The sequence below is a fragment of the Lycium barbarum genome, chromosome 10 (genome assembly GCF_019175385.1).
Source record: "Lycium barbarum isolate Lr01 chromosome 10, ASM1917538v2, whole genome shotgun sequence".
NCBI classification, from domain to species: Eukaryota; Viridiplantae; Streptophyta; class Magnoliopsida; order Solanales; family Solanaceae; genus Lycium; species Lycium barbarum.
The window spans coordinates 64983227-65055315 of NC_083346.1; the positions used below are offsets into that span (position 1 = coordinate 64983227).

Consider the following 72089-nt stretch of genomic DNA (forward strand, 5'->3'; position numbering starts at 1 on the left):
AATTGTGTATATCATTGTATATTTAGGGTGCTAAAGACTTTAAATATGATTTATAGTTGATATTAATGAATTCGGAATGAAACGACGCAAGTTAGAATGTTCGTCGTGAATTTTCGATGTTTTGAAGAATTATGGAAAGTAATGAATTTTGGGGCAATTTCGTGTATGGCTTGGATTGTATTTGGGATGTGATTGTATAAGTTTGAATGAGGAAATGAATACAATTATGTAGATATAGAGTTGGAGTTTTGGAAGTTTGAATGAAAGTTGCCAACTTAGGTAATAAAGTAGAACTTTGAAGCTAGAGTGGTTTGATTATTACTTGTGTTGTTTGATGATGTGTGGGCTGTTGTTGTTGATATATTTTGGACCGAGCTAAGTCTCGGGGATGTTAGATTTATAGGGGAAATGCTGCCGAAATTTCGGTAGGCAAAAAAATGAAGTTAAAGGCATTTTTAAGCCTAAGAATCTCAATTGGTAACTTTGACCATTTGCAGATTTCAGACGAAACGGGACTTGACTTTTGGGAGAGCGTAAGACGCCCGTAAGGTATGTAAAGCTTCCCACTCCTTCGTTTGGCATATCTTAGTATGATAGGCGGATATGAGAACTTCCGGAGCATTTCTGCTCCTCGAAACCCGATCCACAGAAAAGTTACTATTCATTCAATTCAATTGAAGCCTAAGGGCTCTATTTTGGCTAGAATGCCACCACTCATCCGAAACCTATCGAAATGTGGTCGGGTAACTTAGAAATGATTATGTATGACCCTTTGGCCTATAAATGTTCAGAAAATATGTTCGCCACCTCAATTTGACTCCAGGTGGGCCCGCTAACCCCGAGACGCCCTATTTGTCTTATTGGACTGTCCTTTTGAATAAAGTTGAAATGATACTTTCGATTCTGGAATTTCCTCCTACGGGATATGTTTTGAATATTACGATACGCTAAGTTACGTTTTGAGCTATACGTACTACTTTGGAAATGTTTTGTGGAATGAAACTTTATATCGACTAAGTATGCGATTATTTTGTATTATGAAATGATTTATGAGACTATTATGTTTTGAAAGACTATTTTGAAATACGATTTGCATTTGTCTGCTCACGACTCCGCTCGTGCCTTGTTATGACTTCGTTCACCGGTTCCCGGGCCGGTTTTGATTCGTGCGCTTTATGATAATTCGGCCGTATGCTGTGTTATGGTTCCCGAGGCTTCGCCATAGGGCCGGGTTCCGTTTGGAGTTATGCTGTGATATGGCTCGTGATGCGATACGCTCACCTATGATCATGTTTGTGTTCGGGGATGTACGGAGATTGAAACCTTCTGGTGTTATGTTGTGTGTGGCGCCAGCGTCGGAGTGGCGACCACGTTCCTAAGCGTTTGCATGATTTCGTTTGCATTATGTATACATATATGATTTTGATACGGATTTTGACATACCGATTTGTACCCCACTTTGTCATTCGGTTTGCTTTCGGTTTTGATCCATATTTCTGTACTCCGTGCTTTATATACTCAGTACCTATTTCGTACTGACCCCCTTTCTTCGGGGGCTGCGTTTTATGCCCGCAGGTACAGACATTGGTGATCCTCCACAGTAGGCTTCACTCTTTGCCGTTCCGGAGTACTCCTCTTTGATCCGGAGTCCACTTTTGGTACAGACTCCTTTTGCTTTGTATATATTCTGTACATTTGACTATTTGGGTACGGCGGGGCCCTGTCTCGCCATATGTCTTTGTTTTGAATTCGTAGAGGCCTGTAGTCATATATGTGGGGTGAGGGTCCTGTATATGTTGGTTTGATTTCGTTTTCTGGTCTTAAAGCGGTCTGCTTGTTATGATGGCCCCAAATGGCCCTTATGCTTATGTTTGCACTTTTGACCGGCGATGTCTATTACGCCGCTCAGTTTGTATTTGATTTGTGCGACCGCTTAAGACATATTTCGATAAGTTATGTTTGATATGATTTTTATGAAATTCTGAAATAAGTTTGGATTTGACAATGAATACGTAATTTGGTCTGGGTACCCAAGTAGGGTGCCAGTCGCGGCCCACGGGGCTGGGTCGTGACAGTAGCTTGGCTAATATCATTCGATGGAGAGTCGTCGAGCAGCTGGGATTATTAGACCAGATCGTGCCAGCAGTCCGAGTACTTAACGGGTTCAACATGGCATGCGAAATGACGAAGGGTGAAATCACCCTGCCGGTCAACACGTCGGGAAGCACATAACAGACTAAGTTCTATGTGATCGAAGGTGACATGGGGTACAATACATTGTTTGGAAGATCGTGGATACATAACATGAGGGCAGTGCTCTCAACTATACACCAAATGCTGTTATTCCCGACCCCAGATGGAATTAAGACGGTCTGTGGTAAGCAACAAGCTGCAAAAGAAATGTTCGGGGTCGAGGAAGTGGCTCCGACCCCTAGGCCTCCTGTACTAAAGGATTGGAAGCCGACCAAGGGAAAAGACGCTAAATAGAAATCACAGACCCCGATTCTGATAGCCCCGGAAGATCGGGAAGAGTACGTTGCAGACAAGGAGACCGATTATAGAGTCCCGAGATCTTTTATGGCACCCGATGATTCGGATGCTACTAAGTCCATGATCGAGGAGCTGGAACAAGTCATATTTTTCGTATATCTACCTGAGAGGAAGGTATACCTGGGCATGGGATTAACCTCCGAGCTTAGGGAAAAATTCATTAAATTCCTTAAAACTAACGTTTACCTGAACATTCTATTGATTCGTTTGCTATACTTGCAGATGCCTTTGTCAAAGCTCGTGCTGGAGCCATAAAAGTGGAAACAAGGAAATCGGACCTATTCAATGTCAAACAGCGGGAGAACGAGACACTTCGAGAGTTTGTGGCCCGGTTTCAAATGAAATGTATGGATCTACCACCGATCCAAGATGATTGGGCCGTTCAAGCGTTTACTCAGAGACTCAACCCAAGGAGCTCGGTCACATCTCTAGAATTAAAGAACAATTTGGTGGAGTACCCAGCACTCGCCTGGGCCGATGTACACAATAGATATCATTCAAAGATTAGGGTGGAGGACGATCAATTTCTGAGGAATGCATCGAGATCGTTACATCCAAACAAAGAAAATGATCGATTGAGGAGGGCGACAGATCGAGAATTAAAAAAATCTCAGGATAGGTACCAACCTTACCCACCAGATCGAAGAGGCAACGGGTGCGAATACGACTTCACCAGGAACGTTAGAAGGAACGAACGCAGTCCGAGCAATCGAGGACTGATGAATAAGAGTGGTTCCGACCAACCATCGAAAAATAAAGATGCCTCGAGAATATCATAATACAGTTTCAATGTGGATGTAGCAGGCATAACGGCGGCTCTCGGTCGCATTGGAGAGACAAGATGGCCGAGGCCTCTCCAGTCCGAGCAGGATCGAAGAGATAAAAGTTTGATTTGCAAATTCCATGGTACTCACGGGCACAGAACCGAGGATTGTCGGCAACTAAGGGAGGAAGTCGCTCGGTCATTTAATTTGGGGTATCTTCGAGAATTCCTAAGTGAACGAGCTAAGACCCACTTCAAAAACAAAGACGCCAACAAGCAGGTCGATCAGGAAGAACCTCAACATGTGATCAACATGATCATTGGGGGAGTAGATGTTCCCCAGGGACCGATACTGAAGCGCATCAAAGTCTCTATCACAAGAGAAAAGCGAAGTCGAAATTATGATCCCGAGGGTTTCATCTCATTCAGCGACGAGGACATAGAAGGCATCGTTCAGCCTCACAACGATGCACTGGTAATATGTGTACTCGTCAATAATTTTCGAATTAAACGTGTGTTAGTTGATCCAGGTAGCTTGGCTAATATCATTCGATGGAGAGTCGTCGAGCAGCTGGTATTATTAGACCAGATCGTGCCAGCAGTCCGAGTACTTAACGGGTTCAACATGGCATGCGAAATGACGAAGGGTGAAATCAACCTGCCGGTCAACACGTCGGGAAGCACATAACAGACTAAGTTTTATGCGATCGAAGGTGACATTGGGTACAATACATTGTTTGGAAGATCGTGGATACATAACATGAGGGCAGTGCCCTCAACTATACACCAAATGCTGTTATTCCCGACCCCAGATGGAATTAAGACGGTCTGTGGTAAGCAACAAGCTGCAAAAGAAATTTTCGGGGTCGAGGAAGTGTCTCCGGCCCCTAGGCCTCCTGTACTGAAGGATGGGAAGCCGACCAAGGGAAAAGACGCTAAATAGAAATCACAGACCCCGATTCTGATAGCCCCGGAAGATCGGGAAGAGTACGTTGCAGACAAGGAGACCGATTATAGAGTCCCGAGATCTTTTATGGCACCCGATGATTCGGATGCTACTAAGTCCATGATCGAGGAGCTGGAACAAGTCATATTATTCGTACATCTACCTGAGAGGAAGGTATACCTGGGCATGGGATTAACCTCCGAGCTTATGGAAAAATTCATTAAATTCCTTAAAACTAATGTTTACCTGAACATTCTATTGATTCGTTTGCTATACTTGCAGATGCCTTTGTCAAAGCTCGTGCTGGAGCCATAAAAGTGGAAACAAGGAAATCGGACCTATTCAATGTCAAACAGCGGGAGAACGAGACACTTCGAGAGTTTGTGGCCCGGTTTCAAATGAAATGTATGGATCTACCACCGATCCAAGATGATTGGGCCGTTCAAGCATTTACTCAGAGACTCAACCCAAGGAGCTCGGTCACATCTCTAGAATTAAAGAACAATTTGGTGGAGTACCCAGCACTCGCCTGGGCCGATGTACACAATAGATATCATTCAAAGATTAGGGTGGAGGACGATCAATTTCTGAGGAATGCATCGAGATCGTTACATCCAAACAAAGAAAATGATCGATTGAGGAGGGCGACAGATCGAGAATTAAAAAAATCTCAGGATAGGTACCAACCTTACCCACCAGATCGAAGAGGCAACGGGTGCGAATACGACTTCACCAGGAACGTTAGAAGGAACGAACGCAGTCCGAGCAATCGAGGACTGATGAATAAGAGTGGTTCCGACCAACCATCGAAAAATAAAGATGCCTCGAGAATATCATAATACAGTTTCAATGTGGATGTAGCAGGCATAACGGCGGCTCTCGGTCGCATTGGAGAGACAAGATGGCCGAGGCCTCTCCAGTCCGAGCAGGATCGAAGAGATAAAAGTTTGATTTGCAAATTCCATGGTACTCACGGGCACAGAACCGAGGATTGTCGGCAACTAAGGGAGGAAGTCGCTCGGTCATTTAATTTGGGGTATCTTCGAGAATTCCTAAGTGAACGAGCTAAGACCCACTTCAAAAACAAAGACGCCAACAAGCAGGTCGATCAGGAAGAACCTCAACATGTGATCAACATGATCATTGGGGGAGTAGATGTTCCCCAGGGACCGATACTGAAGCGCATCAAAGTCTCTATCACAAGAGAAAAGCGAAGTCGAAATTATGATCCCGAGGGTTTCATCTCGTTCAGCGACGAGGACATAGAAGGCATCGTTCAGCCTCACAACGATGCACTGGTAATATGTGTACTCGTCAATAATTTTCGAATTAAACGTGTGTTAGTTGATCCAGGTAGCTTGGCTAATATCATTCGATGGAGAGTCGTCGAGCAGCTGGTATTATTAGACCAGATCGTGCCAGCAGTCCGAGTACTTAACGGGTTCAACATGGCATGCGAAATGACGAAGGGTGAAATCAACCTGCCGGTCAACACGTCGGGAAGCACATAACAGACTAAGTTTTATGCGATCGAAGGTGACATTGGGTACAATACATTGTTTGGAAGATCGTGGATACATAACATGAGGGCAGTGCCCTCAACTATACACCAAATGCTGTTATTCCCGACCCCAGATGGAATTAAGACGGTCTGTGGTAAGCAACAAGCTGCAAAAGAAATGTTCGGGGTCGAGGAAGTGTCTCCGGCCCCTAGGCCTCCTGTACTGAAGGATGGGAAGCCGACCAAGGGAAAAGACGCTAAATAGAAATCACAGACCCCGATTCTGATAGCCCCGGAAGATCGGGAAGAGTACGTTGCAGACAAGGAGACCGATTATAGAGTCCCGAGATCTTTTATGGCACCCGATGATTCGGATGCTACTAAGTCCATGATCGAGGAGCTGGAACAAGTCATATTATTCGTACATCTACCTGAGAGGAAGGTATACCTGGGCATGGGATTAACCTCCGAGCTTAGGGAAAAATTCATTAAATTCCTTAAAACTAACGTTGATTGCTTTGCTTGGTCCCATTTAGATATGACTGGTATTCCACCAGAGGTGACAACTCACAGGCTGAGGTTGGATCCAAGTTGCCACCCAGTTAAGCAGTAAACGATGTCGCAGTCCGAGATCAAACACGCATTCGTCAAGGATGAGGTATCTAAACTCTTAAAAATAGGGTCCATCCAGGAAGTTAAATATCCGGATTGTTTAGCCAACGTAGTGGTCATGCCTAAAAAAGGAAATAAGTTTATAATGTGTATAGATTATAAGGATTTGAATAAGGCATGCCCAAAGGATTCATTTCCTTTGCCTAACATCGACTGAATGATCGACGCAACAGCAGGCACGATATGCTAAGTTTTCTCGATACTTACACCGGGTACAATCAAATACACATGAACCCGGAGGATCAAGAGAAAACATCTTTTATAACCAGGTTCGGTACGTACTGTTACAATGTAATGCCTTTTGGGTTAAAAAATGTTGGTGCCACATATCAACGCCTAGTTAATCGCATGTTCGAACACAAAATAGGGAAAATAATGGAGGTTTATATTGATGACATGTTAGTTAAGTTCCTGCGAGCAGAGGACCATTTAAAGCATTTGCAGGAAACTTTCGATATATTGAGGAAGTACAACATGAAGTTAAACCCTAAAAAATGTGCCTTCGGCGTCGGCTCGGGGAAATTTCTCAGTTTCATGGTATCCAACCGAGGAATAGAGATCAATCCGGACAAGATAAAGGCAATAGAGGATATCACCGTAGTAGACGATATAAAGGCGGTGCAGAGATTGACCGGATGAATAGCCGCACTGGGCCGCTTCATCTCTAGATCATCAGACAAGAGCCACCGATTCTTCTCGCTGTTGAAAAAGAAAACCGACTTCGCCTGGACTCCCGATCAAAAGGCTTTGAAGGGACTCAAGAAGTATTTATCGAGACCTCCGTTGTTGCATATGCCAAAAGCGAACGAGCAGTTATACCTTTACTTGGCAGTATCCGAGATACCTTTACACAATTTCCCATTTATTATGTGACTAAAACCTTAGGCGAAGCTGAAACAAGGTATCCACACTTAGAGAAATTAGCACTTGCTTTGCTGAGTGCATCTAGGAAGCTGAAACCTTACTTTCAATGTCATCCTATATGTGTTGTAATGTCGTACCCTTTAAGGAATGTCATTCATAAACCCGAGCTCTCAGGTCGATTAGCAAAATGGGCCGTGGAGATCAGCGGGTATGACATTGAATATAAGCCCCGAACAGCTATCAAGTCCCAAATACTGGCAGACTTCGTGGCCGACTTCACGCCGGCCATGGTTCCCGAGGTCGATAAAGAATTATTTCTCGCCTCGGGGACTAGCTCGGGAGTCTGGACCTTGTTCACGGATGGTGCCACTAACATGAAAAGGTCCGGGCTAGGGATCGTTCTTAAACCCCCTACTGGCGACGTAATAAATCAATCAATTAATTCTGTGAAATTAACTAACAATGAAGCCGAGTACAAGGCTATGATTGCAGGTCTAGAACTGGCTAAAATCTTGGGAGCCGAGATCATTGAGGCCAAGTACGATTCCCTCATCGTGGTCAATCAATTAAACGGGACGTTCGAAGTCAAGGACGACCGGATTCGAAGATACTTAGAAAAAAGTTACAGGTGGTACTGCATCGATTCAAAGAGTGGACACTGGAGCACATACCTTGGGATCAGAACAATGAGGCCGACACCTTGGCAAACTTAGGCTCGTCGGTAGAATCTGAAGGATTCAATTCCGGAGCGATAGTGCAGTTAATGAGTTCGATAATAGAAATTGGCCACGCTGAAGTAAACTCGACTGGCTTAACTTGGGATTGGAGAAACAAATACGTGGATTACCTCGAATCGGGGAGGTTGCCTCCCGACCCCAAAGAATCGAGGGCCCTTCGAACCAAAGTAGCAAGATTTTGTTTGATTGATGGCCAGTTGTACCGAAGATCATTCTATGGCCCCTTAGCAAGGTGCTTAGGCCTCGGTGAAACCGACTATGTGATGAGAGAAATCCACGAGGGAACTTGTGGAAATCATTGGTACGAAAGCTGATCAAGGCTGGGTATTAGTGGAATGAGATAGAGAAAGATGCGAAAGAATTCGTTAAAAAATGCAATGAATGTCAAAGGCATGCCCCTTCGATACATCAACCGAGGGAATTACTTCATCTGGTCCTTTCCCCTTGACCGTTCATGAAATGAGGGATGGATATAGTAGGGCCTTTGCCCTGGGCTCCAGGAAAGGCTTAGTACATTTTGCTTATGACAGACTACTTCTCTAAATGGGTTGAAGCGCAGGCGTTCGAGAAAGTTAGAGAAAAGGAAGTTATTGACTTTATTTGGGACCATATAGTTTGTCGATTCGGGGCCAGCAGAAATCACGCGTGACAATGGGAAACAATTCATAGGCACCAAAGTTAGTAAGTTCTTGGAGCAGAACAAAATCAAAAATATATTGTCAACTCCATATCACCCAAGTGCGAATGGTCAAGCGGAGTCAACAAATAAAACCATATTACAGAACTTCAAGAAAAGGCTGTCCGATTCAAAACACAGGTGGAAGGAGATTCTGCCCGAGGTCTTGTGGGCATATCGAACAACTGTAAGATCTAGCACTGGGGAAATTCTGTTTTCCCTGATATATAGAGCTGAGGCATTGATACCTGTCGAAGCCGGTGAACCGAGCTTAAGATTCTGGTACGCTACGGAGGCTTCGAATAATGAGGCAATGACAGCCAGTCTAAATTTAGTGGACGAAAGATGACAGGCTGCCTTTGTCTGATTAGCAGCTCAAAAGCAAAGGATGAGAAAACACTACAACCGGAGTGCTAACCTCAGACATTTTTAGGTTGGGGACTTGGTCCTGTGAAAATTCATGCTCCATACCAAGAACCCCAGCGAGGGAAAATTAGGCCCAAATTGGGAAGGACCGTACAGAATCACCGGTATAACCGGGAAGGGTTCCAACCAGCTCAAGTCCGAAGACGGGAAACAGCTACAGAACAATTGGAACGTTGCCCATATGAAACGGTACTACTGTTGAGGTATGAATTATTCTTTACATTTCAAGGTTTTTAGGCTAACCCTTGGAGGTATACAACAAGGATGGACATCGAGAACTGCACATTGGAAAACAATAAGCCATAGGGCTAGGACTGAAAGCGCGTGCTGCACTCTTTTTTCCTACATCCGATTTTGTCCCGAAGTGGGTTTTTGACGAGGTTTTTAATGAGGCAGCGCCGTACAACATGCTACTCAAAGTTAGAGAGACCATTGAATAGTACTCGAGCCCTCATACTTCGGTCTCCAGTACTCGGGACTATCATACCTTAGGCAAAATGCACAACCTCCAAGGCAACCATGCTCGGTACCTAGTCAAAGCCAAGGCTTGAACGGTAGGGTTCATTGTAAGGGCCAAACGACAATTGAATCGTGCCCGCTTAGTCTTTTCTTGCCATGGCAACTATAGTAGACATGAATGTAATCGTTCGCCCCCGATCCGATCAATAAACTTAGAAATTCCCTCAAAAGTATCATTCTTGTATGACCATTTATTTTACATTGATATATTCAGTTACCATGATGCATCTGGAGGGTACCAGGCCCCAAGAGTCCGAAGTATAAAAATCGAAGGCTAAAGCCCAAATTATTAAAGACTACGGTCTAAATTAGTAAAGACTACGGTCTAAATTATTAAAGACTAAGGTCTAAATTATTAAAGACTACGGTCTAAATTATTAAAGACTACGGTCTAAATTATTAAAGACTAAGGTCAAAATTGTTAAAGACTGTGGTTAGAGACATCGAAGACTATGGCCGAACGAGATCAGAAGCCATAGAGACTTCGATCTAAACACATAGTGCAACTCAGAGACGTCTGAGTATGCAAACAGGAAAGTAAGGCTCTTACATATTCGATAAATAGCCATCGGTCAGAACTAAGAGACTACCGGTCTTAAAATTATTTCTAAAACGTTTTGCCAAGGCAATATTACACATCGGTCTGAATCGAGACCGAATGGCTGATTTCTAAATCCTAACCAGAAAGGATAAACGAATATCGAACAATGAGAGATATCGAATAAAGCCGAACAAAAACTTTTGTATATATATCCAAAATATTTACAAAGGCTCGGAAAACGGCCTCGAGCTTAAAAAAGCACAAAAATTACATACAGACAAAAAAATAAAAAAAGAGTCTAAGGCTTTTAAGCCTGTTCTTCATCCGAGCCATCAGAACCTCTGGCCGAGTCAGTATCACTACCCGACTCCTCGGGCTGATACTTAGCCTTCGCCTCTTCCTCGAGCTTCTTGGACTCCTCGATCATGGATAATATGTTTACTCCCCCAGCTTGGACTTCTTCTAGTGTCTCCCTCCGGGATATGCATGGCATATATTCAGCCCTGGCACTGCTCCGAGCCTCGATCGATTTAACATCGGCCTTTTACTGGGCCAACATCTCATCAACATCGAAGAGTTTCTCCGAGGCCTTTTCAAGTTTGAGCTTCAGCTCGATATTTTCGCGGCCAAGAGTATCACGCTCTACATCAGCAGAGGTAAGTTATGCCCAGAGTTCTCCGTTAAGACTAGACCACTTACCGGCCTTATCCTCTGCTACCCGAAGCTTCTCCTTAGACGATGCCAAATCCTCCTTAAGGGCGTCTCTCTCCGAGGAATGGTCGTCCGTCTTGCTTTTGAAGGCTTTAAGTTCAGCTTTGAGTCCGTCAAGCTCGGACCGGAGCTGGTCGATCAGGGTTACTCTCTCCTGGGCCTAAGAAGTAGCGGTATTAGAATCAACTATTCACTGAGTATTATAAGCTTCAGAAATCCTTACCTTCTTGGCCAGGAGGTCACGTTCTTCTCGGGCCTTCTCCAAATCTAATTTAAGGGTGGAGGGGACGGGCATACCCCTGATGTACTCCTCTCATTATTCACAGAGTCGTTTGTACGACTGTCTATTGGGCTTGCTCCCTAAGTCTGTCCCCAAGATGGTCTACCTCCATCATTAACCAGAGAAAGCCCTCGTGATGAAGCACAGAAGCCTAAGGCAAAAGGGAAAGTCGATTATCACAACAAGAGGAAGAAACAAAAACATAATATAAAAAAGTAAAACAAGGCGTACCCAGTTCAAGGCCTGCTGGAACTAGTTAAAAAGGCATGATTCGTCGACCCCACTCATCTTCTGGAGTTCCTCCTCAGTCGCCAAAGGACACAGATAGCTAGCCACCACGACCGGATCAGACAACATGCTCACATCTGCCGGCACAAAAAATTTAACCTTCTTCATACGGTTTAGATCTGTGCTCGGGGCAGGGAACTGTCTCTCTAACTAGGACCCGGTGTTAACTCCAAATTAGATGGCCTTCCTAGGAACTGGCAAATGGCCGAACCCGGAGTAGTTTTCTATCACACCGGCGTCCTCATCATCGAACAGCTAGTCGATGGTTTGGTCAAAGGATCGAGATGGATCTGTCAGTTTATCTTCTGCACCAACGCCCTTAGGATGGGCAGGTGTTTGTTGAGACGAGGACTCCGGTTTGTGTGTGATGGCCTCGGCCAACCTAGATACATCCCCGGCCGAGGCAGTAAATCTTCTTTGTGAAGAGATTGGGCCGGGGTAGGAAAAGCTCCCTTTGGAGTGCTAGCAGCAGCAGATCCTCTTTGAGGCCCCGAGGGAGGGGGGAGAGCACGATAACAGTGTCCTCGGGGACTCCCATTTCTTGATCAGTAGTTTCCAGAACTACTGACAATGGAGCAGTGACTTTCGAGCTTTTCAGCTCTTGGTTGGTGTTTTCCAAGTCTCGAAGGCCTGGGTCGATATTTTCCGAGGATCTCAGGGGTTGGACCACAGAGCATAACATGATACCTTCACCCTCAGAATGGTTTTTGGGCCTGCCCTCGGTGTCTTCTGAAAGACGCTCCTTTTAACCTTGATCACCATCCTCCTTTTCTTCTTACCCTTAGCAGGATCATCGGAAGGTTCGAGCGACCGTTTTCTCCTTTTTGTAAGTTTCTCCTCCTCTGTTGTGGCTTCACCCTCGAACGACGAGCCTGATGCATCAACATCGGCGCTTCTCTGAAGTATGGTAGTCTTCGGTAGGCTTATAAAATAAAAGAAATAGGGGGCCCGGTTAGTACCGACGTATTAAGCAAGGAAATAAAGGGTATATTAGCCTAAGGTACTCACCATGATGAAGAGCCTCCCATTTGTTTTTTGAAAGTAGCTGCCACTTGCGCCCGGCATAAGGGAGTTGGCTACATATGTTCTCGATCCAAAGGTTCCATTTTGGAACCGCATTGAGAACTTGAGGAGTGGCTGCAAATAAAAGCAAAGTTTGTGGTCTTAAAAATACGGTACCAAAAAAGTTCTCATTTACTTGTAGGAAGATGCACTTACGCTTTGGATTCCACTTATCGGGAAACGGAAGTTGATCGGAGGGGATGAGGTCCGAGGTCCTTACTCGGACGAACCTGCTCTGCTATCCTTGATCCCTGTCCTCATCAATACACGACAAATGAGGCTTCTTTGCACGTCGGACGAGCATGATTAAACCACCCCGGAACACTCGGGGACTGTACAACCAGACGAGGTGGTCAACGGTGAAGGGCTGCTTCGCCTTGACCGTGAAGTAACGGAGGAGTGTTACAATTCTCCAAAAAGAGGGGTGGATCTGACCGAGGCAAAGGTCATACCTCTTGCAAAACTCTACGACCACCGAATCGAGAGGGCCAAACGTGAAAGGATAAGTGTAAACTCTTAGATAACCTTTCACGTACATCGTGATGTCCTCCTCGGGGCCAGGAATGACGATGTCTTTCCTTTTCCAATCACAATCTTCCCAGACCCTTTCGAGTTTTTCCGGGGTGATGGTGGAAATATATTTCGCACGCTTCTTTACCCCGATCTCCTTGCGTCGAGGGTTTTTCGACCTTAAAGTCGTTATTCGATGAGTAGTTGCTGGGAATAAAATCCGACATGGGTGGTTCCGATTTAGCAGTCGAGGAAGTTGCCTCGGTACCGGAGGCCGGATCAGCATCGTGGGGTTTGGTTTTTGAAGCCTTCACCATTTTTCTAAAAGTAACAAGAATTAAAGATTGGAAGATGAAGATATGATGATCTGGGGAAAATTTGATGAAGATATAAAGATCTGGGGAAAATTTGATGAAGATATGAAGAAGATCTGGGCGAACAAAATGAATATGTGAATGTGGGAGATGAAGGTATGAAGACTTGAATACTTTGGGAAGGGATTGAAGAACGATGGTAAATTGAGTGAATCTGAGATCAGAAAGTAAAAAATGGAGGTAAAATTTTCGAACTTTTATATAGCGGAACCGAGAAGAATTCTGTAACCGTCGAGGAAACCTATTGGAGTTTGACGCGTGTCCGGTGTCGGAACGATACGACTGATGCGACGTTTGGTCTTATCCACTTGCGTGAATCTTACAGAGAAAGGAACCAAATCGGATCAATAGTACTCGAGCCTTTATACTTCGGCCTCCAGTACTAGGGGACTATCTGTATACGGGCAAAATTGAGGGCAAGGTTACCCTCAATTTCCCGTCAGGAAACTTAAGATTACGATGGTCGTTACTCGCTCGGACAAGTCCCAATCGGGGTCAAGATCAAACGATGGATCGAAGCAAGACCGAGAACATCTGATCCCGGGACATTGAGCTCGGTTGGAATTGGATACCGAGATAGGACGAGAAGGCGGTTAACAGTGATAATGTAACATCCCGTAAATCCGAGTTAGGTGGGCATGTATGAAAACCAGTATTAAGTTGATATTTTCACCATATGAATCCATTTGGGATGAATTCGGGTGATAAACGGTCGTTTTGAAGTCAAACCAAAAAGTGAAGTTTTTAAGGCCTTCTAAATTTGTCTAAGCTTGAGACAATCTGTACTTATGGCCAGTTTTCGGGTATTTTAATTAGGAATTTGAGAAAACTCAAAACATAAAAGTTGTAGGTCTTTGAAATGTCTTTCCAACCATATATTATGGAGCTCAAACGGAGCTCTGTACTAGAAGTTATTCCCGTTTTACTAGACGCTGCGCAGTCTGCGTGAAGTGCCCTTCAGGTGCGCGATCGCGCACCAGAGGCAGTGTTACTGTTATATCCCGTATTTTCGCGTATTCGGGAAAATTCGGAATAATTATGATTTGTAAGGAATGAGGCCATATGTTGATTTGGATTAATGTATGTGTGTGTTGTTCATGAAAAATATTGGTGTGGAAACACGGAGGAAGGCCAAGGGCAAAAATTGGAATTTTGAAAATTAGTTTCGGGAATTTCAAAACGAGAATTATAAGTTATTGGGCTCAAAAAAATGGATGAAAACTTAAGCCCAATACCAAAGGGGTGGCCGGCCATGTGCATGGCCCAACCCATGAATTTAATTAATTTTCCATGTGCTATAATTAATGTATATATTGGTCCTTATCTCATAGAAGCTTCATGAATTAAAGAAAAGAAAAACAAGCACAAAGAAGAGCAAGACTCAAGGGCACATTCGGCCCTTGCTCTTCACTTCCACCTCTCAAGAATTTTCCTCCAAAAATATTTTTCTTGTGGTATTCCTACTATATTAAGGCCCCTCTACAACATGGTGCAATTGTTTGGGAAGAAAGAGCACTTATTTCATCAAAGTGACCATATACTCAAGTGAAGAAGATTAGAGAATAAGGTAAGAATCCATCCCTTTTATTTATGTTATGAAGGTTTGTTTGTGTTGTAGTATATAGAAATGAGTTGAAAGTATGGAAAAATGGAAGATTTCAAAGTGGGTATGGAATGTAGTAGGTGGCCGTGAGTGTATATATGTGGTATACATATGAGTTGAATTTTATGTTATATTCTAATTGTGTGGATGATGGTATTCACATTGGAAATGAAAGTTGAATGAATTTAGTTGGGGTTAGTAATGTGGTGTTTGGCCGTGTGGTATGAAGTTGGTGGAATGGAAATGAATTAATTTTGTTTAATGTGTTAGTTGTGTTGTTGTGATGCTTGCAATGTATATGGAGATAAAATGATATAAGTTTGTATTGAAATGGAATGTAGAAGCTTATGTCGTTTTAGTACGATTTTATGACATTATGAAAAATGAAGTTGTTAGGTTGAAAATTATGATGATCATTGATAGATTTGGAAGATGGAAACATGTTATGAATATGTATGCCAAAGATTAGAAGCTTTGGATGAATTATGACTTTGGTGGAAAGTTGTATATTTTGTATATCGTATGAATATTTGGTGGAAATGATATGAAATGCTTCTAAATTGTATTGTAGTGATCTTGAGTAGTGATGAATATGAAAATGTTGAGCTTAGTTTGGAAGTGTGAAGTCGGAATGAAAGTTATCGTATTATGTCGGAAAGAAGAATAGTGGTGCCATATTGTGTTTTGTGGTTATTATGGTTGTTCCTAGTATTGCTCTTGGGTTGTTGTTGATTATTTTGGCCGAGTTTAATTCTCGGGGATGCTATATGTATAGGGGAAATGCTGCCCAAATTTCTGTAGAAAAGTGTTGACTTTAGATTTAAGCCTAAAGCCTTATGGTTAACATTTGGTAAATGTGACCATTTGCAGATTTTGGACGAAACGGGAAGTGAACTTGGAAAGGCGTAAAGTGCGTAAAAGGTATGTAAAGCTACCCCGATTCTTCTTTTGGCATGTCCTAGATGTACTAGGATCGGATTCACGCCTCGGAGAATATTCTGCTCATCGGAATCCGCGTCTGAAATTGTCACATTTTCGTTCAATACAATTGAACCCCTTTAGTATGCTTTATTGAAAAATTATGCAAAACTTCTCCAAACTGCCTAGAAAGTTATGGAACATCCCTAAGACCTCTGTAGGTGACCCCATAAGTTTGAAATACGCAAATTGAGCCCGCCGCCTTGTTTGTCCCGAGGCGGGCCCACTATTTCTGATTTTACCCTTATGACGATTTGTAACTTGATTTCAAGCGATTTTTAAGAAAATGTCTTAACTACTTTTCCAACTACTAATGATACTTATTCTGGATACTATATTGAATCTCCGTAAAGGTACGATATTTTGTATTACGTTTAGCTCCACTATTCCCGCTTTGCTCTCTTATCGTACTATTGCCTTATTTTCGAACAATATAAAATAAAATGTTTTAACTATCCTTTCAACTACTAAGGAAAATCCTTCACTGACTCCCTCGAGTTTGGTAAGCCATTTTGGAATATGAAAAAGATTTCAGGAGGACTATTCTCCCGTAACTCATTATGACATATGACATACACTTGCTATGATTCCGTCCGACTTCATTGATTTGATTTGTCATTCGATATTCCTCATTGAGTCTCTGGAAATCTATGATATTTTTATTGCATTTAGTCTCTCACTACTCCATTCGTGGATGCCTCAATGTTTCCCACACTGAGCCCGGGCCAGGATATGTTGTCAAGCGTATTCCATTGCATTGTTCGCCGTGCCTCGATGTGAGGGGGCAGGTATATATGTACATGGGTTTTGGAGTATGTTGTGCCATGTACACACATTTTGATATGATATGATCTGATATGGCCATCTGATATGATATGATATGTTATGTTACGGGGTTATCCCCTACTCTGTTCCTTATGTATGGTGGCACCAGCGTCGGGGGGTGGCCACGTTCTGTTTCGCCGAGCCCTTGGCAGGGGCCGGACATGATATGGTATATGTTTCTGAACACACTCCTCATGTTTTGAAAATATGCATTTGATACTTCGGAGGTCACACTCACTTCTCTGTAAGTCCTGTTTCGGTTATGATCTTGTTCCGTATTGGGACCAGGTACGACATGTGTTTTCAACAAATACTATTTATGCTTTATGATCAATATTTTGCTAATCTGGATATTCTGTCCATTTTCTGTACCTTCTGTTCTGATTATGACTTTGTTTACTACGTTCTGTGCTTTACATACTCAGTACATATTTCGTACTGACCCCCTTTCTTCGGGGGCTGCGTTTTCATGCCGCGCAGGTACAGAAGACAGATTTGCTGACCGCCTACCTAGGACATCTATTCTGCTATGATGGGAGTGCTCTTTTGTCCAGAGCCTATATGTTGGTATAGTCCGTCGCTATTATATATATGTATGCTATTCAGGGGTATGACGGGGCCCTGTCCCGTCTTATGATTTTGTTATGATCTGTAGAGGTCTGTAGACATACTTGTGTGGGTTCTGTATATGTTTGGGTATGATATGATCTGTGACAGCCTCATCGGCTTCCATGTACGGTGTCGGTTCATTTATGGTTATTATTAACGCTAAGCGACTTCTATATTTGAAAATATTCTGTCGTTTGCTAATTTGGGTTATTGGGTACGTTTGAGTGTCCAGCACGGACACTAGTCGCGGCCTACGGAGTTGGGTCGTGACAGTTACTGCCTTCGCTGCGCGATCAGCTGCGCGAAGTGGGCTTCCAGCTGCGCGGCCACGCACCAAAAACGTTGTTTTAAAAGCCTAACTTTGTTATATTCATTCCCACTTCGTTTTAAACCTATTTTTCTGAGGAAAAGAACACTAAAGAAGTCTCTCTAACCCTAAGGTGAGTCTATACTCAATCTCCATCAATCATACACCAAAGTTCATCTCTTCTTGATCATAAATCATCTCTCCAAACCCTAGGTTCTTGAAAATTCAAGAAGAGAAAGAAGAGAGGTGTGTGAGATTCGTCTAAAAGGTAAGACTTCTAAGTTTTCTAAGTTTATTGTTAAGTTTGGGTTAGAGTAGAAAGTTCTACAAGATTAGAATCCGCTAGTGATTCATGGAAGTGTTCAAGAACACGTTCTAGACATGAAAACCCTAGTTTTTCTATAAAGGGGGTATATGGGTAGAATTAGGTTAAAGCTTTAATCTTTCTCATCTAAATCCATTGTAGATTGATTGTTGAACCTTGGGAATTCCGTTTTGCTAGCTTTTAGCGGGATTTAAGGTATGTCTCTCTTTTTGAAAACTTATTTTGGATGAAAATCACTTTTTGAAACTATTGTTGGAAGTATATATTTCATTCAAGGTTCTTTAATGAATGAAAAGAAAAGTAATCTTTTCATGTTTCTTGAACTCTAATTCATGTCTAAATGGCGGTTAATGTGTGTGAGGGGACAAACCCACATCAAACCTAGATTGTAAAAAACCCTATATATGTATATGATATTATGAACGTTTTCCTCTATAAGAGATGCTTAATAATGATGGTTCCGGTAATGATATTCTCATTGACGAATTAGGATATGGAAATCTTTCGTAAAGAAGTTAAATGTTTTCAAAACATTGATTGAAATGACTTATTCTTTCAATATGGCATAATGAACCTCAATGACAATTGATGATGTGACTACATTACAAATGAATTATGAATTGGCTTCTATGCTATGAAAACTGGTTGTTGTATTTTGCCTAGCTACTCGGGAGGAAGGGTAGCCACTATGGATCCTAGTGTGATAATGCCTAGCCATTCGGGAGGAAAAGTGGCCACTTCCGGGTTCGCTACCTGGGTGTGATTATGCCTAATTATTCGGGAGGAAGGATAGCCACCGCTGAATTTTATATTCCGGTGTGGTGCGCTGTGACAAGGGAACCTCTACGGTCACCCCTTCGATGTGCTTGATTCTTAGGCCTGTATTGACATGTGTGATATTCTTATTTTCTCATGGAATTGTTGTTGTTAATTATGATCAATTGAAAGGCATATTTGAAGTTGTGTCTTGACAAGAGGCCTTATAATCGGTTTTGATAATTTATATTGAGATGCACAAACTGAATAACTGTTCTTACATTGGTTTCACATGATTTTCAGGACTGATTTCTTTATGTATTATTGCACTTTATTTACATATTACTTGTACGAGTACGAAGTACTCAGGCATACCATTGTTGTTTTTGATGGTATGTCAAGTAACGGTGAAGAGCAGGTTCTTGATACTCCGGGCATTTAGGAAGGACTTGCGGTTGCTGCTGATTTGGTGAGCCCACACATTCATTCGTGGGACACTCTATTTATTTAATTCCATTTAATTATATTAGCTTCTGGACTGCGTTCCGATAGGTTAGACATTATTCCTTATTCTTAGAAGCTCCTTAGTATACATTCAAATGTGGGTAGAAGAAGAGTTGTTGTTTAACTCTTTCGGGCACACTATCATGTTTTTGTTTAAATTATAAAGACTTCCGCTGATTTAATCCATATACTTATGATTTGTTTACCTTTATTTTATAAACTGTTGGAGGCGAATGTTAAATCTAGCGGGTTCAAGTGTTATTATTGTGTCGTTTAGGTTCTTCCGATGTTGTTTATGACGTCGGATGCCAGTCACGTCTAGGGTGGGTTTCAGGGCGTGACAAATAAACGAGAGTTCGAAATATCCGCTATCAGCCGGATATGGAGGCGCCGATTTCGCTCATCACTAACTGAAGATTTCGTACCTATTTAGACTTATTAGGGTTAGGACTCCTCTATTATATAAAGAGGAGGACCCTTTTACTTTTGGCTGGTTCTTTCACACGCACAAGCATACTAAACAATACAATTTGATTTTAAGTGTTTATCAATCTCTCTAAGGGGTAGTTTGGTAGAAGGTATAAGCTGGATATCCCAGCACTAATTTTTATATCATGTTTGGTAGAAGATATAAATTTATCCTGAGATAAATTTATACCTTATATCAAATATGGTACAAAAATTAATGTTGAGTCCCAGCTTATACCTTCTTATCCCAGCTTATACCTTGTTATGCACTTATAATCCCAGGATAATTTCAAACATATAACAAACGACCCCTAAGTGTTCCACAACTGTTCACTCATTTACCACTGTGACACGAGCCCGGTTCCGAAGCCAATAAACCTGTTTTACGATTTTGCGTTTGATTTTGAACACCCCCGGTACTGCTACTACTGCTGAAGTAGTCATTATTACCTCAGTGCAGTATTTACATAGGCTAGTCCGCACTCTTCTAAAACCGAATTTGCTTCTCACACTTGTTACTCCCGAACTCGTTGAAGAATGAGAACCAAATCTATAGTTGCAGCGGGTTTCTTCCTGCTGCTGTTGATCCTTACGGCGTCGCATGGCTTCCAATCTGACGAACTTGTGGTGGACGATGAAGAGTTTGGTCTGGAAGGTGGAATCCGATCCCAATCCCGTTCCTCCAATCCGAATAACGTCAAACCTTCTTCCGTTCAGTCGACCCGGAAGAGATCCGTACCCGATTCAGATTCAAAGATCCAATTCACTCTTGAACATGCTTTCGGTGATTCCGACTTCTCCCCTGCCGGCACCTTCACTGCTCGCCTCAAATCTTCTTCCCATGGCTCCCAGGTCTTCCGTTAATAATTGTCCCCATTATTGTAATTATTACTACTTCCCCGTCCATTTTTACTTGTCGTGTTTACTAAAATTAAATGTCCACTTTTACTTATCGGAGAGATAATTTACCATTTCATACCTATTTTACCCTTATTATTAATTATTGAGATGGAAACTTCAAGGAATTATTATTGGCTGTATAACTTTTAAAGTCAAGTATGTTTGACTGATTTCAATTATTTAAATGACTTAGCAATAATTAGGGTGTTATAGTAAAATTGTTATTTTATTTATGGCTCCTTAAGGGGGTGTGTCAAGTCACTTCATGACAAGTAAAAATGGACGGAGGGAGTATTATTTTTGGTAAATGTCTCCTTAATTGTAATTTTTCGGAAACAGCCGTCCTACCTTGGTAGGAGTAAGGTCTCCTTAATTGTAATTATAAAAGTTGTTGGGTAATATAAAGATGAATTAATGGTCAAAAACATACATAAACTATCACTCTTTCCCTAGTTTCATACCGCAACTATCCATTGTTCCCTTTACCTACCTAAACTATCATTCCCTTTGTAATAAAACACACCTTTATGCTGAGTTTGCCTCCACACCCCTGGCCTCCCTTTACATACCTAGTTTAGGTAGGTAAAGGGAACAATGGATAGTTGCGGTATGAAACTCGCGAAAAGAGGATAGATTAGGTGTGGTTTTGACCATTAACTATATAAAAGATTGCAGAAAACAGATTAATATTAAGTAATTGTAGTTAGTATTATTTCTTGTAACTGTCTTCCTACTTGTAATCGTAGTTATTGGGTAATATAAAGATTGCAGAAAATAGATTGATATCAGTTTTTACTTAATCATGAAGCAAGTAGTGGTTTGTTATATCAGTTTACTTAGTAAGAGTAATGACTCTGTTATGTCATGTCCCTAGTTGTTTTTGAAACTTTTGGCCTGTCATAAATGAAGTAATTGTTGAACTGGTTGCACATAGTTATTAGTTCTGAGTTCTCATTAGATTTTTGGGGAATGATTAGCATTAATGCACAAGAGCCTGTTATTAGTGTTGCAGCAATTTTTTTTTTCTTCTTCATCTTCTTCTTCTTCTTCTTTTTTTTTTTTTTGTTTGGTTAAAGCAGTATTGGAGCAACTTCATAGCAGCTTATAAATAGGTTCTTTCTGTCTCTTAAATCGTGCTATGTTCTGTGATTAATATATTGTACAAGTGTTTTATTTCTCAGTGGTAAAACTTTTTAGGAGCCTAGGTAAATCTTTACCCTTTCTGAACCGTCGTTAGGTGTATTACTTCCCAAGCGAGTAACTAATAGGGCTGGGAACAAGTTGTGATCTGGCTCATTATGAATTTTCATTAGTTGTTTCTGCCTGTGGGATAATGGCTGCAAGATACAATAAGCTTTTAAGTTTTAAGGCAGTAGCAGCTACTGAAGAGAAGAATATGCGGTGGCTTCGGCTTATAGAAAGCTTGTGTAGTGAGTTACCAAGGTACTTTTAGCTACTTGTAATAGAGTTATCCAGAATCTTAGGTAAGTGCTCAAATTTCATGATGCCATATAAATATGTCTCTAGCATTCAATTGAGGTGGAGAAGAGGAAATCTCTATGGTAGGTTGAAGAGCTTCAAAGAGATCTCGAAAGTCTAATTGTGGTCGTTATGTATTTGTAAAGGATGTTATATTCCTATGTTTATTATGAATTGAATGAGTTATCAATTCAAATTTTCAGCTGGAGTTACTGATGGTAAAAAATGCATAGGTCAAAGCTCTAAACTTTTCTCATCTCCCTTCCATCTTCTTCTTTTCAAATCTCTTCTACTTCTAGCTTTTAACATGAGCAAATTTCTGTGCTTTCTCTTAGCCTCAAGTATTGTCCTCACAATTTTGCCACCATTTTTAGTTATAAAAAAAGGTCTATTCATTCCCACCATTTGTGGAAAAGCGTAGAATCACTGAGATACATGGCCTCTCTTGCAGTTGGACCTATGTAGTGTTCTGTATCATGGTGTAGCTAGAAGCCGGATATTAGATTTCTTATTGATTTAACCTTGCATTATCAATGTTTTAGTGTGAGAAGAGAAATGACAGATGAAGGATCTAAAGGCTAGAGAGCATTTTTTCCCCTCCTTTCTTTTCCGAAATTTGGGCCGAATTCAGCGCTTGTTATAAAGGAAGTATTTCATTACGGAGTTTGCGCTGCCATTGTTCTGGCTTTTGATCCGGTTGGAGATAAAACATGTGATTTATTATCTTGTCCTTGTAGATACGAAAGGTATATAGAATGTCTGCCTCTTGTAATTAATGCTGAGTCCACGATAACAGCATCAAACATGATTTCTCTTTTAAGATAGTAAGAATTGTACCTTGGGCACTGAGGAGAAAAATGAGAATGAAATACCACAAAAACTTTTAAACTTGATTTCCTAGAGAACTAGTAGTTGAATTGTTAGGTAATTTTGGTTTTTGGAGTTAGTAAATGGCCTAGGAATTGACATTTAGTTGGAAAATCTGAAATTAGTAAACGCATTTCTGAAATAAAAGCTGCATAACTAGCATAAAGGTGTACTTACTTGGCTTTCATGGTGGGAAACAAGTTCTGAACAAATTATGCTAAATCATTTTCTGCACTAGCAGCCTGAACAAATTCTGATAAATCACTTACTGCATTTGTGGATGTGTGTACAAAGTAATGATGCTTCCCAGGCATTGCAGAGGATTTTGGGGGTAAATGACTGTTCATGTGATTTCTAAGATTTCTTATTCTATTTAGCAATTGCACAATGCAAGGACAAGAAATACAGAAGATACAGTTTCCAGGTTAAGCACATAAATTTCAAGGAAGATTGTGATTGAATAATTGAACTAACTTGATTGATGATTGTGGTTGAGTGACACAGCCAATGTTTTGCATACTTTGACACTGCCTCATTGTGCTGTCAATGCAAGTATTTTGACTTACAAAAGAGGGGGGAATTTTACACTTCAAATATAAAACTCCTCCAGAAAACTGTTTTTCAAAGTAAAACTGCCTCTTTTTTTTTGCAATTTGTGACTGGAGAATTGTTCCGTTCATCATCACATGTCCATGCTAACTTTTTCTTTTTTTTAAAGGGAAAATAACTGTGCGTAATTTTCAAAAGAAAAATAAACAAAAAGCATGACAAGTGGTCCCAAATTGCCTGGTCTGGGTCAATCACATTTCTATACAGAATTTTTATATATATATATAAAAAAAAAGAGACAAGTTTCTGAATTAACTCCCCCCCCCCCCCCCCCCCCCCAAAAAAAAAAAAAAAAAAAAAAAAGGAAAACAAAAAGAAGAAGAGAAAGGCAGAAATGAAGCTACTCTACTGACTATTGAGGATTGTGGTTAGCTGATGTTCAGAAACTACTCCCTTTGCCCCAAATTAATTGTCCTTTTTATATTGAGTTGTTCCATAGATCATGTTACTTTCTAAAATAGAAATCAATTCTCTACACTTTGTAATACTTTTTCAATATTATATTAACAAGATGATGTGTTGAGCCCCACTTTTATTCAAATTCTGTAAGGCGTTAGATTATCTCTAGTTTAAACATAATACAACTTCAACTCTTATCTTAGTAGTCATTCCATATTAAATGGACTCGTAAATTTTGTTGGAGAGAGAATCCAATAGCTATGAAGGGTGTGTGTCTACAAGAGAGAGTATGTCTTCGCTGTTGGTTGCCTGTTTTATTAACAATCATTGCTTCGTCGCTTAAAGCGATGAAGCGAGGGAATATTGCTTCATGGGTGAAGCCATGCTATTTGGAGAAGTTTGCGCTTCAAATGGTGGTCCATGAGTTGCTTTCGATGAGAATTGGTTGCTTCTTTGAACATCAGCTTTGAGGAGTTGGATCAATATCCACAATATTGTATATTGGATGTTAAAATTAATTGTTTTAAATGCAATTTAATGTTTTTGTACTAAATTCATAGATGCTTGACATTTTCTTATTACCCGAAAATTGTGTGCTTCACTTCAAAGAAGTATGAACTTTTCTTCTCGCTTTTCACTTCAGCTCCCATGGATCTTGTCACTTCGTTTGCGCTTTTGGTTTTTAAAAACACTTAGTTACTGTATACCAATAGATTTTTGACATTTACTTGAGTATGTCTTGGATGACGTTTGACTTTTCATCGTCCAGTAATAGATCTTTGACACTTTCTGTAACAGACGCAAACACTGACAAAGCTTCGCTTCTCCAGAAATGCTTTTACTGGAACAGAGAAGGAGGATTTCAAAGTAATTCAATTTTCCGTTCTTACGAAAAGAATGCCCTTTTATTGTATTTGTGACTTGACATTGTGAATTTTATGTGATGCAGAAACTCTTGAAAGGTGATGACTTTTACAGAATAAGAGTACCATCCAATGTATTGAACCTTCCTGGCAGAGAATACGTTGTTTCCTCGGTGAAAGCAGTAAGTTTGGAGCGATTGTAACTTGAAGTATCAGCATTTTGTGATGTATAGTGTCTATACATTTGGAAATTCACAAGGAAGGAGTAGTTTGAAATGGCATGACGACTTTGCCTTTGTGTAAATTGATGTATGCCAATGCCTGTATGCCCTATGACATTGAATCTTTTTGATTGGTGCTTACATTACCCTATGACATTGAAGTCTTAGGGTTAAAAAGTTAAATATTGTGGTAAATGATAGAGTGTCTAAAGTTACCAATGTCAGAAAAAATGATAAGCAATTGTCTAGCAAGGGCATTTTATCTGTAGAACTTCTTTCAGGAAGAAACTTTCATGTGATTTAATACATACTCTCTAGAGATGTTTCCTTTTAATCTGGCAAGGGCATTTCAACCAGTAAAGTTTATTTGTTAGAAAACAAGAAGTTTCATATATGTGCGACTTTAATGTTGTAATTTAAGTTTTAATAGAAATATTGAAACTTATAATCTTCTTCCTGGTGCTACTATGTGCATTTTAGCCCCTTTTGTTTGCCCTAGGAAGATTATTCTGCTGAAAGGTTATATTGCCCTAGGAAGATTATATCATTGTGGATAATTACTTGAAACAAATCGAAAAATCCACGGTACAAAATAAATATCAATTTAAAGAGACTGGGGACTAGAGGTAGAGGCGGCAGAACAGCCAGGTTGCCATAGACTTTCATAGAATAAATTATTCATTGAGCAGGCAAGGGACCTCTTGAGAACTTCTTTTTCTCAAAGCTGTTTACATCTAGGGAAACAGAGGAATAAATTGAAAAGGGGGTAAACAATAACATTCATATTATGGCTTGTTATGCACCAGTTTTTCTGTTTTTCAGGAGGGACAATATCTAACTCGGGCAAGAAATTATTTATTAACGCTCTGGACCGCTTAGAATTTCTTTTAGCTTACGGCTCTCCCTTGTCACCCACATCCTTTATTCTCATTTTTTATTTTCCGTTTCAGACAATTGAATTTCCTTTCTGATTTGACTGATCATTCTGGTATTTTCTTGGAATACCGCAAGCTTCGAATGACATGCTCATCATCTAATTGCTATTACTGTTTTTGCCTCAGAGGTGTCTTCCTCGGGATGGTTTGGAGGAGCACTTTGTCATACATATGGTAATAGTCAACCCAATACTCATCACCTAAGTTGACTATTTTTCTGATATACTCTCTCCATTCACTTTTACTTGTCCACTTTGGACTTTTCACGCTGTTTAAGAAAATAATAAATGAAGCGCATAATCTACGAATTTACCCATATTAATTGGTGCATATTTTTATTGGATTTGAAAAAATGATTTGAAGTGAGTATTTAATACTACGGGTAAAACAGGAAGAAAAAAGTTGTCTTATCTTGATATGCGAATGACAAGTGAAAATAAAAATCTATTTTTGGAATAGTGGACAAGTAAAAGTGAACAGAGGGAGTAATATGTTTTTAACATTTCCCTTTCCTTCCCCCCCCCTTTTTTTTTTTTTTTGTTGGACGGAGCTGGTTAAGAATCTAATTTTGTCCTAGCTAAGAGCATTTGTTAAGCACTGCGGAAAGTAAAGAAAATAAGTTAAACTCAGATTTTTCAACATGACGTATTGCCTTTATCTTTCAATTTAGCATGCTTTGAATTTTGTATTGTCTTATAAGGGAGAGGCAGTTTACCTTGGCTAGTTTAAGTATTTTCTCTTGAATTTCAGTAAAGACATGTGAGGTCATAGTTTTTGTTACTATGCAAATTAATTAAATTGATACAGCGTACTCTTTATTTTTGCAAATCTTTTATTTTTATCCTTGACAAGATCCTGACTTTAATGTGTTCATTGCAGGACGGTGTGAATATTTTGGCTGTTAATTATGGTTCCCCTGGTGCATGCCAGTACCCTCGTCAATTGAAGTTTGTAAGTATTGATCATTAAGTGTTAGACCCCTATCCACCTTCCAACCTGCCCATCCTTTCACCCAACTTTTATGAAGCATATCACGTATGGGTAATCAGTATACCCAGATTTGAGCTTTAGATTTTAGATAGAGCAATGGATTGAAGCTTTAAGCTGTCTGAATGGTAAGTAACTTAAACTTAATTACCAATGTCTCGACAGTCATTCCAAATTTAGGCGTTCTCTTCTGAAAGATTTATTAATATCTAAAGAACTTTTACCAAAACCAAGCTATAGTAATTTGTCTTTTGAAGATTACATGGTATATTTAGATTTCCTATGGAAATCAGAGCTTCTTTTTCAAAACCTCTATATTTGCTGAACTGTTTAGACCCAATGATTAAGGCAAAATGATTTTTCACACCACTTTCTAAAAATTATTTTTACAAGTGAAATGTTCTATTGGAAAAAGATACTGTAAAGAATAGATCTTGGACCTAACTAAACCCCAAAAGCTAGCTCATGAGGGGAGGATTGCTCAATACCATATAAGGAGAACACCTATCCCTTTTTCATTCGATGTGAGACTCTTCAACATCCACCTCATACCCAAGTCTGGACATCTGGAGCGTGAGCAATTTAATATGGTGGCCCAACATCGGTAAACAAGCATTGGGATGGTCTCTGCTCTTATACCATGTAAAGAATGAATCTTGGCCCTAACAACCCCAAAAGCTCCCTTATCGCCGTAGAGGAAAAATCGGACTATTCGGGGGAGCTGGAGTGGGTAAAAGAGTGTACTCATTATGGAATTGATTAACAATATTGCTAAAGCTCATAGGGGCGTATCCGTATTTGGCTGTGTGGGTGAACGTACTCGGGAAGGAAATGATCTTTGCCTGGAAATGAAAGAATCTGGAGTGATTAATGAAAAAATGTTTTTGCAGAATCAAAGGTGGCCCTAGTTTACGATCAAATGAATGAACTGCCGGGAGCTCGTATGAGAGTTGGTTTGACTGCCCTAACTATGTCGGAATATTTTCGAGATGTTAATGAGCAAGACGTACTTCTATTTACTGACAATATCTTCCGTTTCGTCCAAGCAGGATCCGAAGTATCGGCCTTATTGGGTAGAATGCCTTCCGCTGTGGGTTATGAACTGACGAAGGGAGGATCGCATAAGACCATATAAGGAGACCACTTATCCCTTTTTCATTCGATTTGATGTGGGATTCTTCAACAGATACCAGCCCATACAAGAGGAATACAGTAGAGTAACCAGCCAATTATTTTGGCATAGCCACCTAGAATACTTTTCGTAATAATTGAGAAATCCCCAAGGGTTACTGGCACATGGTTAAAACTTGGTGGATAATGGGCCCTCAATATCTTGTATGCAGCTGTGTGCCAAAATATACGGAAAAAAAGAAGAAGTAAAATCTGCTAATTGTGGAAGTTCCTTTTCCCATCAGAAAATCTTCTATTTCTCCTCTCCAATTAGTCACATGATAGCTGAGAGATGATATCTCAAGCTTTGTTCTTCCAATTGAGCTGGCTTTGGACCTTCAGGTCCAAAGTAGATGTTTAAACTGTTATGCATAACCTAGTATGTATGAAAAGGTTGAACATTATTCCAGTCTTGTCACCTCTTTGGAACTGATAAATGGGTGGTCGACATCCGTTGTGTCTTTACCATGAAGTAGCTCCAAATTTGTATTTTTCTCTGCCTTATATTCTTATAACCAAGAGTCTTCGTTCTCTTCCCCATTTTTAGTAAATTCGAATCAGTCTGTAATCCCTTCAGTTCTTACATTCTCTGTCTTGAAATGCTTTATGAATTACAAGCAGTGTTATCAAAAGCGCAAAAAAGCTCTAAGGTCCTTTGGGGCTTTAAGTGCAAAGTCCAAATATAACGTGGGCTTTAATGAAAAAACGCGCAAATGAAGAAAAAATACAAATATGTATGTGTAGTCCAGGATTAATAATCATAAGCATGAATAACAAATATACAGACAAAGAAATTGAAAAAAATTACGATAAAGTGAAATATCGATTGTTAGTGCCGCATCTTCAGGATTATGCTCATTGACAAGGAAAAGTATGCTGTAGTCTTGATGACGACACTGAAGCCCATAAAGTGAGGTGAAGCGCTCAACATGTTTTGCGCCTTGCTTCAGGGCTTAAGCGCGCCTTAGAGAACCCTGATTACAAGTCTGGAAACATTCATCCCCTTCTCTCATCACGGCCTTATGGTTTCTGGAGATGCCAAAAGCGGTTGAAATTAGATCTTCAGAGGCCTATCACCATATTAATTTAGCCCCCAGAGTGAAAATTCTATCCCATCCCCTCACTTTAAACTTATACTCAGTTGGAAAAGAAACAAGTTGTTCTTTTTTCAACTCTTGTTTTCTTGTCTAAACATGTTTTTGATTTGTTATGTTTTTTGAAATGAAACTAAAGCCAAAAAGAAAAAAAATCTCAGAATAACCCACTTGCAGAACCAATTTTGAGCACTCAAAAACAAACAAACCATTGTCATGGTTGAGGCTTAACTGCGAAGGTATCGTCCGCTCTGTCCCAACCTTTGGGGTTTCACGGTTTTGTTCTCTTGGTTTTAACCCAAAAGGCGCCTCAATAGTTGAATCCTGAACTCGTCTTTTTTTGACCCCAAACTTTCCCCTCCCATTTTTAGTATGGAATTTGCCTAAGGTAAGTATCACAATGAGCTCTTTTTCGAGCTCAACCGCCCACAGTCCGTAGGTTGTTACAGGCTTAGAGCTACATCGGCCAATACTCTTTTCGTATCGTGGTTACTAAGTCTCACCAATCTATCCACTAGTGCTTGAACTTGAATAGCTAATGGCCTTTGCATAGGAACAAGATGGGCTAAACCGCCATAGATTCCTACACAATGCGTCACTCACAATGTTAGCTTTTCCTTGATACATTATATTGTATTCCTTTAAACTCTATCCATCTCTGTTACCTGAGGTTTAGATCTTTTGGGTTGAAAATATATTGCAGGCTCTTGCAATTTGTGCAAATCTCACAAGGTTCCTCATATATATACTGACACCATCTTTTAAGAACAAGCACTATTGCCAGTTTTAAGTCATGAAAATCACCTAGTGTTTTGTCTTTGTTGGGATTTGAACCTGAGACCGGTGTTTTGGACGGCGCACGGCGACAAAAGGCGACAAGGGCCTGCCTCGCCTTAAGGCGCGGCGCGCGGCGAGGCGCTCGCCTTTTTGAAGTGCGGCGCCAATAAATACCAAAAAATTAAATTTAATTGCATATGTAAATAATCAAAATCTCACTAGCAATAACATATTAGCAAATATTTCAATTCAAAAATTAAAAGTAGATAGTAGATACTAAAAGTCTAGAACTTGAATGAGTCAATGACTCAATAATTCATAAGTGACAAGACAAGCAACACTAAAATTAAAGCAATAGTGCAATACTAAAAGGCTATTCAAATTCAAGATCTTCAAGATTTCCAAATTCTTGATATCCAAGATTATCAACATTATATTGCTCCTCATCTTCTTCCTCCTCGGGCTCGGGTCTCGGTCTCAGTCTCGGACTCGGAGTTTTCATCAATTAAGCACCGAGACCGAAGTGAGCTTGTAGCAGTAGTAGCTACTCCTTTGCCCTTGTTATGTGACCTTGAACTTGAAGAACCGCCCTTAAGACCATAGATATTCTCCTAAACTACAGACGCCCTAGAAACAGTACCCCAATCAAGATCACATCCCTCATATACTAGTTCCTCTTCTTTATTTTGGGGGCATCCAATTAACCATTCATTTGCTTCGTCAATATTATCCAACAGAATTGGATCAACGGTATCGCCAACATCATAACGACGCCTCAATGTTCTATTGTACTTAATGTACACTAGATTGTTGAGACGCGATAGTTCAAGCCTCTTCCTCTTTTTGGTATGAATCTGAGCATAAGTTGTAGAAACTAATTAGTAGATACTAATAATAATGTATATAGAAATTAGAATATAATAAATCTTCTTCTCACATGTTCAAACACGCTCCAATTTCTCTCGCATCCGGATGCGCTACAAGTTAAACTTAATACTCTTATGGCAAGCTGTTGCAAGTTTGGAGTATGATTACCAAATACCGATCACCATTCAGCTATAAAAAAAAATTAAAGGTTTAATAATTATAAATAAGTCAAATAACTTAAGTAAAGCTATAAAAATAACTAAATCAACCCACTTATAAGGGGATGTTTTGTCTCTGTTTCTTATAGCCTGAGGCATACCAAAAGTCCCCAATGCATGTTTATACGTATGAAGCTCTTTGACAAGAGCATCTTGTGTTGCATTAGGGACCATCTTACCAACACATTCAAGGTAACCTTGCCACACTTCTGTTGATAAAGTCTTATTTTGATAAAAAAAGGGCAGCCCGGTGCACTAAGCTTCCGCTATGCGCGGGGTCCGGGGAAGGGCCGGACCACAAGGGTCTATTGTACGCAGCCTTACCTTGCATTTCTGCAAGAGGCTGTTTTCACGGCTCGAACCCGTGACCTCCTGGTCACATGGCAGCCAAGGCTGATAAAGTCTTATTTTGATAATTAGTGTAAAACATTCCCGGGTTCAAAACATGGCCTGCTGCATGCAAAGGTCTATGAAGTTGGTCCGTCCACTGCCGATCAATGATTTCGAAAACTTTCTCATATTGCTTCCGATCACCATGAAAACCCTTTTCAATAGCTTCTTTGGCTCTATCCATTGCTTCATAAATATAGCCCATTGATGGTTGTTTTTCTCCATCCACCAAGCCTCGCTACTATCAAAGGAGAACCAACTTTAAGTGCCCTAACAACATCATTCCAAAAAGATGTAGAAGTAAGATGTCTGACAACTTCTTTTCCCAAAAGTTCCTTTGCAAATCTACTTTCTGTCCATTCGGTTGAGAAGATCATAGTTCTCAAGTTTTTCTTTTGCATGTAAAAAGATTGCAAAGTTAAGAAGGCGGTTGCAAATCTTGTCTTAGCCGGTTTCACCAAATTTCTTTGGTTTGTATATCTTCTCATCATGTTCAACAACAATGGCCTCATTGCTATGTAAGAATGTATCTTAATGGCCTTCTGAAAAACTGTAAAAGGAATATTTTAGTAACTAAGTAAGCTAAGTAATAAGCATATAGTATAAGCTATAAAGAAAGTTAGAGCTATTTTTTTTCACCTGAAGCATATGGGTTTATTTTGAAGATGTCACCAAACATCAAATTGATACAATGTGCAGCACATGGAGTCCAATAAATGTGCGGGTACACACCCATTATCATGTCACCGGCTTTAACATTCTCGCTAGCATTATCGGTAACAACTTGTATAACTTTTTCCTGTCCAATTTGCTTAATAGTCTTCTCAAACAAGTTGAACATCTTGGTGGAATTTGTAGATTCATCACTAGCATCGACTGACCCAAGAAACACACTACCTAATGGAGAATTGACCAAAATATTGATGATCATTTTTCCATTTCGTGCTGTCCACTTGTCCATCATAATTGAACACCCAAACTCTGTCCATTTCAATTTATGTTCCTCAATAATCTCATCTATCTTCTCCACCTCTTTTTTTAGATGAGTAACTCTAATTTCGTGATAGGTAGGAGGTTTCATTCCTGGGCCATATTGTCCTATGGCCTCAATGTGTTTATCAAAACTTTTGTGATTTACACAATTAAAAGGGAGCCCTGCATCATATACCCATACTGCAAAAGCACTTATAGCGCGATCTCTTAGCAACTTCTTGGATGCATCAGACGCTGCCGTGCTACTGCTTCCCTTACCCTTTGATGTTTGCGGGTAATAAAGATTCATGGGACCTTTCACATTGGCAGTCCGTGCCGTGGATGATGCATTGGATGACATTTATTGAGTTTTTGAGAGAGGAGGCATCATTTCATCATCTTCATCAGAGAGATTAGCCAAGGATGCTTGGTGCAACATTTGAGTTTTTAACAACTGTTTACTTTCAACATACTTTTTTACTTCTTCCCTAATTTCAGGCGGACAAATTGTACATTTTTTTACATTTTTGTAACCACCAATCAAATGTTGTTTGTGTCGAGTAATTCCGCCATTGAAAGTGCCTCGACAAAAGATACATGTGACTGAATCTTTTGTTGGGCCTTTGGTACCATAATTCCAACCTATGTCTTTTTTGCTAGCGTCCGACGATTCCATTGAATTTGAACCTACTGTTTATAACTGTATAACAAAATTTAAACAATTATTGAACAGAAAAAATAGGAGCAAAACAGCCACTGCCTCACTGGTCCAAACAGAGAAAAAAAAAATAGAGGAAAAAACAGAGGAGAAAAAAACAGAGCAAACAACAGAGGAGAAAAAAACAGAGGGTAAAACCACAGAGGAGAAAAAACAGAAAAAGAAGAAGAGAAACAACAACAACCCAGTGAAATCCCACATCGTGGGGTCTGGGGAGGGTAGAGTGTACGCAGACCTTACTCCTACCAAGGTAGGACGGCTGTTTCCGAAAGACCCTCGGCTCAATAAAAGCATAAAAAGAAGTCAGATAAGGTTAAGAGAATCAAAGCGATATGAAATGAAATAATGCAAGCGACACAAAAAAGAAGAAGAGAAAGAAGGAAAAAAAAAACCAGAGGTGGCCGGAAATAGGGCTGTTGTCGCCGGAAAAAAAGAAGAAGAAAGAAGAAGAACAGAAGAAGAATCAGAAGTCGAAAAAGAAGAAGAAAGAAGAAGAACTGAAGAAAAAGAAGAAGGAGAAAGAAACATACCTGAAACCTTGAAGGAGAAGAGAGGAGGAAAACAAAAAACCTTAGCTGCTATTTTTATTTAAGTCCACTTCTTTTAATTGTTTTTTTTTTTAAAAGAGCTGCTCGCCTCGCCATGGCGCCATTAGCGCCTTTCTCGCCATTGGCGCGCCTTTTGAAGGTCTGCTCGCCATGGCCAAAAAAGGCGCAGCAGCCTCGCCACACCACGCCTCTCGCCAAAGGCGAGAAGGCGCTCGCCTTTAACAACACTGCCTGAGACCTCGTGGTTCTCAACCCACTTCATTGACCACTAGGAAAGCAATTTTAACACAGATGTTGTGATTAAACACTCCTTGAGCTTTAAGAAGCTCTCCTCATAAGGAGACAATTGGAACTTAGCCCTCCGTACCTCTTATTGCAATTGTGGGTCTAGGCCAGCTCGGGACAACCTCTATTTCTTGTTGGTCCACGCTGATCCCATTTTTAATGAATATGACACCGTTATTGAATCTAGCTAGAATTTGCATTTGGAGAATTTAGCATACAGCTAATGTTCTCGCAATGTGTACAGTACCATCTGTTAGTGTCGTACATGTACAAACTGCGAGCATATACCAAGATATTATTACAAAGTTATCCATATCTACCTGATTCTGAAGGTTGTAGGATCGTTAGCCAACTCAAACGGCATACCTAAAAAGTCGTAATGCCCATGTCATGTTCGGAATGTAGTCTTCAGGATATTACCTTTTCGGATTATCTCAACTGATGGTAGCCCGATATTATGTCAATGTTGCTCCCAAACGCACATGCAACACGCAACACGCAAGTAGACGTGGTCTTTCAAGTAATAAAGTATGAGTAGAGTATGTTAATATTGATTAACTAAACTAGAGACTAACGATTTCCTAATTATTAAGCGAAAATAAAAAATCAGTATAATTTTGGGTGATTTAAATCTAAACTAATAATTAAAATCAAGAACGACATACATTAACAAATAGCAAGAAAAGCAAACTTGTACACTTTTAAAGAATTCACAAGATGCACCCAAGGGTGTGGTCTAGTGGTCAATGAAGTGAGTTGAGAACCATGAGATCCCAGATTCAATTCCCAGCGGAGGCACAATCACTAGGTAATTCTTTGCATCTTTTTAAGTCTTGGTGGACAAAGTTATCTGGTACCTGTGTTGGTAGGAGGTAGCAGATACCTCATGGAATTTGTCGACGTGCGTGCAAGCTATAGCATGGACATGACAATTGAGCTAGGAAAAACTGAACCAACCCGAGATGAATATATTTTTCTTATATACTTTTAAAACTATATAGGGTTTCCTTAAAATATATGTCGAGAAATATTTAATAAAACTATTATAGTAAATTCATTTTATTTACTTGAAATAATGCTTGATTTTGTTTCTAGCGTGCATGATCACTTTTTTTATCAAGTGTTGTTGAAATACTTCAATCCCCTTGTTGTTCCATATTCAGGAGTCAAGATCTATTACTCTTATATCTTTCTCAATCTTTGGATTGTCTTTAACTGTATTTCATAAAATTAAATGGGGCAAATCATTATTTAGGCTTCATATTGATCTTTGCATTTAATAATTATTAAAGTTTGGTGAAGGTTGAAAGCATAAATGAATGACAGATTATTATTTGATTAAAAAAAAAAAATTATCATGTGGTGTTCGTAGAAAGGAGAGATGATTGGCATCTTCCCCGACAGGGACAGGGACAGCCTTAGGAATTTACCTGTTACAACACATCCGGTTATGGCTTCTCTACTCTGGTGGATTTTACCCCAATTTTTCCATATAAAATAAATAATTATCATGTGTTACAAGTTTCTACCATGAAGATATATCAATAGATCATGTATTCATCATTTTAATCAATTCTTACTCAACATATATTGACTTATCAAAACTTTATCCATAACTCGTACAAAGTAACAATGAATTTATATTTTGTGACAAAATCAGAAAAACCTGACTAGTGACAACACCGAAAAAATCAAAACCGAACAAACCGATCTAGTTGTTTTGGTTTGGTTTTGGTGAAAGCCAAACCAAACCAACCATGAAGACCCCTATCTACATGTATTTGTGTGTGCCCCACCGCAAGTACTACATAGGAGTTGCTTGTGTGGCCTGTCTGGAAGATGATTGATCAACGGATGCAGGTGCAGTCCGTACATTCAACCTTTGTCCATGTGCACCCTTTGCTAGAACTGATGCCTCTCCAAAGGAGCTTGTAGTCCTAGCCTTTCTTACCTTGCTCCCCGGATGCTCTTCTTCCCCTGCCTCTATCTTCTAACTCTTCCCTGCCTGTATCTTCTAACTCTCTAGCAAGGCCAGTAGCTACTCCATGTGATAAGTCATTCATCTTGAATGGCATCTGTCATATAATGGGTCCACTAATCTGGGAATAGATCTAAACATTTTGGCACTCTCATCTCGTACCAGGTGGACACATAGCGTGCCAATCTGTTAAACTGTTAGTCATACTCTGTCACACTCATATCTCCAGTCTGTCGAAATTTCTCCGAACTCAATAGCTAAGGCCTCACATGGTTATAAGCGCCTTTGAGAACTTGTTCCATGCAACGGTGGAGCATCAGTAGATCTACTAGAATGGAATGTCTTAACCAGTGATGTGGCCTTTGAGAACTTGTTCCATACAACGGCGGAGCATCAGTAGATCTACTAGAATGGAATGTCTTAACCAGTGATGTGCTACATCACCCAATTCAACTGAACTCTCCTATGTGATACCCATGATATTGGTCGCCTTTCGAATACCCTCGAGGAACTACTGAGCCTCTATTACTAACCTTTTCAAAAAAGGGACTACTGAGGGTCCTCATCTGCCTTAGACCCGGTGAGAGGAGTTTTTAGCTTAAAAAATTCAATCACAAGTGCGTCCGGATCCTCTAGTACTTTGTCTGTCTGCCTATATGCACCTCTCGACTCTCCATTTGAGCCTGCCCGGTAGCAATCTCACCTGTTGCATTCCCTATTGCGTCTGATGCATCCCAACTGGGGCTGTCTCTGGTACCAGAGGAATTGGTGCCTGTTGCTCCTTTACAACAACCTTCTCTATATGACGAGCAACTCCAGTGCCCTGGTCGCTCGAATTGGGTTCGACCTTGGCCCCTACACGTCGTGTGGCACGACCCCTGTCTCAGCCTCTGTTTTGACCTCTAGTGGGGTTACCCTGCCGTCTGATGCCACCTCTGGGCCAACGGTTGTGTCTCCTCTTTCAGGTGTAGCTGATGCCCTAGTTCTGCCATATCCGTGAAAGCAATTTAAACGTCTTAGAGTAGCTGTATATGCATCTAATAGCCTCCCGCTTATAAGTCTGGCGCACAATATGCCCATAATGAGACTATACCCAGAACTGCTTCATGACTCATAGAATCCTATGAAAACTAAAGCTCTAATACCACGATTATCACGACCCAATTCGAAGCCATGACCAGCACTAGGGACTAATCACGAAACAACTTTTTAACCCCTACAACCCATAAAATAAACAAAGTTTCCCCTATTCTAGGGCACACATATATCAGCTAATGACACAAAAAAAAGGGGGCAGCCCGGTGCACAAAGCATCCCGCGTTAGCAGGGTCCGGGGAAGGACCGCACCCCATGGGGTGTGATGTAGGCAGCCTACCCTAATGCAAGCATTAGTGGTTGATTCCACGACTCGTACCCGTGACATGATTTTCAAATACAACAATCACAAATATAACTTCAAAACAAGTAACATTATTAACATCAGGCTTAATACATACAAACCTCCCCCAATTGCACAGCTATCTCTTTTACCCACCCTTTCTTTTGCTCGTAATCTTGTAGACGTCATATATCAATATTCTTTTGAAATGGTCACATATATCAATATCTGTAGCTAGTACCTCACAATTCCACATAGCAGGCGTATTTTTCCCAACAATTCAAGCATGTGAATCGTTAAAAACTTGTATTTGAGGCCTATTTTCTTTTTCCTTTGTTTTTTTCCTTTTGTTTCCCTTATTGGATTTTCATGGTTCTGGGGAGGAATGGGATTTCATGTAACAACTAATAAGATGTTAATCCTGTGACTGATATTAAGTTTGGTGCTTCTATTTCAGCCTGCGAAATGGTCCTTTAACTCGCATACAGTCCTAAAACCTACTGAGCAGGCACCCAGGCAAGTCACTGTAATTTTTTATTTTCCTTATTTTTTTGACATTGTATCCTCCTTTTGCATAAAACAAGTTACAAGTGGTAACAAATCAACTTAGATAAGTAGATTATCATGATGCTATGCATTTTTTTATTTTTTGGATGCTATGCACTATTACCAGGGAGTTCATATAGACTAATAATCTCCGTAGGAGAAGCCTCAAGTACCTGGCTGTGTTTCACACTGAACTTGTCCTATCATATGAGACTGCATTCTTTTCAGAAATGATCTACTGGATTGTGTTAGTTTTGCACCATTTGTCCTCAAAAGATTGTTGTTTCTCTAAGGCACTCTTATTAAACTTTGAAGGAGATTTCACAGGAACATTATAATTTAAACATTTACATCTGAAAATATTTCCAACGTGTAGTATCTTTCTTGTAGTTTCCAAATACTTGGATTTTATATTGAAAATTCAAATATATCCGGTGCACTTTAATTGATTGATTTGAGTATTGAAAAGCAAAATATGTCAATTTTGACAGGAGGGGTGGGGCATTAGAGAAATCTTGTTTTCTCCTTCTGGGAAACTTAAAGAAATGGCTTGGGAATAGTCTATCAGATGATTATGTCCCTACTTTTAGTACAAGCATTACAGATATATTTGTTTGAGTTTCTTCAGAGCAGAAAAGGAAGATTCAGCAAAGCCGAAGACATTAGTGCAATTTTTCCATGAGCTATGTTGCTTTAGTTGCTTATTTCCATGAATTCATGTCAGTACTTCTCATGAAGTAGCTAAAATTTAGTTTGAATGTTAAAGCTAGTTACTTTTTTGGGACAGAACACCTGTATTTTCAGAAGCTGTTATTGGTGGAGAGAATGTAGAGGGCGAAGAAGTGCAGCCTCCAGAGAGATCTTTCTGGGCTAAATATGTGAGTCTGATTGAAACAGTTTCTTGTAAATCGTACATACCACGTTCTCATCTGTTACCCTTTTCTTGTGATTTTTATTTCAGTGGATGTATTTGATCCCTCTCGGACTCATTGTTATGAACGCCATGACCCAAGCTATGAATATGGCTGAAGAACAGACTAGTGGACAAGCAGGGGCTCAAGGACAACAAGCAATTGGTGCTCAACGTGCTCAAAGTACTGTGGTACGAAAAAGATGATGGTGAGTAAGTTGAAGGTTGTTCAAGTACATTTGTGATTTATGTTCATTATCTATTTATATTTCCATAGAATCTGAATAAAGCCCCAGGTCCCCACGACTTCGAGGTTGCTTTATGCCAAAGGATGTGGCCTTACACATTAATTATAAATTGTATTACCCCTTCTTAGGTGTCTACCAATTATGTATATGTAGTTCTGAGTATTATTAAATTACAGCAAAATTTTAATCATGATTTTGTTTTTCAATTTTGTTCATTGTTTGAGATTTCTTCTAGTGTCTTTTTATGTAATGACTAGTTGTCTCAACAAGTTTCAAGTTCCCAAAATTGAATTTTACCTTGAAATGGACATGTATGCAAAAAGTAAAACATAATGATTGCTCATCCGAAACATTGACCAACTTTTATGGTTGCAATGTGCACTTATACGTTCTACTTGAACGAGACAGCACAATATGTCTTAATTGTGTGTGGCATTTCAATTTCTGTTTCTTTGAACTCTTGGAGAGATAGCATATATCTTGTTACGGGCTGCCTTCATTGTGCCTTGGCGCCCATAACCCCGCGCGCCCTGAGCGGGCCAAGGCAGTGCTAGCCGCGCAGGCAGTGCTAGCCGCACAGGCAGTGTCAGCCCACAGGCAGTGCCAGCCGCACAGGCAGTGTCGGCCCACAGGCACTGTCAGCCCCGCAGGCAGTGTCAACCGTGCGGGCGACGTGCACCGACATGGGCTCCGACGGACGGGAGTCTACAATCATCTTAGATATGTTGCATTGCATATCCTAAGAGTAGCAAGGAAGTTTAGCAAGGATCTGGGATGAGCCCACGGGTCGTCGACGGACAAGTGGCCCCGTGCGAGCCTGAGTGTCAGTCCCGAGCGTTTCCGAGCTATGGATGGAATCTTGAGATTTCGGGTGAACACACCCTTCCTAGGATGTTATGGAAAGTGCTTACCAAGTTTGGCGTCATTTGAACATCATTTACCTAAAGGCTTGACTTAGCCAAGAAGCAGTGTCAGTGTCAAAGCTTCCTAAGGCTATATCTCGTTCCACGAGCATGGGGATGAGATGAAACTTCATGGAGGAGTGAAGGAAGTCAAGAGAAAGAGTTAGGAATAGACGGCGCCTCATGTGGAGTTCGAATCATTGAGAAAGGCCAAGTGGGATTCTCGGGCAGAATCATGTCCAGTGGGCTTTTCTTTTTAAAGCATATATAAGGGGGGCACAGGTGTCTCAGCTCAGCCAGCCTCCCCCGTGCGTGCCACCATCAAGCCGCACCAAGTGAGCAACCTTGAGGGCCAACCTCAAGGGCTTGCCTAGGCATCCCCAAAGGGTCCTAGGTACCCATACGAGTTATGCAACTCTATGGGCTTGGCCACAGGCCAGCGTTGGGCGCCCAACGAGGGCCGGAGGCTTGATGCATGGACCGATCATGCCCTGCGGGCTATCCTTGGGAATGAGAAAGCCCTCCGGGCCGATTGAACACTCGAGGTACCTCTCTTAAGAGTCTCGTGTGTTGACTTGTGAGCGTGGCTTAGGTTCAGCCTTGCGAGCAAGGGTTCGTTGGCCTAGACGTGCAGTCGTAGGGCGACGCTGCACCGTGCAGGATGGAAGTATGTCGCGAGGGCTACGTTTAGCAATGCCTCATCATAGGCATACTATAAAGGACACACATGACAAAGGCCAAAGATTCAGGAGTTGCCCTATTCGGGCGCTGCACCGGCCACGTGCACAGGCACCAGGCCAATGTCAAGCTTGAGGATTGGACTGTGCGCGCACCAGCGACGCTCAGCGCCAGGCGAGGGACTGTCATGTCTGTAGCAAACCCCACCCCAGGTGTGTGTGCAGACAAAGACCCAACATATGAAACATATGAAACATGCCACAGGGGCATACTAGTAAGGCAAGGCCAAGGCCTTGACATCGACCCAGCGGCACCGCTGAAGCTAAGCCTCCGAAGCCATGGGCACAAGGTCGTGCCATGAGTCCTGGGACTATCATTAGGCTGGCTCGTAGGCCGCCTGGACTACGGGCGCCGCACGGGCCATTAGTGTACCGGTGACACTATGAAGGAGGCGGCCCGTGACAATCTTTATAGGTTGCTTCTAAAATTTATGCTGCTGGTTCATCTCTTTTTTTGGTTGTTTTGGGATCTTTTGATTTCCTTTCCGAGAAAGGGATTGATGTTTGCAGTCTATAGTTGGTGTTCTCTGAGAAACATAGGGAGGGCGTGGAGTGTGTTGATCGGCTCGCCATTACTCTAGCATAAACCATATCTGACTTAAAACATAATTTTTTTCTCTCCAGATTGATATGATCTGCCACCAATGACTCTCTACCCGTTCAGAAACCCTTGTCTCTTCTTTGGTATCACTCACCTAAGATAAGAGGAGAAATCTTCTCAAAATTCCTTTGTTTTATCTTCCTGTATGCTGTAAGGGCTGATCATATGCATTCTACAAGTGGTTGATTTCCCAACTTTAGCTTAAAAATATTTCTCTCCAGGTGTCTGCCATCAAGGGCATTCTATCCATTCAGGAGCTCTTATATTTTCTTAGACATCATTCACTAATAGATGACAAATCTTTTCGAACCTCCTGTGTTCTACACCTATGAGCTCTTGGAAGAGAGACTGGATTTTAAGATTGGCTCCCACTTTTTTCTTCCAATAAGAAAAAGGGATATGCTCCACATAATAAGGAGGCTGAAGAAGTTGATGACTACTACGCTTCCATTCCGTCTTCTAGGTTCTGCCGAAATGTTGCATTATAAATGAAAAAAGTAGCTAATCTCTAATATGCCTTTGCTCTTTTTTTTCCTTTTTTTAAATGTTTTTATCTTGTAGGTAGACCTTATTACATGTAGAGAAGTAGTCTCAAAAGACCTATGCTCTCGTGGAATCGTTGTGGCTTTTGCCAAGGACAGAACATAACTGAAACCAAGGATCCATGTACACAATACCAATTAAATTAAGAATTGTCTTTTTTTTTTTTTGCGCGGATTGCCCTTCATCTGGGGTGGTCTTTAATTTTTGCCCTTCAAATTGGTGGTCTTTAATTTTTGCCCTTCGCCTAATACCCCGAGGTTGTGGGTTCGAACCCCAGCTCAGTGAAAATAAAATAAAATTCGCAAGGTAGAATTTTGCTTCAAAACCCTGCCTTAAGGCAGGCGAATCCAAACTCTACCTTGCGAAATTTTTGACTGAGCGGGGGTTCGAACTTGAAACCAAGGGATTTTTAGCGAAGGGCAAAAGTTAAAGACCACCAATTTGAGGGGCAAAAATTAAAGACCACCCCCAGCGAAGGGCAATCCTGCAAATCGCCCAAGAATTGTTATGCTCAAAATTAGTCCAATGTTTGTTAGGATTCCATTTATTTTGTTTAATGACTGCATATGAGTGTAGGGTAAGTGAGATCTAGAGAGTCTCTAGTTCCCAAGAACCCTTGATTTGCCTTAAAGTTGAATTATCTAGTTTTTGAATGAACGGGACATAAAAGGAGCGCAATGGATACATAATGCATTGCTTTTTATGAAGCGGAGATGACTCAATCCTTTTTTGGTTCAATAAAAAATAAAATATATCACATAATATATGGCTGTTGGAGTATTATATTTTCTGCGGAACAACTTTTTTTGTAATGAACTCCTGTTAGCAGAAACTGTCATATTACTAAATACTCCAGTTTTCTTGTGGCTTTGATAGTTTAAAGCACTTTTGGGCTCTCCCCGTTCGATTTCTTTTTTTCCTCCTTTTGAGTGCTTGTAATTGACAAGGGGTGCATGTGATTACTAGTGGTGGCTATGTTATATATATGCACTTGTACTGACATATCTATGTGATCGGTAATTTCAAACTTCTCTTGAAGTTCTAAAGCAAACAATTGTTTGATTCTTTGTGCTTTGATGCCAGCATCTTGCAGATCACCTGGATTTTCAATCTTCAAGATGGTAATATTGCGGAACCAGCCCCGGTGGTTCTGATTGAATATCGACCTTGGAGATGCTTTTGTGGTGGGAACAATTAACCTCTGCAATGATTTGTGGGTAGTAAGGGCATCGTGAGTCATCAGTATTTTTTGATTGACATAATCTAAGAAAGTGGTCGATGTGCATTTTCTTCCACACTACTTTTATGGAAGATATTGTAGGTTTTGCTTGTTACATTTGTATCCATCTTTGAGTGTCTTTGAACAACTACTATGAGGGATACTTTAATAGGATGATGGTAGATGTAAAAGATAGGTCTATAACCTTGATTTTCAATAGTAACGTACTAATTTATTTGAAGTTAGTATGTTTCCACTTGAAGGGTCTCTCTTTTCCTACTGTTAACTTCTTTGTGAATAATGATTAAAAATTGTAGTCGTCGGTCAAAACCTCTTAAGAATTTTGGCACATAGTAAATTTGATTGGCTAGTAAATTTGATCGGCAATAAAGCATTTGTAAGAAGCATTTTTCTTGAAATGTTAACGTTGTTTCTCACTCCGCCGAATATACAAAACGTTGCTAAAAGTACAGCCGTTGAAGAATAAGAAAACTAAGAATAGGGAAGAGTACAGCAAGTTTGTATAAGTACTTATTACAAAAATGCACTTGACAAATTTGAAGTACATAGAAAAATAAATATTAGTAATAGAGCTTCATACTATTGCCTGAGACCGGGTTGCGTCGTTTTTCCCATCAAGCACGCACGACGTGAGAAGCATCCCGGGATTATCTGGGGCATGGAGGTGAATGGTGAATTGTATCTACCACTTTCATGTCTTGCAATTTTCTGCCCATTGTTGGTGCTTAACAATCGGTGAGATCGTTAATTGGCCTTGTTATGATACCATGTGAAAAACTGTAGAAAATTTTAAGGAGTTTTCCTATTTAGCGTGTTGAGAATAAATGAAGGCATACAATGCATATAAACAAATTGTAGAGGTTAAGCAATGTGATAGGAGAAATTTTGTTTTGTTTTTGTTTCAGAAAAAGGAGCTAAAACAGGGGTTCGCCGTGGATGAGAGAAGACGGTAATTTTGTTTTGTTTGATCGTTTCCTTTTCTTCTTGTTTGAACTTTTGTACACGCCAACCATTCACTATTCCAGATATTTTCTGATCTCTTCACTCTTTACGTTTTTTGGAAGCTCTGGTGATTGGTCTAATAAAAACTTGAGGACGACAATCGTCAAAGAAAACAAAATGCTAGTCTACTCATCAAGACACCCAAATCAAATACGTAGTTCTTGAATGATAGTTGAATAATTCGACTGATCAAGTTTTATATACACTAACTCTTGCAGTTGTGGTTTGAGGTTCAAGATTAAGCTAAAGACCCATTTGAAGTCCACCTTGGTAGGGGAAAGTTTTCCTCCTCAGAATTGTCTTGAGAGTAGATGCATGTAGATGTGTGTCTACGAATATAAGAGGCGTAGTGCAAGCACAAATAATACATTATCTTATAAAATAGGCTTAATGCATATGCAACCCCTAAACTAGCTTCTTTTTTCCGTTTTGACACCTCAACTAAGTGTTATTCCTATTGAACCTATGAACTTGTCCTCAAGTGTGTCGATCAAACCCCCTAAATCTGACTTTTCTTAGAAGCATAAATTAAATTGGGGAAATGAAGGTGGAGTAATATTTTAGACATATGGTAAGCTATTTTTTAGGTCATGGATGTGTCGGTTTCTGCTGGTTCTGCTCTTCCACTGTCAGCCTGATTAAGAGATACTCTTTTTATCCCTCTCAATTACTGCTAATCTTAGCTAAAAGATGGCATAATTAAATTAGAATATATATTAGCATGTTGCTACATTGAAGAAGAAATACTATGTAAGTCGGATTGTGTTTGATAGACACACTTGAGGATGAATTTAGGGGCTCAATAGGAACAACACTTAGTTGAAGTGCCAAAATGGAAAAAAGGGGCAAGTTTAGAGGGCCGCATATGCATTAAGCCTATAAAATAAAAAGAGTAATAAATAAAAGGACGAGAGGAGAGGAAACGAGAAGCAACATTTTTCTTTCAATTTTGGTGTATTTGTAAAAGGGAGGCAAATTTTTTATTTATAGAAAACCTTGCCACCTCTCTAACCAATAGAAATGGTTGGTTTGTACAATTGTATTGACATGATTCTTAACTTGACATCAATCTGCAATTTGCTCTACAACACTCTCCCCAATCTGCTCTACAACACTCTCCCTTGGATGTCTATTAGTAGATAATGTGTCATGTTAAGATATACTAAAAATATAGAAAATTCTAATAAATGAATAAGAGTACGCATGTCTTCTAATACACATTTCTAGGTGCCTCATTAAAAACCTTATCAAGGAAAACTCAATGGGACAAAATCTTGATTAAGGAAAAAAAGTACAACGTGTATTACTTCCCCTAATGAAAATGTCAATTAATATTTCGAAAATGACGCATCCCAATCTTGTATATCATCTTCTCAAATATTGAGGTTGGCAATGCCTTAGTGAACTAGTTTGCTAAATTGTCATTTGAACGAATTTGTTGAACATCTATTTCGCCTTTCTTTTGAAGATCATGAGTGAACTTTTGGTGAAACGTGTTTTGTTCCATCTCCTTTAATGTATCGTCCTTTTAGTTGAGCTATGGATGCAGCACTGTCTTCGTAGAATTGTTTGAATATGCCTTTTCAAAGAAATACCACATATTTCCTGGATGTGTTGAGTTATTGATCTCAACCAGACACATTCTCGACTTACTTCATGAATGGCTATTATCTCTGCATGACATGAAGAAGTAGCAACCGTAATTTGTTTTACTGAACAACAGGATATAGCCGTACCTCCACATTTAAATAAATAACCTATCTGAGATCGACCTGTATGTGGATCAGAAAAAAATCATGCATATACATAATCAATTAGTTGAGAGTTGGATCCATTTGAATAAAACAGTCTCATGTCAAGGGTTGCTCGGATGCATTCGAGTATATGCCTAATACCATTCAAGTGTCTTCTTATTGGGGAAGAACTAAATCTTGCTAATAAGCTTATAGAGAAAGTTATATCTGGTCGAGAATTACTTGCAAATACATTAATACCCCAATTACACTAAGATATGGTATTTCAGCACCAAGAAGCTCTTCATCATTTTCATAAGGGGGGAACGAAACTTTATTAATATCAAGTGATCTCACAACCATCAGGATATTCAATGGATGTGCTTTATCCATGTAAAATCTCTTTAAAATATTTTCAGTATATGTTGATTGATGGAAAAATATCTCATTTGTAAAATAATCAATTTGTACACCAAGACAAAATTTTGTCTTTCAAGATCATTCATTTCAAATTCCTTTTTTCAAACATTCTACTGCCTTTGGAAGCTCTTCAAGAGTTCCAATGATATTCAAGTCATCTAGATATACAACTATTATGACAAATTCAAATCTAGACCTTTTCATAAAGACAAAGACAAACTGGGTCATGTTTTGTACCCTTCTTTCAATAGGTATTAACTAAGGCAAATATACCACATGCGCCCTGATTGTTTTAGTACGTATAAAGATTTCTGAAGCTTTATTGAATAAGTTTTCCGGAAATCTTTATATGCTTCAAGCATTTGGGATCCTTCAGGATTTTCATAAAAATATCGTTGGCCAGTGAGCCGTATAAATAGGCTGTGACAACAACTATCATATGCATATCCAATTTTTGGTGAACTTCCAGATTTATAAGATACCTGAAAGTGATTTCATCCACCACAAGAGAATATGTCTCCATATAATCAATGTCAGGCCTTTCCGAAATTGTGTGCCACAGGCCGTGCTTTATATCTTACGACTTCATTTTTCTCTTTTGTTTTCGCATAAAAATCCATCTATACCCCACTGGCTTTACACCTTCAGGTATTCAGATTATAGGTCTGAATAGTTCGCGTTTTTTTCAAGCGAAGCTAATTCAATTGAATTGCATCTTTCCATTTTGGCCAATTATTTCTCTATCTACATTCCACGATAGATTTTGGTTCAAGATCATCATTGTAAGGATTTGTTTGGTTGTTATTGCACTTTTGAATCATTTACCCCTGTTGAAACTTTCCCGAGGCTTGCTAGTATGATTCTGACCCGCAGGGATGGGCGACACGGTTCCTGAGGTAATCGGGCGAGTTTTATTTTGACTTATGAGAATTAGAGCTTTAAAGTGAAAAACATTTGACCAATAGTTGACTTTTGGGTAAATAGACCTTTTTCGGGAATCTGTCGATTTCGTGAGGTCCGGAGGGTCGATTGTGAGTTGGTGGGGGTATTCAGTTCGGTTTCGAGCCATTTGGGAGTGTTTTGTACTAATGGTTAAGTTGGTTTTTGAGCATTGGGGGTCGACCCGGTCAAATAGGCCTCCGTTGGAAATTACGAGGCCGCAAGTGAGTTCGTAGTGTGTTTTTATGTCACGACCCAACTCGTGGGCCATGACAGGTACCCGGAGCTGGCTACCGAGCACCACTCATCATACTAACTATCATACTCCACCTGGACATACATCATTCTCAACACAAGACTTATCATGAAGCAATCTCCAAATATCTCCCAAAACATGTATATGTGCATAAGCCCACGAGGCTACACAAAGGATGTACAAAATATACAATGAAAAAGTCACATAGCACCTACAACCCACACATAAGTATCTAAGAGCCTCTAACTGAAGTACTGAAACCATAAGGACGGGACAGGACCCCGTCATGCCCCAAATATGTACACAAAAGAATATACCAATAGGCTGTACCTCCGGAGTAGTGGGGTGCTCCTGTGCAACTGCTGATAAGCTCCTAAGCGTCTGCGCTATCTCCCTATTTACCTGTGGGAAGGAACACAGCATCCATAAAAGAAAAGGGCGTCAGTACGAACAATGTACTGAGTATGTAAGGCATATATGTCAGCATAATAGAGAAGTAGAAGAACATGAGATGATAATATAACCTGTAACTGATTGCCTCTTAAGGCGGAATCATGCATGCTACTTTTATACTAAGCATCATTATATCATGAATGCCCGACCATATAGGTACGGTGTGATCATCATTAGCCCGCGTCCGGGGCAAACATCTCAAGCCGCCCACTAGTGGTGCTGCCCGGCCATATAGGCACGGTGTAATCATCATCATAGTTGCCCACTACGCCTGTCGTACTGGTGACTGCCCGGCCAATTAGGCACGATGTAATCTTACATATACATAATCTAAAGCATGCATGAGAGCTCAAATAAAAGCTGTAACTCTATCAGAGTGACGTAAGGTCGGGAACCTCCGATTACATTATGGAATAATCCTCATCTCTATGTCTCACCTTGAAGGAACTAACATCATGAGGTGAGATAACAACAAGAAGTAACGTCAATGAAATCATAAAGATAAGAATATCAAGCTCATTATTATCATGAAACATATCTCATCTCTATCTTATGAGAAGCTCTTAAGAATCTTTAACTTTCATCTTTTGGGATGTAAGAAGGTCATGGAAATATAAAAAAGAAATCATCACATAGGAATCATGCCTTTGAAAGAAGGGGACTAGCCTTACATACCCTTACGTCTCCTTAACTACTAAGCGTTCTCCTTCCAAGCTCACAACTTTACATTCAAGAGAATTCGTACTACATTAGATCATTAGAAACATGCTTAAGGCTAAGCTAAGACGACTAAGGGCTAACGAAAATCGGGCAGCATTCCCTTTGTTTCAACAACTTCCTCCATAATAATAACAACTCCCAAATATCAATAATGACACCCATAATATTATAATCAATAAACTTCTTCAATTTAAACATTATTCAATCCTCACAATTTCCTTTCAAATCATTCACAACTATAGCTACAACATAACACCATATTCTTTCTCATATAATGCTTCCTCAACATTATTAGCATCATTCATCACAAGATTATACTCGTCTCATACCAAGAATCATGACTCAAATAAACTTACTACCCAAAATACCATTACTTCCATATTTAGAGCTCATATTCTACTTTCTTCTCTAATCCAAGTCTTTCAACCATTCAATACTTTTAATAACATGAAATAGATATAAAACTCACCTTGATCATGTAAGGATGAACTTTGGGTGAATATACTTTACTTGAGAGAAGCCCTAACTTCAATACCAATAGAATTCTTAACTTCTATCAACCCTAGAGAGCCTCTTTTTCCCTTAATCCTCTTGATTCTATCCATTCAACTTTTACTCCTGTAAATTACCAGGAATACCTGCTGGTACATTTGTGTACAGGGTAAAACCCTCTCTACCTTAACTTTCTCTAACGAGCTTTCTTCCCTTGCCTCAAATATCTTTGGAATCTTAATTAGAATCATTAAGTATCCCTTCTTACTTGTAGAGGCGTCATATACACCTTAACTTGCGTTAGTCTATTCACCGCACCACAACCCGAAATTTCGAGGTGTAACATTTTACGTATGTGTTCATATCTGTTTTGTATCTGGGAGATCTCGAGTGGATGTCGGGATTTGGGGTCAAACCTGGTGAAAAACTAGAATTCTGCTGGTTCTGGTGTCTCACCCCAGCGAGCCTGTTATGCCCCAGTGGACCCGTCTCGGCGAGGCTTGGTCATAAGCACGAATCCCTGTCACATTAATAAGATCCGCCTCAACGGATGGTCCTCCGCCGAGGCGAGATCGCGGGGGCTGACCCTCTTCCGCTGGAGTGAGAATCGCTGAACCAGAATCATTAAATGTCCTATTTCGAACCATTCTTTTCCCATTCCTAAACCTAATTCTCCAAGTGACTCAAGGGATATTTGAAGTGTATTAAGAGTTGATTCATCTTCGGGTAAGTATCCCTCACCTCATTCTTTTTTATTTACCTTCCTAAGCTAGAAATCTATGGTGGAATCTAGAGAAGCTAGTTGGAGAAGATGAGTCTTAACCTTAAGTTTAATATTTGAATCTTGGGCTTTGAATGTGCGTTTAATTGATGGATTTAGCTAATCTAAGCATGAAATTTCGTGAAATAGTAGTACTAAGCTTGAATCCCTAGTTAGAGTTAATGATTTGATTATGGGAAAATTAGGGTTCATGCCTAAATTGGGGGGTTCCTTTTGAGTGATGAAATTGATCAATAATCGAGCTTAATTAGCAAATTGGAGAGTAGAATTGAAATTCTAGAATGTTGAGTTACCAATTCCACTCTTGCAATACCCGTTTTACCCTTGTGGGTCCGATTTCCCTCTTTCCTATAGTTGATTTTTGATCCGAATGAATGTATAGCAATATGGATACCGATAATCCCCGTTTATAACTTAGATTTTGATAATAACAAGACTTTGAGTATTCGGCGGCTCTTCAGAAGGGCAAGGCTCACATTTGACGGTTCGTGGCACCAGCTCGGCATCGAGGTAGGTTACGGCTTACCTTTCAGTTAGACTTCATTTAACGAAACATGTGTAGAAGTTAGCGATTGATTTAGAACGCATGTAACCCTTCGGGTATGAAGCTGGGATGGATATTCTTAGGTTGGTATTGTTGTTGGACTTTGTGGGCTTGCCGCCTTATTTACCATGATTTGGCTTGTTGCCACGGGTCAGGTGTTGGGCTTGTTGCCATGGGTGAGGTGTTGGGTTTGTTGCCCATTTTATATGTTGTGTTTTTGATGCATCCATCTCTCACTTATCTTGTCACTTATCATCGATAAAGGAAAGAACATTGATTTAGGATTGGTATTGTGGTGTGTGCTCATGTAGAGGCACAAATGAGATTTGATTGTGATTTACACTTGATATTGACATCATGCATAACATTTATACACATTTACATGATTCATTGATACAGACTGTGATTGGTATTGGTGATGATAAATGAGAAAGGAACATCCGAGATTGTGGACAGGTTTGATATAAAAGCCATCTCTGGGCTATGTGCGGAGTGGCTAGTGTTATGGAAGTCATCTCTGGGTTGTGTGCGGAGTGACTGGTACATGGACTTCGCGGGTCCCCATGGGTCATGACTATGGAGACATGGAGGATATCCATCCGTAACATGTGTGTATGGAGACAGACAGTTGGCCAGTGCATCCTTTGCATTACATGTGCACTGATTTACTTCATTTATCTATATCATTGATTCTGCTAGGGCATTTACATCACCTGTGTCATTCTGATCTTGGATTGTGTTGTGGTTTGTACTTGATTGCTAGCATGCCTACCTTTCAATTTCTTTCTTATATATATGTGATCTAATTATTGTCGGCCTATGATACCTACCGGTACATGGTGTTTGTACTAATATTACCTTGTTGTACTCTTTTTCTGAGTGCAGAGTTCGTAGCAGGTTCCACCTCCGCACCTCGTGAGTGATCCTGAGGCTCATATTATAGAGTGTCTAGGGTGAGCTTTTGATGGATCCCGCTGCCCGGAAACTCCTCTATATTACTTGTCTTATTTCCTATTCTGAGAAAGTTCAGCATTTCAGACTTGTATTTCCAGACTTATGTATTAGTGGCTCTTGTACTATTCAGACCAGATTCTGGGGATTTGTATTAGTATTCCATATGTTTAGTTATTTATGATTTTAGGCTATTTTATTCTTTTTTTTTTTACTTTCTTACGTTTGAATTGGATGCTAAATAAGGGAAGGGTTTGCCCACCGGGAGGGGGGGGGGGGGGTTAGTGTGGGTGCTCGCTCGATCCCACCAGTTGGATCGTGACAAGTTGGTATCAGAGACCTAGGTTACTCGGTCTATAAGTACAAGATCATGTGTAGTAGAGTCTTGCGGATTAGTATGATGAGCTCCGTGTGTTATATCCCATATTTTCATACATTGGGACGTTTTAAACTAAACACGACAAGTTAAAGACAAGACTATTTTAAGATACGAAGTAGAGACTTTAACTTCCGGTTTCGTTTCAAGTCACAAGTTACCTATAAAATTCGTTTGGTATAGAAGCATTAATGGAAAATTGGGATTAAATTAACCAAGATTAGATTATTAAGTGGGATTAAAAAACCAAATCAGTCCATAAAATAAGCCATAGTGGCCGTGTAAGATGATTGAAGTGGTCAATGATCATTGACCCAAAATTTGAGTGGGACACATGTCCAAATCATGTAATGCATATATATAACACAAATTCTGATTCATTCATCACTAACTAGCTCATTTCCACATTTACAAAGCAAAAACAATTAAGAGATAGAGAGAGAGAGGCTCTCGGCTACAAGCTGGCCGAGAATAACCTTCTCCAAATTGATCCACAAATCAGTTTCTTAAGCAATTCAACTCCCTTGAAGGTGTGTATTAACGTGTAGCATTCATTGGAATAGCAAGAACAAGTGTTAAAATTCAAGAAGTGAAAGTGAAGGGCTAGCCGACTGAAGGGTTTAGTTACAAGGTAAGAATTGATCCCTTCTCATGTGTTTTATGGTGAATTGAATGTTTATGATTGTGCATGTTGGTATTGGACTGTTTTTCTTGAAGTTGAAGTGGGCCGTGTGCTATAGACCTAGGTGAAATGATACTTAATCTTCTTGTACATGTATTGGGAATGAATTGAATGTGTTGTAGTATGGATAAATGGATGAAAATCATGAAGTTGTTGTAGTTGTGTTGAAGTCGTGTAGGGACTGCTTTAGGAGAAGTTATGGACTGTTTTGTGTCATGTTTTAATTGTTGTTGTTATGGACATTGTGGTGTATTGTATGCATTATGGAAAGATGAATTGGGGTGTAAAAGAAATGAATTATGTTGAAGTAGGAAAACAGTCCCAAACCGTGGACTGTTTTAATGATAGGAGTGGATTAGTGCGTTTTGAATGTTGATTGTTGTTATGAACGTATAGTGAAAGTGAAGCTTAATGATTCAAGTTGAAATTGAAATGGTTTGTGGGCTGTTGTAAGAATAAATATGATGCTAAAACAGTTCCAATAATCGTATAAGTAATGTTGTAAACGTGTTGTTGTCGTTATAGTTGAAGTTGGAAAACTGCGAATTGAAAATGGTAATGTTGTGCGTGCTGTTTGGCCGTGAATAGGGGACTGTTTTGAATGATGTACGGACTGTCCAAAGTTCCCTTAAGTCATGTTTAACCAAGTTCGGATTGATACTTGAAAGTATGATTAGCAATATTAGTTTGTAGTACTAGTTGGTTTGAATACGAATGAAACGTCGTCTAAATGTTAGAAAGGGATTGTTAATGTTAAAATACGAATCCCCTCGTAGACTAATCGTAGTTCTTGATATCTTGATATAGGATAAGTACCATTGGGCAGCAAGTACAAGTTATAATACGACTAAACGCTAAAGGTATGTAAAGCCTATTCCTTTTTTTTCTTGGCATGTCCTAGACGTAAGTAAGAAATGATATGAACCTTGGGGTAAATTCTAATCTCTAGTTCCAAGCATAACTTATGATTCTATTCATTCCTTAATGTTATTGTCACGAGCCTACTATATGATTGAATAATAAATGATGTATAGAAGTTCCTACTCTTAAAGAATTGCATAATTAGAGGCATACTTGGCTTTCAAAAGCTACACCACGTTAAATTGATACATGTACATGAAATCTGAAACGTTCCTTGCTATAGTTTGTAATGAGATTTAAAAAAAAGAACTGAATATGATTATAATCCTGACACTTGAGAGCTGGTTAGTTACTTATCTATTGAGTCTCTAAAGATGATTTGCATGTATGTGGTTGCTTATTATTCTGCTCGTGCTTACCGCTATATCCTTCACTGAGTCCCGGGCCAGGACACGTTTTCGTGCGCATATTTATTACATTATTCACCGAGTCCCTCACTAGAGGGCTGAGACACGTTATATATATATGATGATATGATGATATGATGATATGATGATATGATGACATGATGATATGGGGATGGCGGCCAGGAGGGCATATGTTCATTATTCACCGAGTCCCTCATTAGAGGGTCAGGACACGTATATGTATATGTTTATGATGCTATGATTGTAATTACCGAGTCCCTCACTAAAGGGCCGCGACACGTTATATATGTTATATACAGAATGATTATTCAGCTTTGATTACAAAACTCTATATTGATATTGATATGAGAACGATACCGATGAAATATGTTCAAAGGTAAGTTTTATGAAATTCTGTTTGTTGCATTGGGTCCTACACACCTTGTCTCAGTATGAGTCTATTATTATATTTCATGCTTTACATGCTCAGTACATATTTCGTACTGACCCCCTTTCTTCGGGGGGCTGCGTTCATGCCCGCAGGTACAGACGCTCGTTTCGGAGATCCGCCAACCTAGGATATCTATTCAGCTACTTTGGAGTGCTCCTTTGTCCCGGAGCCTAGCTTGTGGTATAACTCCCTTTTGTTGTATATATATGTGTTTGTTCGGGGTACGGCGGGGCCCTGTCCCGTCATATGATACTGCCATCACTCTTAGAGGTCTGTGGACATTTGTGTGGGTCTGTATATAGTTGTTGTTGCGTTGTATGAATACGACTTATGTTTGGGGCGTACCCATTCGTAATGGCAGCCTTGTCGACTTGCATATATATATATATATATATATATATATGTTTGGGATGTTGCGTGTAGTGGCAGCCTTGTCGGCTTGCGTAGATATATATATGTTGTTGTTGAAGATCGTAACTCCTCAGGAGACAGGTGCCTACGACATACAGAATTCTGATAGCTTTAAAATAACGTCCTGCCTTTTTATACAAATAAGTTCATAATATGCTGGTTATAAAAGATTATAGTTAACAGGGGATATGAGTGTCCAACTCGGGCACTAGTCACGGCCTACGGGGTTGGGTCGTGACAAAAGTGGTATCAGAGCGGTTCAATCCTCGGAGTGTCTACAGACCGTGTCGAGTAGAGTCTTGTTTATCGATGTGTTGTGCACCACATTTATAAACAGGAAGCTACAGGACATTTAGGATATCATCTTTCCTTCTCATTCTAGATCGTGCGATAGAGCTGTATTATCAGGATAATCTTTCCCTAACAGATTGTTATGTTTACAGCGATGCCTCCAAAGAAGGCGACAGCCGCCCAGAAGGGCAAGGCGGTAGTTGGAGAGACCAGTGAGACCCGGAGGGTTACTAGGGCTTATGCCCAATATGTGCCTGAGATTAGGCTTCAGTCAGCGAGCTCCGCTACACCACCATTATCAGAGGGGCCTAGGGCAGCAACAGCTGCAGATCAGGAGACAAATTTACCACCAGCTCCTGAGGTTCCAGCACCTGAGCCTCCAGCTCCCCAGCCAGGGGCGGAGGATAAGGCTATGCGAGACGCAGTACAGTTATTGACCAGGTTGGTATCGGGACAGGCTCGCAGACGCGGGTTAGGAGGTGACTATGCGGACATACATGATAGTTTGAGGGTCCGTGATTTCTTGACTTGTAACCCCCAGAATTCTATGGGTCAAAGCCCGCGGAGGATCCACAGGAGTTTATTCGATAGATGCTGCGTACTTTGCGGGTGACTAAATCCTCCGAGACTGAGTCGGTTGAATTGGCTTCATATCGGTTGCGGGATGTAGCGGTTAATTGGTATGAGTCCTGGGAGTTGTCCAGGGGTGAGGATGCCCCACCAGCAGTATGGGACGAGTTCGTGGAGGCTTTTCTGGGTCACTTTCTGCCTCCGGAGATGAGGCGAGCCAGAGTTGACAGATTTCTACACCTGAGGCAGAATGGCAGAAGTGTTCGAGATTATAGCCTCGAGTTTGATTCATTGGCTAGGTACGCGCCCACTATTGTAGCTGACATGGCAGATAGGGTGCATCGTTACGTAATGGGGCTGGATAATTACTTGATTGATAGCTGTATGGCAATGGCTTCTCAGCCTGGTATGGATATCGCTCGAGTGCAGGCATACGCCCAGGGGGTTGAGGATCGACAGAGAGGGCGTCGATTTGATAGGGAGCAGGACAGGGGTCAACATAAGAGAGTTAGATCAGCTGGGTACTTTTCTGGTGACTTTCGGGGCAGGCAGCCCCAACAGCAGTATAGTAGATATCCTTCCCAGCCGGCACGGAGTCCACCTCCACGATTTACTGGTAGGAGGTTTGATAGCACGGGGTATTCGGGAGCTGGTCAAAGCTCCATGACTTCAGGTTCCCAGATGCACAGGAATACAGGCTAGATGAGACCACCTATACCTCCGTGTCCTCGATGTGGCAGACGCCATCCAGGGGAATGCCGCTTCATTACTGGTGCTTGTTTCTCTTGCGGCCGTCAGGGCCATACTATGAGGGAGTGTCGATTTGGGGGTGGTGCAGGTGGCACAGCTCAGCCTACGGGATCAGTTGCTGGTTCTTCCTCTTCGGTGGCTGGGTGCCCTATGGGGCAAGGTATTCCGACACCAGCAGGCCGTAGCAGAGGCCGTGGAGGGGCTTCCAGTTCTGGCGGTCCTTCAAACCACATATATGCTTTAGCCAGCAGACAGGATCAGGAGGCATCGCCAAATGTGGTTACAGGTATACTATCGATTTTCTCTCGAGATGTATATGCATTGATAGACCCAGGCTCCACATTATCATATATTTCCCCTTTTGTTGCTAGTAAAATTGGGATAAAATCTGAATCTATAGGACCATTCGAGGTAGCTACACCAGTAGGGGATTTTGTTTTAGCAAGACTAGTGTATAAAGATTGTTCGGTGGTCATATGTAATCGCTGCACCAAGGCAGATTTGATAGAACTAGACATGACTGAGTTCGATGTTATTATGGGGATGGACTGGTTGGCTTCTTGTTATGCTAATGTTGACTGCAGAGGCAAAGTAGTTCGATTTCAGTTCCCAGGGGAACCAATTATAGAATGGAGGGGGAATACAGCATCGCCGAGAGGTAAGTTTATTTCATACCTCAAGGCAAGGAAGATGGTCAGAAAGGGCTATATTTATCATCTGGTTCGTGTGCATGACTTGAAAGCTGAGGCACCGGCTCTTCAGACAGTCCCGGTAGTTAATGAATTTCCATATGTATTTCCAGATGAACTTCCAGGCCCTCCTCCTGAGCGTGAGATAGAGTTCACTATAGATGTATTGCCAGATACTCAGCCCATATCTATTCCTCCTTACAGGATGACACCTGCAGAATTGAAAGAATTGAAGGAGCAACTGAGAGATCTATTAGAGAAGGGCTTCATTAGGCCCAGTACATCACCTTGGGGCGCACCGGTATTATTTGTAAGAAAGAAGGATAGGTCGCTGCGGATGTGTATTGATTATAGGCAGCTGAACAAAGTAACAATAAAGAATAGATATCCCCTCCCCAGGATTGATGATTTATTTGACCAGTTGCAGGGTGCTAAATGTTTTTCAAAGATAGACTTGCGGTCAGGTTATCACCAGGTGCGGGTAAAGGAAGCAGACATTCCGAAGACTGCATTCAGGACCCGATACGGGCATTACGAGTTTAAAGTGATGTCTTTTGGGCTGACCAATGCTCCAGCCGTGTTTATAGACTTGATGAACAGGGTGTTTAAGCCATTCCTCGACTTGTTTGTGATTGTATTTATTGATGATATTCTGGTCTATTCACGATCGGAAGAAGAGCATGCAGATCACTTGAGGACTGTACTTAAGGTCCTCCAGAATCAGATATTATATGCTAAGTTCTCTAAATGTGAATTCTAGTTGACTTCAGTAGCATTTCTGGGGCATATTGTTGGAGCAGACGGTATTCGGGTAGACTCGCAGAAAATTGAGGCCGTCAAGACTTGGCCTAGACCTACGACGCCTACTGAGGTAAGTAGCTTTCTGGGGCTAGCAGGATATTACAGGAGATTTGTAGAAACGTTTGCTTCGATTTCAGCGCCTTTAACAAGGCTAACACAGAAAGCGGCTAAATTCCAGTGGACCGATGCTTGTGAACGAAGTTTCCAATTATTGAAAGATAAGTTGACCACAGCTCCAGTTCTAACTCTTCCTGACGGCCCAGATGGCTATGTTATTTATTGTGATGCTTCCGGTGTTGGGTTGGGTTACGTGTTGATGCAGCACGACAGAGTTATCGGCTATGCCTCCCGACAGCTCAGGAAGCATGAAAGAAATTATCCTACCCATGACCTGGAGTTGGCGGCGGTGATACATGCCTTGAAGATATGGAGACATTATCTATATGGCGTGAATGTTGATATTTATACAGATCATAAGAGTCTCCAGTATATCTTTAAGCAGAAGGAGCTGAATTTGCGGCAAAGGAGGTGGCTAGAGTTGCTGAAAGATTATGATGTCGATATTCTTTATCACCCAGGAAAGGCTAACGTTGTAGCAGATGCACTCAGCCGTAAATCTATGGGTAGTTTGGCAGGTGTACAACCAGGAAGGAAAGAGATAGTCCATGAGATTCATCAGCTAGCTAGTCTTGGAGTTCGTTTGGCTGATTCTGATGATGGCAGAATTTTTATGCGAGGTGTTGTTGAGTCCTCTATTGTAGAAGAAGTGAAGAGACGTCAATATGAGGATCCTATTCTTGTACATTACAGAGACACAACACTTCAGAAGGACGAGACCCCATTCAAGATGTCATCTGATGGAGTACTACGATACAGAGACAGATTATGTGTACCTGAGGTTGCAGGATTACGGCAGCAGGTAATGGGGGAGGCACACTATGCTCGTTATTCTGTTCACCCAGGATCAACAAAAATGTATCATGACCTTAGGTGTCTGTATTGGTGGGATGGTATGAAAAAGGACATAGCAGAATTCGTGGCCCGGTGTCCGAATTTCCAACAGGTCAAGATAGAGCACCAGAAGCCTGGAGGACTACAGCAGGAGATGGAGATTCCGACCTGGAAATGAGAGGTAATTAATAAGGATTTCGTCACAGTTCTACCTCGCACTCCATGGAAATATGACTCTGTCTGGGTTATTGTTGATAGATTGACAAAATCAGCCCACTTTCTTCAAGTCAGGACTACGTATTCAGCTGAGGATTATGCCAGATTGTATCTTAAGGAGATAGTGAGACTTCATGGGGTTCCCACAACTATTATCTCGGATAGAGGGGACCAGTTTACAGCTAATTTCTGGAGATCCTTCCAGGAGGGATTGGGGACACAGGTGAGTCTCAGCACAACATTTCACCCTCAGACTGACGAACAGGCCGAGCGTACCATTTAGACGCTACAAGATATGTTACGGGCCTGCGTCATTGATTTTAGGGGCAGCTGGGATGATCACTTGCCGCTGATCGAGTTTGCTTATAATAACAACTACCATTCTAGCATTCAGATGGCACCGTACGAAGCTCTATATGGCAGGAAGTGTAGATCCCCTATAGGCTGGTTTGACCTTGGTGAGACTAAGCTAATAGGCCCAGATATGGTTCAGCAGGCTGTCGATAAGGTGAAGCTTATTCAGGAAAGGTTACTGGCAGCCCAGAGTCGGCAGAAGTCATATGCAGATAATCGACGTCGACACTTGGAATTTCAGGTTGGCGATTGGGTGTTCTTGAAGGTGTCACCCATGAAGGGTGTTATGAGATTCGGCAAGAAAGGGAAGTTGAGCCCGAGATACATTGGACCTTATCAGGTTATCCGTAAGGTAGGCCAAGTTGCCTACGAGTTAGATCTACCAGCGGATTTAGAAGCAGTACATCCGGTCTTCCCTGTGTCAATGCTTCGGAAGTATATAGGCGATCCTTCCAGGTTGTTTCCTGCAGATGATATCCAGGTAACAGAGGAGCTATCATACGAAGAGCAGTCTATAGCCATACTTGATCGACAAATCAGAAGGTTGCGAACAAAAGATATGGCGTCGGTTAAAGTGTTGTGGCGGAACAATAATAGGGAGGAGATGACTTGGGAGGCTGAAGAGGAGATGAAAAAGAAATATCGTCACTTGTTTTCCACGCCTACAGGTAATCTAAACCCCCTTGCTTGATTGTGTTAATTGTCTGCTCAATCTATATGTTAGCGATAAGGAAAACCCTTCCCAAGACTCTTATAGAACCCGACGGGATAAAAATTGACATTCGAGGACGAATGTTCTAAAGGGGGGGAGGATGTTATATCCCATATTTTCATACATTGGGACGTTTTAAACTAAACGCGACAAGTTAAAGACAAGACTATTTTAAGATACGAAGTAGAGACTTTAACTTCCGGTTTCGTTTCAAGTCACAAGTTACCTATAAATTTCGTTTGGTATAGAAGCATTAATGGAAAAATGGGATTAAATTAACCATGATTAGATTATTAAGTGGGATTAAAAAACCAAATCAGTCCATAAAATAAGCCACAGTGGCCGTGTAAGAGGATTAAAGTGGTCAATGATCATTGACCCAAAATTTGAGTGGGACACATGTCCAAATCATGTAATGCATATATATAACACAAATTCTGATTCATTCATCACTAACTAGCTCATTTCCACATTTACAAAGCAAAAATAAATTAAGAGATAGAGAGAGAGGCTCTCGGCTACAAGCTGGCCGAGAATAACCTTCTCCAAATTGATCCAAAAATCAGTTTCTTAAGCAATTCAACTCCCTTGAAGGTGTGTATTAACGTGTAGCATTCATTGGAATAGCAAGAACAAGTGTTAAAATTCAAGAAGTGAAAGTGAAGGGCTAGCCGATTGAAGGGTTTAGTTACAAGGTAAAATTTGATCCCTTCTCATGTGTTTTATGGTGAATTGAATGTTTATGATTGTGCATGTTGGTATTGGACTATTTTTCTTGAAGTTGAAGTGGGCCGTGTGCTATAGACCTAGGTGAAATGATGCTTAATCTTCTTGTACATGTATTGGGAATGAATTGAATGTGTTGTAGTATGGATAAATGGATGAAAATCATGAAGTTGTAGTTGTGTTGAAGTCGTGTAGGGACTGCTTTAGGAGAAGTTATGGACTGTTTTGTGTCATGTTTTAATTGTTGTTGTTATGGACATTGTGGTGTATTGTATGCATTATGGAAAGATGAATTGGGGTGTAAAAGAAATGAATTATGTTGAAGTAGGAAAACAGTCCCAAACCGTGGACTATTTTAATGATAGGAGTGGATTAGTGCGTTTTGAATGTTGATTGTTGTTATGAACGTATAGTGAAAGTGAAGCTTAATGATTCAAGTTGAAATTGAAATGGTTTGTGGGCTGTTGTATGAATAAATATGATGCTAAAACAGTTCCAATAATCGTATAAGTAATGTTGTAAACGTGTTGTTGTCGTTGTTGTCACACCCCAATTCCGCTAGGGTGTTATGGGCACCCGACCCTTACTTAGAGCCGAACGAACCCTCAGACTCTTACTGCACATAAAATCACATCAAACCTTTTAAGTCGAATAAGATAAAATACATAGTAATTTATTTTTTCCAGAAAGTTCTTTCTCGTAGCTTCCAAGAAGAACAAATCTATAATCATACAAAATTTAGTACATAACACAGACCGGCATATCGACTGACGGAGCCGCTTACAGACTGACAAACAATACCCACGACACTGTCTGCAAAGTCTCTAACGTAGTCCAGAAAGCATAACATACAAACTCTGACTCGGCAGCACTCCGGGAACAATTGGAGCTTGCCATCTACACTGGAACATCTTCTATATTGTCTTCAACTCACCTGGGAGTACCTGCGCGGGATGAACGTAGCCCCCGAAGAAGAGGGGGTCAGTACGGAAAATGTACCGAGTATGTAAAGCGGAAATATAACAAACATAATCATAGTCCGAACCAGAAGTACAGAGATATAGCAGACAGAGTCGAACCCGAATCCGAAACAGAAGTACAGAGTGCATGGACAGAACCACAATATGTATCGTAAGTACAGGGTGTAGCCGACAGAGTCGTATTGTGAACTAGAGGTACAGAGTATAGCTGGAAAAATCATCATACGGATCAGGGCACAGAAAGTGGCTGACATAATTGTAATCAGAGTCAGAGGTACAGAAGTGTAACAGACTGAATCATAGTTTGAGTCAGACATACAGAAGTGAAACAGACAAGATCATTATCCGATTTAGATTTCCAGAAGTGTAACAGACAGAGTCATATTCCAAACCAGACATGCAGAAGTGTAACAGACGGAGTCATAGTTCGACTCAGATTTCCGAAAGTGTAACAGACAGAGTCATATTCCAAACCAGACATGCAGAAGTGTAACAGACGGAGTCATAGTTTGACTTAAATTTCCGGAAGTGTAACAGACGGAGTCATAATCCAGATCAGACATACAGAAGTGTAACAGACAGAATCATGCATGCAGAGTCATAAGCATATACAGATACAACTATCATATATATCAGATCCCGGCCCTCTGGTGAGGGACGCGGTAACAGATCCCGGCCCTCTTAGTACGGGACGCGGTGGACAGACAGATCAGATCATATTCCATCTTGGCTGCCATCCCCATACAAACACAACATCAAATCATATACAGATGTAAACAGAACCCGGCCCGCACACCGAGGGACGCGGTGAATAATGCAGTGGAATGTGCACGAATAACAGAACCTGGCCCGGGCGCAGTGAAGGAAACATTGAGGCATCCACGAACAGACTAATGAGAAACCATATGCATACAAATCGTTACACAGACTCAATGAACTGGAGTAGGCCAAACGGTAGGTCAAATCAAAGTAATCAGACAATATTCATAATATACATATATGTCATTTGGGATGGCACGACAGATTTCATCAGAATAAGATGTCCAGACGTCAAAATATACTATAAGACTCATAAATATCGTCATAACACTTATCATATGGCAGACAGAACAATAACCAAAAGTTACCTGTGAGTTTCGGACAGAAATGAGTTAATTAGATTCATACAGAAAATATCAGGTTTTGTGGGCCCATCTTGGGCTAAACCGAGGTGACGTACGTAAATTATGGATCATAGGTCTTATGTAGTCATCCATGAGAGTTTTAGGGCATTCCGACTTTATTTGTGAAAGTTACATACATATAGGTCGCTTTGGCGACAATTTATAAAAAAACTAGTTCAATCTTACTGAACGATTTGGAGCCAATTTCAATCTTTAATTTCTCAGAACATGGTCGTATCTAAGGCTCGCGTTCGAGCCTCTTATGTTTAGAACATGCCAAGGAATGAAGGGAGAGACTTTACATACCTTAGTTGCGCTTTACGCTCGTTCAGATTCAATTCCCGTTTCGCCCGAAATATACAAATGGTCATTGTTACCAATTGTCAATAGTAGACTTATAGCATTCTTTAATTCACTATTTGTCGATAGAAATTTGGGCAGCACCTCCCCTGTACATATGCCCAGCCCAGAATTACAATTCAGCAACCAACACATCAACAACAATACCAAATATATTAACATCATTTCCAACACCAACATATGCCATAAAACAGCCCGCACATTATTTTCCAAATTTTCCCAACCAACCAATTCGCGATATAACTATTTAATAATTTTATTTCCGCAAAGAGGTCAAAATTAACACTAACAACATCAATAACAACATCCTCCACATTCTACAAGTTAGATACATTTGTTTTCATCTAAAATTTTCTTCAAACCCCATTCTACAATTCAACCATACCAACAAACGAATTTATCACGCTATTTTCTTCGTTCTAATCCGTTAAAACTCTAAATAAACTTGTTAACAATGAAAAAGAGCCTTATTCATACCTTAAGTGCACAAACACCACGTCCACCCTCTTATTTTTAGTTGATTTTTAGCTCAAACCGAAGGCAACGCGACGTAGAACACTTTTCTCTTCATGGGCTTCGGGATTCGGGGCTCCGATTTTGGTCAAAAACTGTTTTTTTTTCTCTAGGCTCTCCTCTCACTTTTTCTCTAGAGTTTTCCAGGTCTTCTTGATCTGAAAATGAGGGAGAGAAACTGGTCTTTTCTATTAAAAAGTGTCATACCCTCATCTTGATAGGGCATGATGGGCACCCGACTCCCTTCAGAGTCGAGCGAACCCTTAAACATTCGCTTTACGAAAACCTGTCATTTCAAAAACTTTTAAACACATGAAACTTTTCCAAATAGAGGTCATTATCTTTATACAAATTATAAAAAAACTTTCAATCAATTACGTACTTTTTACCAACTGAAATAATCTAAAAATACATGCTCTTTTAACATCTATAAATGATTCGCACTTCTCGACGCCTTATCCACAGGACACTGTCTGCAAAGTCTCTAACACATACAAAACACCATAACAAAGGTACTCGACTCGGCAATACTCCGAACTGAGATGGAGCTCGCCAATCCCGCTGGAATACCTTCTAGCAAAATCTTCTACTCACCTGCGGGTACCTGCGTGGCATGAAACGCAGCCCCCGAAGAAAGGGGGTCAGTACGGAATATGTACTGAATATGTAAAGCGGGAATAAATGATAACCATCGAATAATTTAGGAAAGAAGAAATCATAACCACCCCAATACCTGCAGCCTTCGCTGGAAGAAACGTAAATATGTACGCAAATCTCAAGCAGGCTTCAAGTAAATAATTGCAATCTAACTAACATTTTCAAAATAAGTAATGTAATATAACACACCTCCTTTAAGTGAATAATGAAATGCGACACACGTGCCGCTTCCGGAAAATTAATGATGGCCCCTTCGGGCAGCCGCTTCCGGCTCTATATCAATAATGGCCCCTTCGGGCAGCCGCTTCCGGCTCTATATCAATAATGGCCCCTTCGGGCAGCCGCTTCCGGATCTATATCAATAATGGCCCCTTCGGGCATGAATGCAAATATGCAAATGTATGGAAATCTCTTTTAAAGAAAATCCTTAACATAAACTAAGGCCACGTGTCACATAGCACACTCAGACATAAACTGAGGCCATAGCGCACCCAGGCGTAAGTTGAGGCCATAGCTCACTCAGGCACGAGCTGAGGCCATATATCATATAGCACACTTAGCTACGTCATGAAGTCATCTAGTGACTTAGGCTTGAAAATCTCGCACCCCCTTCGGAGTGGTTTTTGGAAAGTCTAAATAATAAAATATCGCACTCCCTTCGGAGTGGTTTTGAAAATTGACATTATGTTTCCTTTAGTACAAAACTAGTTTTCTTGAAATCATTAGTAAACCACAAGCACGTTTCAAGTAAATCCGAGTTAGTCTACGAAAGTTACGAGCTTTTGAAGTACGGAACCTTCTAAAAACATTTCATAAGCCATATTTCGAAATTCAAGTATTATTCATATTAGGAAGCTTCTGAATAATGTTTTGGACCAAATCAAATAGGGACCTTAAGATCATATTTAAGTATCAAAATATTCATCAAAGACTTTAGTCATATCGATTTTCTTTCGAACAACATTCGGAAATATACCCACTAAAATCTTTGAACGCCATATATATACATATCAAACCATATGGGGTACTTATGGAAATCAAAGACATCGGCCATCCTAGTGGCGCTAAGAATAGAAATTTCCTTAGAATCATACATATACGTTATTTGTTCATTTCATAAAGGTCATGCCAAAAGAAAGAAAGGTAGGCTCTACATACCTGTCAGTGACTTAGTCGTGGATCCTTTTCGCCTCGTCGCCCTTTTAGCCTATTTATATAAAAGTAACGTTATCGTTAGTAACTATATTTTCTAGTCCACAATTCTATAACTCATTTCTTATTGAACCTATATTTTAGTTTATATATCCCCATTTAGGTTTTTTTTTTATTATCTAAAAATCTAGCGAAAATCCGGCAGCACTTCCCCTATACATTCGCCTATCCCAAATTTTCAATCGCCCTCCTGTTGACACAGAAATACCAACAACAACATATGGATACAATCATATCTTCAATTCCTTCAATTCAACGAAAACAACATCATATTCACATCAACAAAATTCCAACTTTAACTTTCTAATCTTTTCGCCATATAATCCATGATAATAACAACCACACTTCTAATTAAACTTCATTTACCATAGCTAGTTTAAATTGGCCCCATACGGCTCAAACTCCACTTCCATATCAACATACACAACTCTTGCAATTTCTTCCACATCCACCAATTCATACAAAGACTAATCATCTTCTAAAATATGTAGGAAAATATTAAACCTTACCTTAATAGTAGCGCCGTGAATAGTGACGCCGCGAACAGCACCCACCGTGAATAGTAGCCCGTGAACAGTTGCCGTCGTGAACAGTTCGCCGTGAACAGTGGCGCCGCCGTGAACAGTGCCCGAACCTCTCTCTCAATTCTCTATCCACAAGATAAAAAAATGATCTTTTGTTGCTGAATTTTTTCTGGAAATATTGGGAACTTTTGTGCTGAAAAAATGAGATTTTTGTCCCTTAAAAAGGAATGCAGAAGTCGGTTTCACTGTAGCTACAGTACTGTAGCGGTACTGTTGTAGTACTGTAGCGGTACCGCGGGAATGTTGTTTCTGCATCGACAGTTCAGTTTGTAACGTCTATAATTCCCTATTCCGATGTCCTATCAATGAACGGTTTGTTGCATTACAAACTAGACTCAACGAACTTCATTTTAGGATTTTGAAATACCTTAAAACTCCACATATACTATGAGGTATGCGCCTCCAAATTTGACTAAAACCCGTCTCACGTTTCTCAAATTTTCGTCGAACTTATTTTCTTCAATTTGCTCGATCTCGAAATATTCTGAAATTATCCATACATGGTATTTATCACTTATTACACTAATAATGACCATGTTCTCGTGTTTCAAAGTACTTTTTCCCGATTACGACTTACGAGATCGTAATTCACCCGTTTTCTTCGTTGTTACGTACTTTCCATGGCTTGTGCCTTTCAAAGCATCCTGGGATGTATCCGATACCCCATTACTACGATGAGGTACATGCCATACTCATGCACTGGAAATGCGAGGTATAACATCCTTCCCCCCTTTTGAACATTCGTCCTCGAATGTTGGACTGACTCTGAATTCCCAGTATTTTCTCAAGTGTTCTCTTAGTTAATTATGTCCTTCACATACCCCTTCTGTTTGTCGACTTGCTTTAATCCATTATAACGCACTCCAGGTACTTACGTAGTCATTCCTATAGTATTTCCTCTTTCTGTTGTTTCCCGAGGTAATAATTCCACGTCATTGCCTTCACTCTCCTCTTAATTCGCAGTCCGTTGTTAGTTGTATTGCGAGCTCTTCCGTTGAAATCTTACTTTCTACCTTGTGCGGTTAGTCTTAACTTGATTCCTTCTTCTTTCAATTAACTCCTCCTCTTTCTGTGTTCGTTTTCATTTTCGTTACAACTTGACTTTTATCCTAAATTTTCCCTATAAAACTTTGTAAGTCCTTTTTATTCTAAATTTGCTTTCCCGTTTCACACTAATCACATCATATCCTCTAGTTACATCCTTGCTAGGCTTCACTCACTTCTAAAACAATCCTTATGGTATTCATATTACATCCTGCGGACTAGGCGTACCTAACCCTTTACCCTTTTCTGATTGATCTTGCCCTATCGGTATCAACTTTCAAGGCACATTATGAACCTATATTTCATTCTCCTTTTTACTTATTCCCGGAAAAATTTGGGCAGAGTTTCCTCTGTACTTCTTACTATCCCAGAACCTGCACGCAGGAAATACCAACAATGCCTCACAGGGCCAACATATATACACATATATCATATCGTATCACAGCCACACAGGGCTCCCAATTTCCAGAAAAAGTATAAAGGTGTCGGGACTTACCTCATATATCGCACCTCGAGACGTACCTGATCCTTTAACTATCTGTTCTGTTGTACTTTTCTATCCACCTTCTCTTTCATCCTCCAATCTTACATTTCAATCATATTCCAATATTCTTACCTTATACGACACACCTCTTTCGTACCATAACTTACTTGCTTATTCCAAACTTATAATGCCGTTTTTGCCCCTCCAAGTCAGGTCATCCGAAAACGTTTTCTTAAAAATATTCGTTTGGAGGGCTTCCACTTTGATTTGGCCCCAGGGCCCTTCACGAGTTGTGTTTAACTTTACATATACGATTCATATAACTTGTCACATGCCCCAAAAACATATCTTGACATGTGGGCCCCACCTCAGCTTACAAATAATTCGACGTTCGAAAATACAGGATATAACATCCTCCCCCCTTTAGACATTCGTCCTCGAATGTTAAATTAGCCTTGCAGGTCTTAAAAATGTCTCAGGGGAGGTCCTCTTGCCAGCTACATACTCGTATCTAATCAGAGAGCCTGGGGGGGGGGGGGGGGGTATTCATTTTACAACTCCTGCTTGTCCTATCCCAACATATCTTTTGCTTCTATATTTAACAACGTTGTTGTCCTTTCTTTTTCGGTCTAGCCATCAACATATTTCACCTCTTGTCACACTTCTCGGTTCCTTACAACGTTATCGTAATCCCACATCATATCAAACAGATTCATAACTAGAGCCAGACGCACAGAAGCATATCGAAAAGATCCATAATCAGAGTCAGATGTACTGAACTATGTCGGACAGATCCGTAGTCAAAGTCAGACGTATAGAAGTATGTCAGACAGATCCGTGATCGGAGTCAGACGTACAGAGATGTATCAGACAGATTCGTAATCAGAGTCAAACGTTCAGAGGCATATCAGACAGAAACATAATCAGATTCAGAAGTACAGAGGCATAATAGGCAAAGCCTCATCGAAATCAGAGGCGCAGACGTATAACCGATAGAATTATGATTAGAATCAGACCACTTCCACATATTCTAATTTCCTTAGTCGTCCACATCCTCATACCCTTTCTTTTTCAAATATCCTGGTATTAAGACCTCTCCATTCTTAACGTACCCACAAGGATAACATCAACGTATTTTATAACACTTGCACCATTTACTTCTGCTATTATTACTTGGAGTTCGGTACCCTCATTCGATTGGTGCCTTCCACATTATAGCACCGGTCGCGGGGACACACGTGTTCCCCAGTACAATCACAGATAAGGCATCATACGCATTCATATGTGTATACATAATTATTTCCAACTAGGCCACACACTACCTCCAAACGTCGTTCAAGTCCATTCTAATTCCAAAGTTGTAGCGTTCTTTCTGTCTCTTATCTAATCTAACCGATTGCGTGTTGTGTGGCCTTTTATGGTTTCCAACCATCTCGTATATTCTAATTTCACTTAGGCTATTTTAGCTTTCTGTTCATTTCTTATACCGGAATGTATATAAAATTCTTGCATACTTCCCAGGGGGGTCACCCATCCTCCCATCTTAGCACGCTTAACCTCGAAACTTCGATGAAATGCGGCGCCTTAATGCCGATATAATCGCGCCTGCTTTCTCATATGGCCCTTATTACATGATTTGGGGCTAGTCGAGGTCATACAGATTCCGAAATATTTTCGTAACACGTCCTTTCTTTTACAATTACCGTTTTGCCCTTTGTGACCCTCAGTGTTCACCTTTCACTTTTATGTATAGTTATCCTCCGCCCTGGGTTCCCAGGGTTCCATTGATAACAAAATGTGCCTTCATCGCCCTTACTCATACATGCACGATCACCAGCCTGTTTGAATTTCCACTTACCATTCGTACATAATGATTTACAGCAACTGCTTGTCAACATTCTCTGAGTCCTTCAACAGACTTGGTTCTTTTACTTCTTATACCATTATTTCTTTTCAAAATATGTACACAGCAGATATCAACAATGCCTTACCGATCATACGGCTATGTACCACATTCTAGCCATCCGGAATTGCAAATTTCAGGTGACAGAACAATACATTCATACTTACCCTTGTGACCTCTCACCACTTACCTTTTTCCACCGTATGTAAGGCTTACAGAAGGAATTTCGTTTTTCCTATAACTTGGCTCTATCGCACGATCTATGACAAATAGAAGGTCAACAATCCCTAGATGCCCCGTAGCCTCCTGTTTATAATGTGGCGCGCTACACACCATAAACAGGACTCTACCGGACACGACTTTGCAGACAATCCCTAGGACAGACCTGCTCTGATACCACTTTGTCACACCCCAATTCCGCTAGGGTGTGATGGGCACCCGACCCTTACTTAGAGCCGAACGAACCCTCATACTCTTACTGCACATAAAATCACATCAAACCTTTTAAGTCGAATAAGATAAAATACATAGTAATTTATTTTTTCCAGAAAGTTCTTTCTCGTAGCTTCCAAGAAGAACAAATCTATAATCATACAAAATTTAGTACATAACACAGACCGGCATATCGACTGACGGAGCCGCTTACAGACTGACAAACAATACCCACGACACTGTCTGCAAAGTCTCTAACGTAGTCCAGAAAGCATAACATACAAAATATGACTCGGCAGCACTCCGAGAACAATTGGAGCTTGCCATCTGCACTGGAACATCTTCTATATTGTCTTCAACTCACCTGGGAGTACCTGCGTGGCATGAACGCAACCCCCGAAGAAGGGGGGTCAGTACGGAAAATGTACCGAGTATGTAAAGCGAAAATATAACAAACATAATCATAGTCCGAACCAGAAGTACAGAGATATAGCAGACAGAGTCGAACCCGAATCCGAAACAGAAGTACAGAGTGCATGGACAAAACCACAATATGTATCGTAAGTACGGGGTGTAGCCGACAGAGTCGTATTGTGAACTAGAGGTACAGAGTATAGCTGGCAAAATCATCATACGGATCAGGGCACAGAAAGTGGCTGACATAATTGTAATCAGAGTCAGAGGTACAGAAGTGTAACAGACTGAATCATAGTTTGAGTCAGACATACAGAAGTGAAACAGACAAGATCATTATCCGAATTAGATTTCCAGAAGTGTAACAGACAGAGTCATATTCCAAACCAGACATGCAGAAGTGTAACAGACGGAGTCATAGTTCGACTCAGATTTCCGAAAGTGTAACAGACAGAGTCATATTCCAAACCAGACATGTAGAAGTGTAACAGACGGAGTCATAGTTTGACTCAAATTTCCGGAAGTGTAACAGACGGAGTCATAATCCAGATCAGACATACAGAAGTGTAACAGACAGAATCATGCATGCAGAGTCATAAGCATATACAGATACAAATATCATATATATCAGATCCCGGCCCTCTGGTGAGGGACGCGGTAACAGATCCCGGCCCTCTTAGTACGGGACGCGGTGGACAGACAGATCATATCATATGCCATCCTGGCCGCCATCCCCATACAAACACAACATCAAATCATATACAGATGTAAACAGAACCCGGCCCGCACACCGAGGGACGCGGTGAATAATGCAGTGGAATGTGCACGAATAACAGAACCTGGCCCGGGCGCAGTGAAGGAAACATTGAGGCATCCACGAACAGACTAATGAGAAACCATATGCATACAAATCGTTACACAGACTCAATGAACTGGAGTAGGCCAAACGGTAGGTCAAATCAAAGTAATCAGACAATATTCATAATATACATATATGTCATTTGGGATGGCACGACAGATTTCATCAGAATAAGATGTCCAGACGTCAAAATATACTATAAGACTCATAAATATCGTCATAACACTTATCATATGGCAGACAGAACAATAACCAAAAGTTACCTGTGAGTTTCGGACATAAATGAGTTAATTAGATTCATACAGAAAATATCAGGTTTTGTGGGCCCATCTTGGGCTGAACCGAGGTGACGTACGTAAATTATGGATCATAGGTCTTATGGAGTCATCCATGAGAGTTTTAGGGCATTCCGACTTTATTTGTGAAAGTTACATACATATAGGTCGCTTTGGCGACAATTTATAAAAAAACTAGTTCAATCTTACTGAACGATTTGGAGCCAATTTCAATCTCTAATTTCTCGGAACATGGTCGTATCTAAGGCTCGCGTTCGAGCCTCTTATGTTTAGAACATGCCAAGGAATGAAGGGAGAGACTTTACATACCTTAGTTGCGCTCTACGCTCGTTCAGATTCAATTCCCGTTTCGCCCGAAATCTACAAATGGTCATTGTTACCAATTGCCAATAGTAGACTTATAGCATTCTTTAATTCACTATTTGTCTATAGAAATTTGGGCAGCACCTCCCTTGTACATATGCCCAGCCCA

At 40.5% G+C, this 72089-nt stretch overlaps 1 protein-coding gene and 1 non-coding gene across 6 annotated transcripts; both read left to right on the forward strand.

Moving 5' to 3' along the window:
- Positions 1-20122: 20122 nt before the first annotated feature.
- Positions 20123-43418, forward strand: LOC132615384 (uncharacterized). 5 transcript variants are annotated; one of them, XM_060329988.1, is made up of 9 exons: positions 20123-20647; positions 24848-24916; positions 24999-25094; positions 26195-26242; positions 26948-27019; positions 37908-37966; positions 38784-38874; positions 38958-39130; positions 43021-43418. In XM_060329988.1, exons 1-8 carry the CDS (start codon positions 20333-20335, stop codon positions 39111-39113), a joined length of 906 nt encoding a protein of 301 aa, XP_060185971.1. In that variant the 5' UTR covers positions 20123-20332; the 3' UTR covers positions 39114-39130; positions 43021-43418. The 5 variants fall into 5 exon arrangements, with proteins under 5 accessions (XP_060185971.1, XP_060185973.1, XP_060185974.1 ...); XM_060329990.1 differs by having other exon boundaries at positions 43031-43418; XM_060329989.1 differs by having other exon boundaries at positions 20124-20647; positions 38958-39115; positions 43031-43418.
- LOC132616389 (U6atac minor spliceosomal RNA) lies at positions 35457-35583 on the forward strand. The gene has a single exon (XR_009573173.1). It is a non-coding gene; the product is annotated as a U6atac minor spliceosomal RNA (small nuclear RNA).
- Positions 43419-72089: the final 28671 nt, after the last annotated feature.

Excerpts from the sequence above, each read along its gene's own strand:
- LOC132615384 (XM_060329988.1), top strand. The coding sequence starts at position 20,333 with ATGAGAACCAAATCTATAGTTGCAGCGGGTTTCTTCCTGCTGCTGTTG. Across the intron at positions 26,243-26,947 it reads AGCACTTTGTCATACATATG|GACGGTGTGAATATTTTGGC; the intron begins GTAATAGTCAAC and ends TGTTCATTGCAG. Across the intron at positions 38,875-38,957 it reads GATCTTTCTGGGCTAAATAT|TGGATGTATTTGATCCCTCT; the intron begins GTGAGTCTGATT and ends TTTTTATTTCAG.